The sequence below is a fragment of the Rhinichthys klamathensis genome, unplaced genomic scaffold, assembly GCF_029890125.1.
Source record: "Rhinichthys klamathensis goyatoka isolate OS25496 unplaced genomic scaffold, OSU_Roscu_1.1 h1tg000090l_1, whole genome shotgun sequence".
NCBI classification, from domain to species: Eukaryota; Metazoa; Chordata; class Actinopteri; order Cypriniformes; family Leuciscidae; genus Rhinichthys; species Rhinichthys klamathensis.
Genome location: NW_026606629.1, coordinates 5,416,326 through 5,487,979, shown reverse-complemented (window position 1 = coordinate 5,487,979; position 71,654 = coordinate 5,416,326). Strand labels below are relative to the sequence as shown.

At 42.5% G+C, this 71,654-nt stretch overlaps 4 protein-coding genes across 4 annotated transcripts; all 4 read left to right on the top strand.

The window, feature by feature from the left end:
* The first annotated feature begins 1,798 nt into the window (after window positions 1-1,798).
* On the top strand, window positions 1,799-3,202 carry LOC130085795 (ribosyldihydronicotinamide dehydrogenase [quinone]-like). Its single transcript, XM_056251751.1, has 6 exons — window positions 1,799-1,840; window positions 1,916-2,083; window positions 2,180-2,310; window positions 2,408-2,521; window positions 2,643-2,744; window positions 2,855-3,202. The coding sequence occupies exons 1-6, from the start codon at window positions 1,837-1,839 to the stop codon at window positions 3,152-3,154; spliced, it is 819 nt and encodes a 272-aa protein (XP_056107726.1). The 5' UTR covers window positions 1,799-1,836; the 3' UTR covers window positions 3,155-3,202.
* Window positions 3,203-16,226: 13,024 nt separating this feature from the next.
* Window positions 16,227-17,684, top strand: LOC130085794 (ribosyldihydronicotinamide dehydrogenase [quinone]-like). The gene is made up of 6 exons (XM_056251749.1): window positions 16,227-16,259; window positions 16,350-16,517; window positions 16,616-16,746; window positions 16,857-16,970; window positions 17,073-17,174; window positions 17,290-17,684. The coding sequence occupies exons 1-6, from the start codon at window positions 16,256-16,258 to the stop codon at window positions 17,587-17,589; spliced, it is 819 nt and encodes a 272-aa protein (XP_056107724.1). The 5' UTR covers window positions 16,227-16,255; the 3' UTR covers window positions 17,590-17,684.
* A 13,882-nt stretch (window positions 17,685-31,566) lies between these two features.
* Window positions 31,567-38,111, top strand: LOC130085812 (ribosyldihydronicotinamide dehydrogenase [quinone]-like). The gene is made up of 6 exons (XM_056251767.1): window positions 31,567-31,623; window positions 36,802-36,973; window positions 37,059-37,189; window positions 37,284-37,397; window positions 37,521-37,622; window positions 37,733-38,111. Exons 1-6 carry the CDS (start codon window positions 31,567-31,569, stop codon window positions 38,030-38,032), a joined length of 876 nt encoding a protein of 291 aa, XP_056107742.1. The 3' UTR covers window positions 38,033-38,111.
* Window positions 38,112-47,808: 9,697 nt separating this feature from the next.
* Window positions 47,809-49,206, top strand: LOC130085793 (ribosyldihydronicotinamide dehydrogenase [quinone]-like). The gene is made up of 6 exons (XM_056251748.1): window positions 47,809-47,870; window positions 47,958-48,125; window positions 48,222-48,352; window positions 48,453-48,566; window positions 48,695-48,796; window positions 48,907-49,206. The coding sequence occupies exons 1-6, from the start codon at window positions 47,867-47,869 to the stop codon at window positions 49,204-49,206; spliced, it is 819 nt and encodes a 272-aa protein (XP_056107723.1). The 5' UTR covers window positions 47,809-47,866.
* The last annotated feature ends 22,448 nt before the right edge of the window (window positions 49,207-71,654 follow it).

Genomic DNA, 71,654 nt, shown 5'->3' with positions numbered 1-71,654 from the left:
TTACCTTAACTGAACAGCTTCGGAGTCATTGGAATGGTTATATTACTTTTTTTCTATCACCTGTGAGTGGAAAAACCACACTTGCAACTTTAAGCCGGCGTGCCGCCGGCCGTAGCATCAGGAAGTATCGCGTGATATCAGGTCTCGCGATGTAATGAATTGCTTTACGGCAAAAAAGATCTGCCAAAATTCTGTCATTATTGCGCTCCCTCACGCATCACATACATCAACAATCTATGAAACGGCCTCTATGACAGACACTAGCACGCATTTCAGAAGTGAATCATGGCAGGGTCGACGAAGAAAACGTGGTCTGAAGAGTCAAGGAAAAGAAAACGAGAAACTGACCGCGTGAGGAACCGGACAAGAGTCTCACTCGGTCAGGCTTTCACTTAAAATAGGATAAGAATGAGCATCAAACAGAAATAACCCGGCGCTGCATACGTGGGGACGGGTGTTCGAGGCGCACATACAATACAGACTGCCGACAATTCAACAGGGAGCGCGCAGCTCTTAAAGGGGCCACACCTTATTTCCACTCATTACAGCTTCCACCCTACTGAACAGGTACCGGTATACAGGGGGAGGGGATCAGGCCGTGAGTGCAGAGCTATCTCTGCGTGAGTGCTATTTACGACAGTACAAGTACTCCACAGCGACTCTAGGGGTCGCTGTTTGACAAAAACGGAATTCCTACCAAGGGGGTAATCCATCAGCCGGAAGTTGAAGCCTCGCGGGAGCCGCCATTGTAGCAGAACTTCACCTGCTGTTAGCATTCCATTGACTCCCATTCATTTTGGCGTCACTTTGACAGCGAATAACTTTACATCTGAGGCGTCCAAAGACACCATTTATTCATTATTTATTTCTAAAGAAACACGACAATGTATGAAAGGCTCCATTACCCTGTATCTTACGTTATGGCCCTGTAGAAGCAGTTTTTGTAAAAATAGGCTAACGATTGCGTCATAATGAATCGACTCTCCGTCGCACAGTAGAGAAATTACCATATAGACAGGAGGAGAAGCTCGCAGGCAATCGGGGGGACGTGGAGGTATAAAGTCAGATAAAGTCAAGGGAGAAGCTCATAGAGAGTCATAAAGTTGATCCTGCTGCTAGCTCATGGACAGCTAATACTCACTCTCTCCGTCTCTGTGAGATTCGGAGGGGAATTATTCAGATTTCACTCGGCACAGCGTTTGAGCCTGTGCAGTACGCCTGGCGATCAGCTTTTAACGGGCTTTAATTTTCTCCGTTGAAATCAATGGAGTCGCTGTGTCCATTTATTTTACTGTCTATGATTCCTACATAGTGTACCCTTAAAAGACCACAAACTACACCAAAGACCAGACAAGTTTTTTTTTTCCAGCAGAAAATTGTAGTCATAATTATAACCTGGCCATGATACAAAAGTATCTAAGCAAAACAGTTTGTTTTCTAAACTGAGTCACTAAATTTATAGGGGCTATATATTTTTTATCTTTATCATATTGGTATTTTATTTGTATGGCTCTAATAGACGTCTATAGCTCCAGTGGTGCATGTTGACATCTAGTGGTAAAAAGGTAAACTAACCACCAGGCATAATGCGATTCTTTTTTTTTTTTTTTATGATTCATAGATGCTGCTTTTAAGAAGAAATACATCCAGTTAATAATCACTTTTGTTTAACCTTTTTTTTTGCTGTAGATTTTTGTTTTTGGAAAGCCTCTAGCCTGTCAACACTAATTGATTAGTAAATTACTTTCAGCTGTGCTCAGGTGATTGTGGTTTTAAAAGAAGCTCACAAAGCTGTTGGTTTAGTAGATGCTCTTTTGAGACCTGTGGGTGAGAAACATGGGTAGGTTATTTTGTTGCTGCAGTTAATTTTTGTTTGTTTGATTTTTTTTTATATTTTTTTTTCTTATTTTTTCAGCTGCAAAGACAGTGTTGATCGTGTATGCGCACCAGAGTGCTGGATCTTTCAATGCAGCCATTAAAGATGCTGCTGTAGATGTGCTGAAGAAACAGGGCTGCAATGTTCTTGTGTCTGACCTGTATGAAATGAAATTCAAGGCCACAGCAACCAAGGAGGATATTACTGGTTTGGAGGCAGTGTTATGTTTTAGATAATATTAAACCTAAAAACTTTTGCCCTTATTGGAGTGCAATGGCTATTTTGCACAATTTTCTTTTTCAGAAGCAGTGAAGAACCCAGAACATTTCTGCTATGGAGAGGAGACCATGCTGGCCTGGCAGGAGGGACGACTAGCTTCTGATATTGTAGAGGAGCACAAGAAACTGAAAGAAGCAGATATTGTTATTTTTCAGGTAAGGCTTTTATATATCAGAAATCGGATTTTGTTTATTTTTGTTGCTTTTGGGTACTTGTAGTTCTTTTACTTCCCCTTTTTTTTGTCTTTTGCAGTTTCCCATGTACTGGTTCTCGGTTCCTGCCATCATGAAAGGCTGGATGGATCGGGTTTTTACCCTTGGTTTTGCATACACCTCGGAAAAGCGCTACAGTGCAGGCATCTTCAGGGTAAGACCCACAAATCACAAATAATCTTTCATTACATGCGTTAATCAAAGGTTAAAAGTTGGTTATTTAATGAAAGGTGAGTGGGTTGTTAATGGGTGTTTGGGTTTAAAATTTGTGTCAGGAAAAGAAAGCCATGTTGTCATTCACCACTGGTTCCCATGAGACCATGTTCAGCTCCAATGGGATTAATGGAGATATTAATGTCACTCTGTGGCCAGTTCAGGTAAGAAGCTTCATCCCTTATTTTCCCTCAACCAGGCTTCATTTTGCACTATTTGATTTTGCATGTCATACTAACCTGGGACTGCTGTTCTAATGCTCTCTCTTTTGTAGAATGGTGTCCTCAATTACTGTGGCTTCCAGGTCCTCGCACCACAGGTCTTCTGGGCACCCACACATCTCTCTGCTGAGGCTCGTGACAGCCTGTTGAAAGACTGGCGTACTCGTCTTCAAGGTCTTTTAAGCGAAGTGCCTCTCTCCTTCCCACCCGTAGACAGTTTTGATAAGGTGAAAGGCTTTCAGCTGAAGCCTGAAGTTCATGAAAAGCAGGCTGATTCCCCCTTTGGTCTCACTGTGGGTCACCACCTGGAGAAACCTCTGCCACCGCACAGTCAGATGAAAGCTGGGGTATGAGATATGAGCAACTGTCCCCATGTGGCATGTTCCTGTTTAACTGTCATGAAGGTTAATTTTTTTGATGTGAATAAATTGTTCATGTTTTGAATTTGAGTTTTGTAATTCATTGTAAGCCATGTGGAACCCACAACTCCTTGCCTGTTTCTTAAAGTTCATGTCAGATTGGGACACTTAGAAACCAAAACATAGTTGTTGGTTGATTTGTGCTCCCTAGTCAAGTATTTCCTGACTTTCTCTATTTTGTTGCTGCTTTAGTGGTCTTGTAACTGTTTAACCAGAAAACATGGAATCGGAGAGCTTGACAGCGAAATGTCTGCATTTATTGGCAGTTACAGGCAGGTCAATCCTCTCATACAGGGACTAGCTCTTATGAGCATTACAAAAAAGGTCAAATGTTTAACAGGTAGAGCAGATATGACCACTTTTCCCTGCAGTCTCATAAGTGTAGCTATTGCATACTGTGCATGCAATACCTTGTTTTTGCCATTAATCACCCTTAGCAGGCTCTATCCAAACAATTCTATGGTCCAAATACCAAGTGTGTTTGAATCCGAACAAGCAGCACCTTAATATGGCACTTTTTTTTTTGGTGCACATGAATTGGGTTCATTTACTCTCTAAAAGATTTGTCTTATTTGCACAGCTTCCGTAGCCTGGTTATACCAGACTCTGCTACTTCACTTTGCTTCGTAGACCGAGTCTGGAATAGCATAATAGAGAAGTGTTTTCTCTCGCTAGGGGGCGCTTGTCTGAAGTTTAAAATCATTGGTTACCCGTAAGCCAATCAGATAAGTTTATATATGACGTATGTTATGTGCCAACACAGCCGCATCGAACCACAGACATCATGCATCGAACTCAAATATATGATCGAACTTCCACTGTAAACCTGCTGTAAACAATATTTGTTTGTATACCTCTAAACTGATATTTGACAGTAGAGAGAAACAAAAAAATATTTGCAACCAACTGTCAAAGTTAGGATTAGTTCTGTTAAACACAGCTCTTTGTTCATCTTGAGTCTGTCGGAAATGCTGCAACTTAATTGCAAGATTACAGCATGTCATGGCAATATTTAAGACCTGGAAAAGAAAGGATACACTGACCTGTCAAAAGGCTCCCCAGTTTATCGCTGGCGATCGGTAATCGTCGATAAATTAAACTTTTCCCAAAGGGAGTAGGGCCACATCACCACCTCCATTCAAAATGTTTAAAGTAACACTATGTAGTTTTTCAACCTTCATAATATATTTCCAAGACCCTTGTGATGGTACATCGACTTAAAATAAGTTAAATGACACGTCTGCCATAGCCTGACGTGGTCTGTATCGCTTTTACTGGCACTATGTAACTTTGGGTTTCGGGTAGGAACCCGTGCACAAAAAGAACTACAAAATTCGACTGCTTTACGGCATACGTCACTTCCCCCACCACTTCCTCAAATTGTCTGTGGCCATTGCAGACATCCCAAGTCTCCCGGGAGTCTCCTGCATCTCCCTGATGCCCGCAAATTAGTTCAGATCTGCCGGAATCTAGAGCGCGCATGCGAGACAGAACATACTGCGCGCATAACATACATAGCGCGAGCACGGGAGAGAGAGAGAGAGCGAGACGAGAGACCTTGCGAGTGTGCCTCACGAAAGCTAGTCAACCAGCCACCAGCCCCCCCCCCCCGTCAACAATCCAGTCACCAAGATATACCTCCCTGAAATGACTTCTTGCAGGTTGGGATGTCTGCCATTGTTGATTCCAAAGCCGGTGCTGGATAAACAGCGAGCGTGCGCGTGCGACAGTCGGCTGCGGAAGGCTAAATTATTTACGACAGCAGTAATGGACAATTCTGCTTCCAACCTGTAGGGCGACCGCTGAGGAAAAATCACATGGTGTTGCTTTAATACACGCTCTTCTTGTTCGGGCTTCAGTTTGCTAATGCCGGGAATATTCTCCACAACAGAGCGAATTGCATCCGCGTCTCCATATCCGCGGTCGTTTTCGATTTCCCTGACCTAATCTTAAACTCGGCGCTTAGCGACTACGTCACGGCTTTCAGCTGTCCTCTGTTCGTTGATTGGCCCGGCTGTTTTCAGGCAGGAGGAAAACGGATAGAAAGGCCGCTGTCTCAGACTGAGTACAGAAGCGAAATGATATTGAGCGGAAGTACGAAGTCTGACTTAGTCAGGCTACAGCGTCCCCATTTCCTATGGAAATTTCTTGGAGGCATGTCCTTTTCTGCATCAAAGTGCTTTGCAGATATCTGCCAATAAAGCTTTGAAATGCATTTGGATTCTTATGTAATTTAAAACCAATCCAAAATCTTACTCAAATGTAATCTAGAAACCGGTATAGTCCCGGAAAACTTTGAATATATTACTCTAAGGGTGTGAGCTCCTCTTCTGCTTTCTGTGTGAATGAACCAATAAGTGAAAATTGTAATATTTAAACCAAGTTGGATGTGAAATAAGAGTTTGAGGTAATCAGATCATGTGACACCAATATAGCATTTTGCCATTTTAATTCATTACATTGTGTGCTGTTTCACATATTATTGATGTATACATGCAGCTCATTTCCAAGCGTTCTCTCTAGTAATCACTCAGAGTCAGACCTGCATAGTGATTTGAGTATACTTTCAATGAACAAAGGTCCATGTTTAATAATTTTCGCAAAACTAAATGAAAATGTTTAAGAGATCGTTAATTTAGTTGTATACATGTTCTCATATCCATGTTGTTCTAATGTTAATAATCTCAAGGTTTACTGGGTTTTACACGATTCTTTTGTAGCGTATTGGTGGTCTACTAAAATAATCATTGTCACGTTGTGTACCTTACTTCTCACCGCTGATTCCTGATTGTTTAGAGGACATTTAGTCCAAGTCGCCCCCTTTCGTTTCAAAGAATAGTTCAACGGCGGGCGCGTCAAATGCCTCAGATCCGTCTCTCACTGTTGGTTTCGCTAATTTCAGGTAAGTTTAGTCCCCAAAATTACACAAATAGTACATAAAAATGTTTCTGACATATTCTTTCATGTAAATAACACGCTTCCGTTGAATATTTACTTCATAGAATAATGGTTTAGTGCAGGGTTCTCAAGTCTCACGCATTGGCCGTGAGACACACGCAATTCAACCAGTTCACACGCTCACACGCCACACCGTGTATTCCTCACGCTGAAAAGGCAATGCCAACCAAGTTGTCCTGCAAGCTTTATATATAACGTTGAACTTGTATACGAGGCGCATGCACACAAAGATAAGTTTCCTGCCGCCAGCGCGTCCGCATCTCGGCCAGATTGCGTTCGTTACTAGGCAACTTGGGCCGTTACATAGTCAACGCGAGCAACAGCTTTGGCTCAGTTTGGCTAAGGAAATGTTATTGGGTATGGGAAGGAATGAAGATGTATTTCTTCAGTTTATTTTAAATTCTATATTATACTGTATTAATAGTATTTCTAGTTAGGCTACATTAAGGCTAAAGCAGAGTGCTCTTGGTAATATTGTATATACTGTCAAAACATACATTAGCCTAATCATTGCCATTGCATTTGTATTTTTCAAAGATGTCAGGGAAAAATGCAAAAATATTTGTTTTTCCAAACATTTTGTTATATATTTGTAGCCTAATTTTGAAATATAACATTAAAGAGTAGGCCTATATTTGATGTGATGAATTGCTCTGTCATTTATCAGATTTACTAATTGTTATAATTTCAATTTTTGCTGGTTAATTATGAACAATGGGTAAAATCGGGGGCGGGGCTCCATTTAGGCTCCTCCCCTAACCGCATGTGATCTCACTCCAAGCTTTTGATAAAACTTGAGAACCCTGTTTAGTGTCTTCGGGAACAGTCCGTTAGCATCTGTTAGGCTAACTAACTTAGAGGTAACGTAAAGGCCTGTTCACACCGGGACGAATTTCGCGTGTGATATTCGCCGACGTTTAACGCCTCGTGACTAAACAATGGTCGCCAATGTGAGTGTGCACACCGACGCGTAAAACGCCACGCGTAAAGGCGTCATTTTTTTAAAAACGCCTCGGGTTCGTTTTTTTGGTTTGACGCGCTGCGTCAAAAACTATCCGACCAATGAGATTGGCGCTTTTGCTCACGTGTCTGGAGCTTCTGAAGTTACAGTAAAACACAACTTGGGGGCGCTCAAACACAAAACGGTCTTGCCGAGCACACATACGTAATGGCGAAGAAGATATACAGCGTCTACACTCTGCCGGGAAGAAGTAAGACGAGGAAGATGCAAGGCTAGATGAATGTAGAGCTGCTGGTCTTGTTGATGTCTTTATAAAGAGACACCAACGACAATAAAGAACTATATGACAAACGCGACAAACTTGCTCTCTTCTTCTAAGTGACAAGCGAGTGTCAGAAGCGTAGTTGCGCAGCGCCACTTTGTGGACCGGGGTATTTCTGTTTTACATTAAGCGCCATCTAATGTCAGGGAATGAATTTGCGTGTTCACTCGGCTCATCGTCAGCGAAAATCGCTCGGGTGTGAACACAAAAAACGCGTTGAAAAACGCTGACGAATAACGCGAGCCGATATTCGTCCCGGTGTGTACGGGCCTTAAGGTTGACTAACGTTAGACTTTAGCTGTAAGTTTAGGCTTTAGGCTTTTAATCTTGATTTGAGGTTTTGTAAAGGTTTTGGTGGCACTTTTCAATGTGAATGGAAGTAAACTAAATTATCCTAAAATTAATTAACTTAAACTGGACTAAACTCACTGGACGGTTATTTTATTGTTTTCACGTGACGGAATGCCCACCTGGAGGGAAAATTGGGGTTTTATAATGCCATTTATGCCTAGTATTAACATGAATGTCACGCAACTGCTTAATTCACAGGTAAGTTAAGCTAACTTTAACGTTAGTTTCAAGTCAGTTGAATCAACGTTTGATATGAATGTGCTCTTTTAATTTTGACGTTAAGCATAACACGTACACAGATGAATAACCCTTCTTTAAAAAAAATTATATATTCCTTGACAAGCTACTTTTTTCTTCTTTTTTTTTTACAAGTGAATGAATGATTTATTTGTCCAAACGGACAAGTACAAGACCAGGGTTAATGCCAAGCCCTGGTTTATACATTTGTATAATGTTATTATAATAGCTTCAGAAGACCTTTCTCAATGCTGCTATTGTCATACAATGAAAGTATTATATTCCTACTTCCATAGTATGGCAAATTAGTACAAATAAAAAAGTTATAGAAAAGTTTAGCAGGTACACAGAATTTTGATGCACATTATCTTATTTCCCCTCAATGATAAAAGTTTTCATTTTCAGGTGTAACCTTTACAATATGTTATTGAACCTTTCCATTGTATAACATTTGTAAGCTACATTTTCATCTTGTGTGGTTTAATATTTATAGTACTCAAATCACAGCCTAAATAACTTAAAGGTTAACATTTATGGAGTAGCCACACTTATTATTAAATGTTTATGAAATAATAAATCACCATTAGTAACATCAGTCAATCTGTTTACTTTACAGACGGGGCATGAAGAGACTGGACCACAGACTGGACCACAGTTCTAGTTTGGCACCCCCACACTACTTATATTTAAGGGTTAGTTCACCCAAAAATGAATGTTCTGTCAGTAATTATACACCCTCATTTTGTTCCAACCTCTTAAGACTTCCATTAATCTTCAGAACACAAATTAAGATATTTTTGGATGAAATATGAGAGCTGTCTCACTCCTCCATAGTCTTCTAGGCAATTTCATTCTGCCGGCCCAGAAAGTTAGTAAAGACATTGTTAAAATAGATTAAGGGTGCTTTTCCACTGCATGGTACGGTACGGCTCGGCTCGGTACGGCTCACTTGTGGCGCTTTTCCACTGCATAGTACGGTATGGTATGGCTCGCTTTAAATGATACCACCTCTGTTGAAGTTCCAAGCGTACCGTACCGATACTAAAATGTGACATGAAAACACTGCAGATCACTGATTTGTCAGACAGAATCGTCACTACCAGCGTCATTGTATTTGCTAGACATCAAACCCGCTAGATTTAAATAGCCAGTAACAACTGTAGCACCTGTTTGCTTGATGAAAAAAGAAAGAAAAAACACATCCAAAAAAGAAATGGCTGAATCGTGGTCAGTGGACGAAGTCTAGACGTTCCTCTCGTTGGTTGCCGAGGAGCGGATAAACTGTAACGATCAGACTATAATCCCACCCACTTTGAAGCGGTACTAACTGCAGTGGAAAAGCGAGCCGCGCCGAACCGTACTGAGCTGAGGTCACAAAAGTGCCGCACTACATCGAGAACCATCTGCGTCATCTTCTCAGTTCTCGCTGCTCTCGTGAACTCTAGGGCTGGGACGATACACCTATCTCCCGATTCGATACTATCACGATACTTGGGTGCTGATACTGCTGGTATTACGATTTTTTTTTTAAAGGAACACTTCAACTTTTTGGGACTTTAGCTTATTCACCGTATCCCCCAGAGTTAGATAAGTTCATACATACCTTTTTCATCTCCGTGCGTGCTGTAAGTCTGTTTGACGCACCCACCGCTAGCCTAGCTTAGCACAAAGACTGGATGTAAATGGATACAGCTAGCATACTAATCCCAATAAGTGACAAAATAACACCAACATTTTCCTATTTACATGTTGTGATTTGTATAGTCACAGTGTGTACAAATAACAAGGTAATATGAGAGACAGCCACTTTTTAAACGTTTAAATACTGGGAACTATTTTCTCAGAAGGCGAAGCACTGCTACTTGGGCGGAGTGATAACCGCAGCACCTGAGACGCGCCGTGCTGAGGAGCAGAGAGTTCGCTCAGAGTTGGAGGAGTAATAGAGTCAGCAATTACTAATAAATGCTAAGTTTATAATCATGGGTGTTCGCTGTATTGTGAAGAGCTGCGACAATAAACAGGGGAGACCAGGTAATACCATGATGTGTCATAGAATTCCAACCAAAAACGCATCCTGATAATCAATGAACCCACAGACAGTAGCCTACCCGTACTGGACAAGGTCGCTGTTTCTCAAAAAAAAATAAAACTGCCCCTCCGATTCTAGCAAGGTGAAGGCTACAGTCCTGAGTTTACCTCTAGCACCGCTCATTTGTTACTGGGGCGATAGAGCGCGTTCGTGACAACACAATAGGCTACTAACATTATAGGGGATACATGGAGCCCGGTAATAACTGTAATAGTAGTGACGAGCACACTATTCATGTAATAGTGTCACTAAGGTTACATTACATCTGGCTAATGGCACTGTAACAGTAGGCTGCTCATCTAAAAACATAACGGAACACTTACCGCGGCCGCAGGTGATCGACTTTGTCCTGTCTGTGCTATCGATGGGATGGCCGTATCCTTCAGCACACGTTTCATGGTCCGTGTGGCAAATTGCATTTTTTCAAAATAGTCGTCCTCGGCGAAATGTTCTGAGCAAACGAAATAGTCCTTGATGATGTCTACAGGTGTGTTTGGATCGATATCCAGAGCAAGTAGCCATTGATTCATCAGATCAGCGTTTTTGGTTGGAATTCTATGACACATCATGGTATTACCTGGTCTCCCGTTTATTGTCGCAGCTCTTCACAATACAGCGAACACCCATGATTATAAACTTAGCATTTATTAGCTGACTCTATTACTCCTCCAACTCTGAGCGAACTCTCTGCTCCTCAGCACGGCGCGTCTCAGGTGCTGCGGTTATCACTCCGCTAAAGTAGCAGTGCTTCGCCTTCTGAGAATATAGTTCCCAGTATTTATACGGTTAAAAAGTGTCTGTGTCTCATATTACCTTGTTATTTGTACACACTGTGACTATACAAATCACAACATGTAAATAGGAAAATGTTGGCGTTATTTTGTCACTTATTGGGATTAGTATGCTAGCTGTATCCATTTACATCCAGTCTTTGTGCTAAGCTAGGCTAGCGGTGGGTGCGTCAAACAGACTTACAGCACGCACGGAGATGAAAAAGGTATGTATGGACTTATCTAACTCTGGGGGATACGTTGAATTAGCTAAAGTCCCAAAAAGTCGAAGTGTTCCTTTAAGAATTACGATTCGATATTTTAGTTTTAACACTAGACCATCAGAAAATGTTAAATCATACACTTATACAGACTGTATAGGCTACATGATGTATAAGATGAGTCATATTTACAAAAACAATTCATCACATCTCTCTGACTTATTTCAGAAGCATCATACAGTTAGTACTACATTCTCTTAAATAAATGATTCAATAAATACATTTTGTAACAGTCACTTGTCGCCACCTTGTGGTGAAACAATGTAATCGATAAATGCGTTATTTTAAGCTGATTTAGGGGCCGATCACACCTAACGCTTTTTTGGCAGTCAGAGGCGCCTTTTTTCAATTGATTTCCTATGGCAGTGCGCGTTCTGTAGGCTGTTTATGCGCCCCAGGCGTCTCGGGTTTAACCGCCTGCTGCGCCTCGCGTTTTTGGAGTTTAAAAAAAATCAACTCCGAGCGGTAAAAGCGCCCGACGCCATTGCGTTTTTCCCCACTGTCCAATCGAATGAATGGAGAGGCGGGTCTTCCGTTGTAGTAATGAAAGCTTCAGTTACTTTGAACGCCGGAGAGTGCGATGATGAAGGATAAACTTGTGGTGCTCTCGCGGGTTACCAGGAGCTTAACGACTTCACGAATCGTAACTACCACAATGTTAACAGAAAGTAAACAAAATTAATAAAAGGCTGATTTGACGTTTACTTGACTGACAGGACAGCTGTTTCTGTGTTTGCCTAGCAACAAAAAATGCAGTTCACTGCTCGTTCTGTGTGATTGGGTTTTCGAACCGGAAAAATGCGTTAGGTGTGATTGGGGCTTTACTCTATTTTGATCGCTATCATATATTTTTTAAATTTAAACTTTTATCCTAGTACTTCTATGATAATTTGAACTATTGTATCACATAAATAATGATGCTATGAGGTTGAAAAGACTGTTTGTGAAGCTGTTTCATGACGTCTCTGGGTCAGCACTAGTGTTGCACGATATACCGGTATTAGAAAGGTATCGTGATACCCTGCTAATAATAATGGTACGATATGAAATTTTATTAGTACCGGTACTTGAAGAGTGACAGCACTCTAAATAATAAGAGCAGTGTTTCGTAATTTGCGTTTGTGTGTGACATCAGGAGTCAGGACGTGTGCAGAGCTCTTCTACCACTGTTTCTATTGACTAAACAACGGAAGCAGAACAGCAAAATATATACCCGCAGCACTTGTAATTATTATTATTTTATTTAATAAAGGGGAGGGAATGGTCAAAAAGCAGGGCAGGAACATTCTGGTCAAGTGAGTTTTAAGTATTTTTAAACTAATTTATAAAACAATGAATTGTAAGTTCTGTTATATTTTTCAATTACTTTTACTGTTTTTGTTTTTTTCCCGTAGTATCGATTCAGTATTGGTATCGAGGTATTTTTGTCTGGTATCGTATCGAAGTCATAATTTAGGTATCATGACAACACTAGTTGCAGCACAGCTTTAAAAGTTGCGATATGATTTTGTCAAAGGTTTAATAGACAGATGGAAGTAAATCGCATGGGTGTTTGAATCGAGATCACGTTTTTTTTAAAGGAACACTCCACCGTTTTTTGAAATGGGGCTTATTCACATTCTTTCCTACATTTAGATAGGTGTGCAAATGCATTTTTGTCTCAGTGCATGCATTGTTTTAGTTTGACAGGGTCGGCGCTAGCTTAGCTTAGCACAATGAATGGAATCCTTTGTTGCCAGCTAGCATGTCCTGAGTAAAAGTGATAAAAAAAAAAAAACAACAACACGTAATTACTTCTTGGGGCCTGCGTATTCACAACGATTACAAATAGCGATGCAGATTAACACTAGGCGATTTCCTAGGCAGATATTGACTTGGGACTATATTAGGGGGAAGCACAGGTGAAGCACTGCTGCTTAGGCGAAGCACTGCTACTTGGGCGCAGAGATATCCCACAACACATGAAATCCCACGACTTCAGTAAACATACCGGCGTGAATAGTAGCTGCCTGACTATTTTCCTTACAGTACATGACTGGCGATGAACATGGCTGATTTTGTGAGAGACGAAGAGGGTGACTTCTCAGACAGTCAACAGCCAGAGCCATACCTGTGACACAACTGCGGGCACGCTCATCTTGATCTGACGCGTTGAGCCTGGTTATCGATGGCAGTAACTGGTCCCACTCTCCACAGCACAGACACTCTATTTCAGTCGGCATAGGTTGGCATATTCCCCCACATTCACACCACCAGTTCGTGTTGGCTCTCATCCTCATGTCCTCAGGCTGTTGACTGTCTGAGAAGTCACCCTCTTCGTCTCTCACAAAATCAGCCATGTTCATCGCCAGTCATGTACTGAAAGGAAAATAGTCAGGCAGCTACTATTCACGCCGGTATGTTTACGGAAGTCGTGGGATTTCATGTGTTGTGGGATATCTCTGCGCCCAAGTAGCAGTGCTTCGCCTAAGCAGCAGTGCTTCGTGATTTGTGATTTGTACTGCTTTGGTCAACCTCGTCTATAAGCAAGGACAAAAATAAAGCAATTTAATTTGAATTGTAATAAAAAATATATCAATTTTAAAATATCTTTTTTTTTTTTACGCAATACCTCGGTGAATCGATTTTTTTTCTCCCAGCACTATTGAAGTCACTCAGAGGCCCATACGGAAGAAAAGGAATAGTTGAATAATGTCGTTATTTTGTTTGTTTTTTTGTGCACAAAAATGATTGTCGTCTCTTCATAAACTCGCCAGAATGAAATTGCCAGTGAGCCAGCTCTCAGATTTCATCAAAAATATCTTAATTTGTGTTCTGAAGATGAACGGAAGTCTTACGGGGTTGGAATAACATGAGGGTGAGTAATTACTGACAGCATTTTTTGGTGCATTTTTTTTTAACTAACCCTTAAACACAGTTTTCATTTCATTTAAATGTTTATTTTAAATATTTGTTGTTGTTTTTTAAGCTAGGCTATAATGTAGCGTTTAAAATGTATGATAATCATATGAAATGTTCTACTTTGTGATGTGCTGTAAAAGTGTGCGCTTATAATTCACATGGTTGTGTTAATAAAAAAATAAAGTTGAACGAATGGTGCAGAATTTTTTTTCTAACCTTAAAATATCATTTTAACATGACAGAAAGTTTTATGTCAAAAAAATGTTTAATGTTCTTTGATTTGTTATATTGTTAATAACATTTTGGGGGAAAGAACGTTGCAGGAACGTTATGCTTACCTTAAGATAATGTTCCAGCAACGTTATGCCAATGTTCCATCAATGTTATGCTAACATTCAGGCAACGTTATGCTAACCTTAAGATAACGTTCCAGCAACGTTATGCCAATGTTCCAGCAACATTATGCTAACGTTCCAGCAACGTTAATATGCTAACGTTCCAGCAACGTTAATATGGTAACGTTCCAACAACGTTTTTCTAACGTTCCAGCAACGTTTTGCTAACCTTAAGATAACATTCCAGCAACATTATGCTAACGTTCCAGCAACGTTTTGCTAACCTAAAGATAACGTTCCAGCAACATTATGCTAATGTTCCAGCAACGTTTTACTAACCTTGAGATAACGTTCCAGCAACATTATGCTAACGTTCCAGCAACGTTTTGCTAACCTTGAGATAACGTTCCAGCAACATTATGCTAACGTTCCAGCAATGTTTTGCTAACGTTCCAGCAACGTTTTGCTAACCTTAAGATAACGTTCCAGCAACGTTTTGCTAACATTAAGATACCGTTCCAGCAACGTTATGCAAACTGGACATTTCAACGTTTTTAGAACGTTTCAAATCAACGTTCTAAAAACCAAAATGGAAAACGTTCTCAGAACCTAAATTTGTTAGCTGGGATCCGCTTGGGGAGGTGTGCGCGAAGGCAGCGGAGACTCGCGCTGCAGAGCCAGGCGAAAGTATAAACGGCTTAACACGCCTCTCTGGAACAACGTCACACAAACCCATCATTTCACCATCAAATGGAGGTTTTATCAGAAAACTATAGAAAGAAATCATTGGAAACTAGCGAGATCGCAAAATGAACATGATAAAAGCGACCTTGCTGGCATTTTTGTTGTTTAGCCTACCTAAATATTTAAAACCCAAGCATCGATGTTTTTACCACAGGTTTAATAAAAAGTGATACATTGATCATAATGAATTAACCTGTGTCAAGAGTGCACATTAGTCACACAGAAATAAAGTGGTTTACCGTTATTTCACAAAAGAAAGAAGACACACACCCAGATAGCACACGCACGTTGCGCAGATCTGTGTGACGTCGTCATTTTCATGAGTAGCGCTGTCTCACACACACAAAAATCGAGGGTACTAAATGCGGTCCTGAAATTGCGGCCACCGGGATTGCAGACAGATAATATTAGAATGAACTGCTGGATCTCATTCTGAAGGGGAAAAAAGCACTGCAGTGGGAAAATATATTATAAAGATTGTCTAACTAGTGAGTTAAACTCAGCCTGAGCAAGTCTCCGGTTTAGGTGGTCTCAAGCACATCATCATCCATCCTAAGCAGTTAAAAGACCACAAACTACAAGACCAGACAAGTTTTTTTTTTCAGCAGAAAATTTTAGTCATAATTATAACCTGGCCATGATACAAAAGTATCTAAGCAAAACAGTTCGTTTTCTAAACTGAGTCACTAAATTTATAGGGGGTATATATTTTTTATCTTTATCATATTGGTATTTTATTTGTATGGCTCTAATAGACGTCTATAGCTCCAGTTACTGGTGGATGTTGACATCTAGTGGTAAAAAGGTAAACTAACCACCAGGCATAATGCGATTGTTTTTTTTTTTATTTGTTTTTTTTTTATGATTCATAGATGCTGCTTTTAAGAAGAAATACATCCAGTTAATAATCACTTTTGTTTAACTTTTTTTTTGCTGTAGATTTTTGTTTTTGGATAGCCTCTAGCCTGTCAACACTAATTGATTAGTAAATTACTTTCAGCTGTGCTCAGGTGATTGTGGTTTTAAAAGAAGCTCACAAAGCTGTTGGTTTAGTAGATGCACTTCTGAGATCTGTGGGTGAGAAACATGGGTATGTTCTTTTGTTGCTGCAGTTCATTTTTGTTTGTTTGTTTGTTTGTTTGGTTGTTTGATTTGTTTGATTATTTTTTATGTTTTTCAGCTGCAAAGACAGTGTTGATCGTGTATGCGCACCAGAGTGCTGGATCTTTCAATGCAGCCATTAAAGATGCTGCTGTAGATGTGCTGAAGAAACAGGGCTGCAATGTTCTTGTGTCTGACCTGTATGAAATGAAATTCAAGGCCACAGCAACCAAGGAGGATATTACGGGTTTGGAGGCAGTGTTATGTTTTAGAAAATATTAAACGTAAGCTTTTTTTGGCCCTTATTGGAGTGCAATGGCTATTTTGCACAATTTTCTTTTTCAGAAGCAGTGAAGAACCCAGAACATTTCTGCTATGGAGAGGAGACCATGCTGGCCTGGCAGGAGGGACGACTAGCTTCTGATATTGTAGAGGAGCACAAGAAACTAAAAGAAGCAGATATTGTTATTTTTCAGGTAAGGCTTTTATATATATTAGAAATCGTATTTTGTTTATTTTATTTGTTGTTTTTCGGTACTTGTAGTTCTTTACTTTTTTTTTTTTTTTTTTTTTTTGTCTTTCGCAGTTTCCCATGTACTGGTTCTCGGTTCCTGCCATCATGAAAGGCTGGATGGATCGGGTTTTTACCCTTGGTTTTGCATACACCTCGGAAAAGCGCTACAGTGCAGGCATCTTCAGGGTAAGACCTACAAATCACAAACTAATCTTTCATTACATGCGTTAATCAGAAAAGGTTAAGTTGTTCATTTAATGAAATGTGAGTGGGTTTTTAATTTGTCAGGAAAAGAAAGCCATGTTGTCATTCACCACTGGTTCCCATGAGACCATGTTCAGCTCCAATGGGATCAATGGAGATATGAATGTTACTCTGTGGCCAGTTCAGGTAAGAAGCTTCATCCCTCCTTTTCCCTCAACTACGCTTCATTTTGCACTATTTGATTTTGCATGTTATACTAACCTGGGACTGCTCTGCTGTGCTAATGTTTTCTCTCTTGTAGAATGGTGTCCTCAATTACTGTGGCTTCCAAGTCCTCGCACCACAGGTCTTCTGGGCACCCACACATCTCTCTGCTGAGGCTCGTGACAGCCTGTTGAAAGACTGGCGTACTCGTCTTCAAGGTCTTTTAAGCGAAGTGCCTCTCTCCTTCCCACCCGTAGACAGTTTTGATAAGGTGAAAGGCTTTCAGCTGAAGCCTGAAGTTCATGAAAAGCAGGCTGATTCCCCCTTCGGTCTCACTGTGGGTCACCACCTGGAGAAACCTCTGCCACCGCACAGTCAGATGAAAGCTGGGGTATGAGATATGAGCAACTGTCCCCATGTGGCCATGTTCCTGTTTAACTGTCATGAAGCTTAATTTTTTCAATGTGAATAAATTGTTCATGTTTTGAATTTGAGTATTGTAATTCATTGTAAGCCATGTGGAACCCACAACTCCTAGCCTATTTCCTAAAGTTCAAGTCCGATTGGGACACTTAGAAACAAAAACATAGTGGTTGATTTGTGGAATCGGAGAGTTTGACAATGAAGTCTGCATTAATTGGCAGTTACACAGGCAGGTCAATCCTCTCATACAGGGACTAGCTCTTATGAGCATTACAAAAAAGGTCTAATTAACAGGTAGAGCAGACATGACCACTTTTCCCTACAGTCATGCAGTATCATAAGTGTATTGCATACTATGCATGCAATACCTTGTTTTTGCCATTAGTCACCCTTAGCAGGCTCTATCAAAACAATTATATAGTCCAAATACCAAGTATGTTTGAATCCGAACAAGCAGCACCTTAATATGGCACATTTATTTGGTGCACATGAATTGGATTCATTTACTCTCTGAAAGATTTGTCATGTGCACAGCTTCCCCATTTCCTATGGAAATTTCTTGGCGGCAAGTCCTTTTCTGCATCAAAGTGCTTTGCAGATGTCTGCCGATAAAGCTTTGAAATGCATTTGGATTACGTAATTTAAAACCGATCCAAAATGTTACTCAAATGTAATCTAGAAACCGTTATAGTCCCAGAAAACTTGGAATATATTACTCTAACAGTGTGAGCTCCTCTTCTGCTTTCTGTGTGAATTAACCAATAAGTGAAAATTGTCATCTCTTATTTAAACCAAGTTAAAAGTTGGCTGTGAAATAAGAGTTTGAGGTAATCAGATCATGTGACACCAATGTAGCATTTTGCCATTTTAATTCATTACATTTTGTGCTGTTTCACATTTATACATGCAGCTCATTTCCAAGCGTTCTCTCTAGTAATCACTCAGACCTGCATAGTGATTTGAGTATACTTTCAATGAACATAAAGGTCCATGTTTAATAATTTTCACTCGAGCTAATTATTTCAATAATTAACGAGCTCGTTAATTTAGTTGTGTACGTGTTCTCATATCCATGTTGTTCTAATGTTAATAATCTTATGGTTTACTGGGTTTTACATGATTCTTTTGTAGTGTATTGGTGGTGTACTAAAATAAATATTGTCACGTGTGTACCTTCTCACCGCTGATTCCTTATTGTTTAGAGGACATTTAGTCCGAGTCGCCCCCTTTCGTTTCAAAGAATAGTACAACGTGGGCGCGTCAAATGCCTCATCCGCTTGGGGAGGTGTGTGCGAAGGCAGCGCAGACTCGTGCTGCAGAGCCAGGCGGAAGTATAAACGGCTTAACACGCCTCTCTGGAACAACGTCACACAAACCCATCATTTCACCATCCAATGGAGGTTTTATCAGAAAAGAAAGAAATCATTGGAAATATGCGAAATCGCAAAACGCCTCCGGTTACTATCATGATCTCGTTCCCTGAACGAGACATTACGTCAGCGTGACGTATATGGGAACTCCTCCCTTCTCCACTATTGCTGAAATCTTATAGGCTAACGCCAGCTGGGGACTGCTTGCCAATTGACGAGAAGCATGCAAATACTGACAGGTTCGCGGGCAGTATAAAATGCATGGGCGCTACAATTACGTCAGAATCACGACTGAACGCTAGCACAGCTGACCAAACAGCGAGCACGGCGGCTAACGTAATGTCTCGTTCCCGCCTCTCAGGGAACCGAGGTTACGATAGTAACCGGAGACGTTCCCTTTCGAGGCGGTAACTTCAACATTACGTCAGCGTGACGTATATGGGAACTGTATTAAATCCCGCCATGAGAGCAGTGAAGATAAACCCTGAACGGGGTCAAACCACACCCAACGTAAGCAAGACAGTTCTAGCCAATAGCCGCGTCGATAAGAGCGCTCTCATCTGATAGGAGGAACTAGACCAAAGAGACGCCTGTTCCGACCTTATCAAAATCTGCATATCTCAAAGCAATGGAACTGAAGGCTGCACTGAATAGGGCAGACACAACACAATAAGCACTCAAGCATGAGAGTTCAACGCATTGTCGACGGCGATTGCGGTGACAGCTGCATCAACTTTATTAACCATAACACAGAGTTAGCAGCTAGATAACTACTGCATAGCTGGTTAACAGATAACAAAACATTTCAGTAAAACTCAACTCACCGAAAGTACGTGTGACTCTACAGAGGGTACATCCAGCTTGTAAAACCTGGCGAATGTGTTCTGAGAAACCAGCCAGCTACATCAATCCTGGATAGACATACGTCTAGCCCAGGCCCATGAGGAAGCAATTGCCCTCGTAGAATGAGCTCTGATGTTAAGGGGACAATCTTTCCCCTGGCATTCGTAAGCCAATGCAATCGCATCCACAATCTAGTGAGAGTCTCTGTTTTGAAACGGCACGTCCCTTATTACATCCACCAAAGCACACGAACAGCTGGTCCGACTGACGAAAGGCGGCCGAGCTATCCACGTATGTCCGCAAAGCCCTGTTACCGGGCAAACAACGCTCTTAGCGTCGGCGTCACGCGAGGCTGACGGCTCAGCAGAAAAGGCGGGCAGTGAAACAACCTGTGCTCTAAATGGTGTGTTGAGTGACTTCGGAACATAGCCTGGTCTCGGCCGGAGAGTGACGCTACAGTAGCCAGGTCCGAAACAAATGCAATCGTCGTTCACTGAGAACGCGTGTAAGTCTCCAATGCGATTCGCTGAGGCGAGAGCAAGTAAGGCAGTCTTCAGGGAAAGCTCCTCAACCGCAATCAAAGCTAGGGGCTCAAACGGTGGTAGAGGTAGAGCTCTCAAAAACACAGCTAGATCTCACGGCGGCCCGGAGGGAACGAACAGCAGCAATAGTGGCCACCTACACCTTAGCGTGGATGGCAAAGTCCCGCTCTCCATTCCGAGCTGTAGAAAGCGCGAAACATCCGACACGGAGCGATCCCCGGGTCAAATCGATGTCCTGGCACCATTTTGTAAACAGAAAACTCCCCATCCCTGAGCGCAGAGGAGATCTGGTAGAAGGCGCGTGCGCCTCCTCGACTATGCTCAGCACTCGTGAATGCAGAGTGTCCCGCTCATTCAAGGTCCCCACAGCGGCCACACATGAAGGTTCCACAGCTCGGGGCTGGGGTGCCACGTCGTGCCATCCGCCTGAGACAGCATGGTCCTTCCTGAGGGGGATTTTCCATGGGGGAGCCACCATTAACTCTCTCAGGTCCGCAAACCAGGGCTGATTTGGCCAGATCAGGGCCACGAGGATACTGACACTCTCTTGTAGATCAACAGCCAATAGCGTTGCTCCTCTGGGAGTGCTCACAGCTGAAAGACAGTTCAGCTCAAGTATGCCGGAATTGCATATCATAATCACATATCAGTATACATAACCAAAGCGTCAGTGGTCATAGCGACAACAACTGTGAATATACGCAGTTAGATCAGAATAGCAAGTTGCACCAAGCAATACAGGGCAACATAACTGTATAGACTCATATCAGTATGAAGTTGAACATAAACATAGCGTCAGTGGCCTTAGCGACAACAACTGTGAAAATACGCAGTTAGATCAGAATAGCCAGTTGCACTGAGCAATACAGGGCAACATAACCATATAGACTCATATAAGTATGAACATAAACACAGCGTCAGTGGCCTTAGTGACAACAACTGTGAATATACGCAGTTAGATCAGAATAGCCAGTTGCACTGAGCAATACAGGGCAACATAACAGCATAAACATATATCAGTGTAAAAACACAGCATCAGTGGCAGCAGCGACAACAACTGTGAATATACGCAGTTACTGTAGATCAGAATAGCCAGTTGCACTGAACAATTCAGGGCAACATAACCGTATAGACTCATATCAGTACGAACATAAACACAACGTCAGTGGCCTTAGCGACAACAACTGTGAATATACGCAGTTAGATCAGAATAGCCAGTTGCACTGAGCAATACAGGGCAACATAACCGTATAGACTCATATCAGTATGAACAAACACAGCGTCAGTGGCCGTAGCGACAACAACTGTGAATATATGCAGTTAGATCAGAGTTAGAGCTTAGATTCTCTGCCCGAGCCCGAACTTGACCGGGCCAGGCCGGGTCGGGCCGATATTTCCCGACACTATGCTCGGGCCGGGCCGGGCCCTTGATCTAGAGACGTGCACTCCCAACACAATAGAGTGCGGCGCGGGACTAGATTTGGTGGCCGAGTGCCAGCGCGGGCGCGGGCGGTAATGCACTCACTCTGTCTGTGCGGGTTGCTGGAGAATAAAACGATTCGCGGGACTCCAGCAAACTAGAAATATCTATGAATAAAACATAAAAACGAATAGATTTTTATTAATCTGTGGCAGAAAAGCAACAAGAACAACTAAAACAAAATATAAACGATTTACAGGCCAGAGTTTCTATTCATAACAAGTTTGCAGCATTGAGTGATGTAGCCAATCACAGACATATGTGTTGATTTTTTGAACGCAATGGCCAATCAGAAGCATTTAAGATAGATCCCCTCACCGCTCAAAACTGACTTTTTGTTTAGTACTGAATTCTGTATGCTGGCAAATCCTCTAATTATAACAAACAAAGTGTGGATATTATGAAAGATTCATTGTGCAGTGAGCTTCATTGATAATAACAGAGATGTGTAAGATCGCGATGAACTGTCGGCTTTTTAGGAATTATTAAGGGAGCGCACTTTGCGCGCATTCAGTCATGCCAGACCATGCAGTAGCCTGCTTGCTTTTATGTTAAATTAACAGTGGTTTGTGTGTTAATGCTTTAATAACAAATAATTTATCAGGAGCATTTATGCTGATGTGTATGGTGGCGGCACATAGGCTAACTTAAAAGTATTTGGAGGTACAGCAAAAAGTCTATTTGCGGGCTTTTGCGAGCGGGACAAAACCTAAATGTTGCGGGCTGGACAAAGTAACATAGAAAGTAGTTGAGAACGTCAGTTATAACGACCCACGTATTAAAAAATGGTCGGGTCTGGGCTCATAATTACGGTTAATGTGTCGGGCGGGGCCGGGCCGGGCGGGGCCGGGCCGGGCCGGGCACGGACACAACGTGCACGGGCAGGGTCGGGCTTGATTTTTTGGGCCCGATCTAAGCTCTAATCAGAATAGCCAGTTGCGCTGAACAATACAGGGCAATATAACAGCATAAACGCATATCAGTATGAACATAAACACAGCGTCAGTCGCCGTAGCGACAACAACTGTGAATATATGCAGTTAGATCAGAATAGCCAGTTGCACTGAACAATAAAGGGCAACATAACAGCATAAGCATATATCAGTGTAAATACACAGCGTCAGTGGCAGCAGCGACAACAACTGTGAATAGACGCAGTTAGATCAGAATAGCCAGTTGCACTGAAGGATACAGGGCAACGTAATAGCATAAACACATATCAGTATTAGACGGAGTCTTCCATCCCTCTTGAGCACCACGAAATAGCAACTGTGCACTTCCATTCTGAGAACGGGGCGTTTTGAGGCAAAGTCAGTGACGGACCCACGCCTGTTTTAGCCGTGGCGCTTCCCGTGGTCCGTGTCGCTACATTCCTGGTCCCGCCCACTGCCTACGGCGAAGATCCGGCTCAGTGCGGAGCCGTTTTTGGCGGGCTGCTCAGCTGAACTTAGGCGGGACGAGGTGCTGACGAAGAAAGAGACCTCGACGAGTTCTGTAACGAGCAGCAATATTCGAGCCTCATAGCCTTCGTGCTTCTGCGCCTCAGAACAATGCTCAGTAACTGACTCCATGGTGTCACCAAAGAGGCCGGAGGGAGTGATTGGAGCCTTTCTTTTCTCACAGATATAAAGTGGTTTACCGTTATTTCACAAAAGAAAGAGGACACACACCCAGATAGCACACGCACGTTGCGCAGACATATGAAAATGATATGAAAACGTCACACATGAGTAGCGCTGTCACACACAAAAAACTAGGGTCCTAGAAATGTGGTCCTGAAATTGCGGCCACCAGGATTGCAGACTGATAATATTAGAATGAACTGCTGGATCTCATTCTGAAGGGGAAAAAAGCACTGCAGTGGGAAAATATATTAAGATTGTCTAACTAGTGAGTTAAACTCAGCCTGAGCAAGTCTCCGGTTTAGGTGGTCTCAAGCACATCATCATCCATCCTAAGCAGTTAAAGGTGAACTATGCAGGTTTTTTTTACCTTAACTGAACAGCTTCGGAGTCATTGGAATGGTTATATTACTTTTTACTATCACCTGTGAGTGGAAAAACCACACTTGCAACTTTGAGCCGGCGTGCCGCCGCCGGCCGCAGCATCAGGAAGTATCGCGTGATATCAGGTCTCGCGAAGTAATGAATTGCTTTACGGCAAAAAAGATCTGCCAAAATTCTGTCATTATTGCGCTCCCTCACGCATCACACACATCAACAATCTATGAAACGGCCTCTATGACAGACACTAGCACACATTTCAGAAGTTTCACGAGTTCACACTTACAAATCACTCGGATAGATTAAATTGGTAAACATATTTGGCGTGCTGTCCGGGGAGAGGGCTCTGATCTTGGTAATTGGCCCGAACGCAGAGTATTCCCCCCCAAATGCAAAATTAGTTTATTCGGACAGCAGCCAGGAACTGTATCCCCAAAAATATAAATAATAGGGCTGATGTTTGCGGTGTCCGACGGGAGTTCAATACTCGCTGCAATCGAACGGGTAAGCCTCCGCTGACAATTAAGTGGACGTTTATTTATTATATTGGGAGGGCTTTTTGCGGCATCTGACGGGAGTTCAATACTCACTGCGATCGAATGGGTAAGCCCCGCCGGCAATCGAACGAGTTAGAGTTGGTTTAGGTGATAAGGGTTTGGTGCGCTTTTTTGATGTGGAAGCGGTTAGATCTAATGTAGCTTTTGAAAGCTTCGGATGACCAACGACCAAGAGCTTGAATCGGTTGCTGTGAGGGTCCTTTTTGGGCGGCTGTGGTTGCGGCACCTATGCGAAAAGAGTGGCCTGAAAGGTGTTCGGCTGGGATGCCAGATTGTGTTAGGACTAATTTAAGATGTTTTTGAAACCAAAAGCGCGTGACTGGTTGGTTTGAATCATTTATAAAAAGTGGGTCTGAAGGGTCTTTACTTGTTGAATTTCTGAAATGAAGGTAGGATTGGAGGGTTTGGTAAGGTTGGATGGGTGAATGAAGGTTGAAAATATAAATGAAATGGCCTTTTTTGGACTGGTCTGTCTTGCTCTGTTTGATAAAGTAGGAGATAGTTTCGTCATCTACTAAGGATAAGTCTGAAATGGTGGGATGAATTTTTGGGTTAAAATTAGAGGTAATAGCAAGTTCAGAGCATCTGAGAAACCCGAAAAAAGCCAAAATGAACATTGCGTCCAGTGTGCGAGCTGTGTTAATAGAATGGTAGCCTAAACGGAGGGTACGGATGCATTTGGCGAGTAGGTCCAGCGTTAGGGGTTGTCTGGCGTCTGGGCGGGTAGGATGGGTCTTTTGGATGCCTTTAATAAGCAGTGATGTCTGTGAGTTTGTTAAAGCAGGAGAGGGTGAACCGAAAATTAATTTGTGGAAAAATTGGATTCCACTTAAATAGCCTTAAATGGAACTAACTTGGAGTTTTTTTGCTATGTTGAGGTAGGAGACAAACGATATAATTGTGAGCAGAGAGAAATCCAGGAAGGGTAAGTCAAAAATTAAATGAAAGGTTTTTAAACATCTCCAAGCTGTTAAATATGACTGGAGAGTTCTGGGGGAAAAGGCTTGGAAAATAGAATCAAGAGAGGCGTCGAGCAGTGGTCTCAAGGAGTGGTTTATGGAAAGATCAATTCTGAATAGTGAGGTACTGGCGTTGGGTTGGGGTCTGCTTCTGGAGCCAGCTGTCTGAATTTCTGGAAAGCAAAGCATGAGAGAGAGTCAGCAATTAGATTTTTTGATCCTGGTACATGTTTAGCTGTTATAATAAATTGGTCGCAAGCTGCGATCCAAATGAGGCGTCTTAATAGTGGCATCATAGCTGGTGCGTGAGAGCGGGTTTTATTAATGCAATGCATGGTTGCTTCATTGTCGCAGTAAACAATGATGTTGTTTGTGGACCATACTTTCCCCCATAAAAAAAGCTGCGGCGACGAGAGGATAAAGTTCAAACAACGCTGAAGAGGCTGAGAAATGGGTCATGTCTAGAAGCTGTGGTTGCCAGGTGGATGTGAACCAACGGCCTTGGTAAAAACCCTCGAAGCCAATGGAGGGGGCTGCGTCGGTGTAGAGTTGGATATCGGTTGGTAGGGACACTAAAGTATTGTAAAAGAAAGACAATCCGTTCCACTGTTTAAGGAAAGTTATCCATAAATTTAGCTCCTCAAGGCATGGATTGGTTGGAGATATTTGGTCTCCTAACGCGGCAACGGAGGATGCAAGGGAGAGAAGATGTGAGATAAAAGGGCGGCCTTGCGGGATTATGCGCAATGCGAAATTAAAGTGGCCGAGCAGAGAAAGGAGTTCGAGCTTAGAGCACTTTGGGCTGTCTATTAACGTGGATGAGACCAGAATTATTGTCTATTTTTCTCTTTGGGTAAAGAAGCCTGTAATTTAACAGTGTCCAGGTTGATGCCCAGGAATCCGATGGACGTGTTTGGGCCACTGGTTTTCTCCTGGGCGATCGGGACACCTAGCTCGGAAAAAACTTTCTGAACTGTGGTGAGATGCGCTGCTGGGATGGCATCGGGAGGCGATATGATTAAGAAATCGTCTAGCAGGTGGATGAGGTAGGGAATTGCGTAGTTGTTGGAAAGAATCCAGCAAATTGCTTCCGATTGCATGTCAAAAATCTTGGGGCTGCTTTTGCAGCCGAAAGTTAGGCGGACGGCGAAGTAATATTTTTCGTGCCATCGGACGCCGAATAAATGCCACCAATCTGGGTGGATGGGCATCACTTTGAAAGCCGAAGTAATGTCGACTTTGGCGAGCCAAGCGCCCCGGCCGGCATTTTTTATTAATGAAATTGCTTGGTCAATGTCGTGATAGCGAAGAGAGAATTCATCTAGCGGGATGAGGCTGTTTATGCTTGGGAACGGAGAATTGTGCGGGGCTGAGAGGTCAATTATTAAGCGTTTTTTACCGGAAAATTTCCTTGTCGCCACTCCAATAGGGCTGATGCGAAAGTGTTCGAAAGGGGGGGTATCGAAAAGGTCCGATCATGAAACCTGAAATAACTTCCTTATTGATCAGGTTGTCTACTACTTCGGGTTCTATGAGAGCCGATTGGAGATTATCACAAATCAAATTTTGTGAGGGGATACTTTCGAGACCTGGTTCGAAACCATGCTTGAGGCCAGACAGTAAATATTTGGTAAATTCAGGATCAGGGTGCTGAGACAATTCTGATGACAAACGTAAAATATTCACGGGAGTCGACAAGTAATAAAAAAAAAAAAATTTGGATGTGTTTCTTTACAGGGCATACGGTGCGGGCATGAGCGCCGCCACAATAATTGCAGATGTGCAGAAACCGACAGCGTTGTCTTGAGCAGCCGCCTGCATTGAAATGGTTGCAGACCTGACGGCGGAGGCTCTTCCGGAGGAGTCGAACTTTGTAATAGCTGGCCGTGGAACGTAACTAGTTGATCTTTCTTGGTTAAGAACTGGAATTGGAGGAATTGATGGATTTACTTGAGGACAAGACGTGGTGGAATGGGCGAGTGACCTACAGACTGCGCAGGAAATATTTTTAACGCTCAAGTAGATTTTTTTGTGAAGATCCGTGTCCAGCGCGCCCCAATATGGGCACTGGTTCCATAGGGTGATTCGGACAGCGCATTTAGCTGCGAACAGCTTGTGGTACGTGTAAAAATGTGATCTCCCATAGGATAAAGCGAGCTCTGCCACAATCGCGAGATAGTCATTGAGCTCACGCCTCATATGGGGAAAAACGGCACAGACGACCTCTGTGTATCTGGCGAATGCGATGCAAAATTCAGAAAATGACAAAATTCGGGATGATGAGTTGTTTGTATTTTTTAGGGTGACTGAGAAGTCGCCGCAATCAATCTGGCGATTTGAATCGGATGGGGGAAGCAGAGAAAGGAGAGATGATAGGTCAATATCCGCACCTGATAGAATCTGTGCTCGGATGTTGCTGGCGACAGGGGGCGGTTCCAAAGCGATGGCGTTTGGAGGTATGGCCATCTGAGTTGCTGTAAACAGAAAAAATGGTGATTTTGCCTGAGGAAGCGTGTTTTGGGGGAGACAATCCGGGGCCGACGTGGAAAACAGAGGTGGTCTTGCGTTTGCGACGGCCCCTGGAGCTTGGAAAGCGACCGGGTAGGAAAGAGAAAGCTGAGGTGGAAAATATGGCGACTAGGCGTTCGCCGTTAGCGGAGGCATCCTCACGCTAGGGTCTGCTAAAGGCCACGGCTGGGAAAAAGGGTTAGTGGTAGCCGGAGGACAAGGTAGAGTTGTCCGTGCCCGCGATTCTAGCGGAGGCAACCTCACGTCAGGAGCCGCGGGCCACGAATGGTGGAGAGAATTTGGAATGGTAACGACAGGTTGCGCCTGCCCCGCTAGCGGAGGCAACCTCACGCTAGAGGGAAGACGGTTGCTGTTAGTGACCGGTAATGAGTGATGCTGAGCAGAAGGCGGAGAGGGTAGCGATCTAACGGCGTCTGAATCTTAGACCTAACACCGTCCATTTCCCGATTGCAGGAATGGTTGGCTGGGCCAGTGAGTAGGAGGATGATGAGGATGAGGACGAGAAAGAAGGTGTGTGTCTCGTTGGTGGAGGTGAGCGCTGTCTTTGTCGTTCTGGAGTATGGATAGCAGCACGGATTGGCTGGCGACCACGCACTGAAGCTGGAGACTCGGCGACGGCACCTCGTGGTGAAATGGCGCTCTTTGGAGTGGCTGGAATTGAGGCAGAGTCCTGAGAGAAGAGAGTTTCGTCATCGGACGGAAAGAGTTCAGTCTCCGACATGGCGGCTGTTTAGGCGAACCTGTTCTGAAGACTGTAGAACATCCTTAGGTGAGTTTGCCTGTGCTTATATATGGTTTGCCTTCGTGCTGATTGGGTAAATATGTTGATTACTGATTGTAGACAGCTGATGATACTAGAGTATTTGTTGATTACTGATTGTAGACAGCTGATGATACTAGAGTATTTGTGGTTACTGATTGCAGGTGGCACTAGAGTAGCTCATTTGACGTGTTCCTCCCGAACTACGTTAATAAAACATCATGAATCATGGCAGGGTCGACGAAGAAAACGTGGTCTGAAGAGTCAAGGAAAAGAAAACGAGAAACTGACTGCGTGAGGAACCGGACAAGAGTCTCACTCGGTCAGGCTTTCACTTAAAATAGGATAAGAATGAGCATCAAACAGAAATAACCCGGCGCCACATACATGGGGACGGGTGTTCGAGGCGCGCATAGGGGAGCGCGGGGCACAACCTAACGCGGGGTTAAATGTAACACGGACCTTTTACATAGTTAGTCAGGATCAAGCCGGTTGTGTTTCCGCTCTTTTTCTCTCGCTGCCAGAAGACGGTCTCCCGCGAATTTGTGGAAAGTTTTGATAATATTTCGTGAAGATACTGGACAAAGAGTGTTTTGACACCATGCAAGTAAATTTTTTCATCATAGGTTTTTTTCGGTTTCTGAGTTGGGTGTGTACGTTTTCAAATCTAACTTTATATTGCCTTAATCACTGTCTTGTTTGCTAAAACATAGCACCGTTTTGAAACATGTCAGCAACCCCTAGCAACTGTTAGCTAGGCTTAAAATATGCTTTACACAGCGGGGTTAGTTGTAGCACAGTGTTACAACTAAGCCGCCAAGTGTACAATGATAATCAAATGAAAACAGGGAGCCACACAACTTTTCAGGTTTGAGTATTTATTTATATATTTAACGTTGTTGGACTTTTACAAACAATGTTGGAATTTAAAATGTTTAAAATTTATTTTACCATGCATTGATCACTTGTTTATTTATTAAAAATATGGCCTGTTTTTAATGCAATAAACCCTTTAAATTTTGATTTTAAGCTCATTTGTATTATTATTACTGTTATTATAATCAATAATAATAATTTTACATGCAACTGCCACACACAAATCTAATTCAATTGCAATTACAATTTGATTATTTATTTATTTATTTATTTATTGCAAAACTGTGCTGCCCTTTTCTATGTCTCTATCATAGACTGTAGGGTCTCTATCCATGATATTGATCCATAATAGAAGGATGATTGGATGAGGGATGGATGTATGGATATCTATCTATACAGATGCACAAACAATATCAAACTATACAAATAAAATAGTACTGAATTATGTGTGTTACACACAAGTGTTACAACTAACCCCTCTGTCTGTTACAATTAACCCCGCATATGGGGTAAGTTGTAACATTTGCACTTCTGTCACTTTCAGTGCAACAGTACGAAAATGGTAGGTCCTAGAAAAAAACTTTAAGTGTTCATTTGTAGCAGAGATGTGTATGTTGCTTGTGTAAAAAAAAGTTGAATCTAACTTAATAATTTTTTTAATAATTGAGCCAAAACCAAAATGCGTTAGGTTGTGCCCCGCTCTCCTACAATACAGACTGCCGACAGTTCAACAGGGAGCGCGCAGCTCTTAAAGGGGCCACACCTATTTCCACTCATTACAGCTTCCATCCTACTGAACAGGTACCGGTATACAGGGGATCAGACGTGAGTGCAGAGCTATCTCTGAGTGAGTGCTATTTACGACAGTACTAGTACTCCACAGCGACTCTAGGGGTCGCTGTTTGACAAAAACGGAATTCCTACATAGTGTACCTTTAAAAGACCACAAACTACATCAAAGACCAGCCCGTTCTCATCCTTTGGCGTCATACATGTGACGCTTGTACATTTCGTTGAAATCTTACGCACATGGCATCCTTTAGCATCAATATGAGACGCAGATCCCAAGGCGTCATACAGGTGACGCGCGTGTAAATCCAACGCACATGGCATCGTTTAGCGTGAATATGAGACGCAGATCCCAAGGCGTCATAACCGTAACCCGACCCCAGACCTAAACCTACCCATAACAGTGCGTGTTATATTGACGCTAAAGGATGCCATGTGCGTAAGATTTCGACGAAATGTCATATGGCGTCACCTATATGACGCCAAAGGATGAGAATGCGTTGCAAAGACCAGACAAGTTTTTGTTTTTTTCAGCAGAAAATTTTAGTCATAATTATAACCTGGCCATGATACAAAAGTATCTAAGCAAAACAGCTCGTTTTCTAAACTGAGTCACTAAATTTATAGGGGCTATATATTTTTTATCTTTATCATTTAGGTATTTTATTTGTATGGCTCTAATAGACGTCTATAGCTCCAGTTACTGGTGCATGTTGACATCTAGTGGTAAAAAGGTAAACTAACCACCAGGCATAATGCGATTGTTTTTTATAAAAAAAAAAAAAAAAAAAAATTATGATTCATAGATGCTGCTTTTAAGAAGAAATACATCCAGTTAATAATCACTTTTGTTTAACTTTTTTTTGCTGTAGATTTTTGTTTTTGGAAAGCCTCTAGCCTGTCAACACTAATTGATTAGTAAATTACTTTCAGCTGTGCTCAGGTGATTGTGGTTTTAAAAGAAGCTCACAAAGCTGTTGGTTTAGTAGATGCTCTGAGACCTGTGGGTGAGAAACATGGGTAGAGTCAGCTGACTTAGGTCGTGGCTACCCGGAGGTCAGTTAGTAGCTGCGAGGTTGCTGGAAGATTCTGGAAGTCGAGAACTGACACAAGACAAACAAAAACAGCAACGTAGAGGAAAATAAGACCACCGGTAAAATCAAATAAATTACTCACAGTGAATGTAATTTGGACAATGGCTGAGACATCTGGTGGATCTTTTGTATCGTTAAACCTAGATAACATGCTTGATGAAGGTGAAATGTTTTGGGATGAGGTTGTTAATGGCAACAAGCAGAAGGTACGACAAAGGTCAGAGAGTGAAGCGGATTCCATAGAATCAGTAGTTATGGCGAAAAAGACCAAAACAGATGGTAACAGGTTCTTGAGGCCTCAGGTTGATGTTTGGAAAGTTATTTTGGTATTTGATCAAAAGGGAGGACCAGATTTACATCCAATACATATCACGAAAGCAATAGAGAAGGAAATAGGCAAGATTAATCACGCACGTTTCATGGGTAATGGGAGAATGCTGATCTTTGCAAATTCTAAGGAACAACAAAGTAATATTCTCAAGAAAACCACACTCAACAAACTCAAAGTAACGTCACATATTCCGGGTGCAACATCTAAGGTCAGAGGAGTAATATCTGGAATCCCAACTTCAGTTTCAATAGAGGAGATCATGGAAAGTTGAAAAGATTATGATTTAAGTGAAGCTAAGCGGTTGACAAAAGGTAAAGATAAAATAGAAAGCCTGTCTATTTTATTAGGCTTCAAGAAAGAACTACCTAGCAGGGTTCAAATGGGATACATGTCATACTCAGTGAGAGAATATATCCCGCCGCCGTTAAGATGTTTTAATTGCCAACGGTATGGTCATGCTGCTAGCCAATGTCGAGGAAAAATTAGATGTGCGAAATGTGGAGGAGAACACAAGTATGGTGAATGTGAGCAAGATGCTGTATTAAAATGTTGTAATTGTGGTGGCAATCATAGTGCAGCTTATGGAGGTTGTGAGAAGCACAAAGAGGCAAAAGAAGTCCAGAAATGCAAAATGATTCATAAAGTTTCCTATGCTGAGGCGGTTAAGAAAATTGAAATAGAAAAGAAAGGTGCTAGCTTAATTGTTCCCCAGTATACACCAGAGCAAGCTCGGGAAACAAATGCTAGCAACCCAATAAGCAGAGTAAACCACAGGAGCCATCATAATGAGAGAGTCCAACAGGTCAGTAGGCCTAAATGTAACTCTCAACAGTCAGAATACTGTGAATTCAAAAAGAAAATGTCAGAAGAAATAATGTTGGTCAAGAAAAATGACTTCCTTGCCTTCATTTGCACAGTGATCAGTAAAGCAACTGAACCTCATCAGGGAAGTAATACGGTAAAATCAATTGTGGATATTGCAAATGACTTTTTAGGATTTAGCTCACAAGCTAGTAAAATTCAAGAGATACTGAATTGTAAATATGAGGGTCAAAATAGTGATTAAAAGCCTTATGGTATTTTTCATTCTTCAATGGAATGCCAGAAGTCTAATAACAAATGGTCAAGAATTTAAGAGATATATACACAATTTGAAAGAAAAACCTGAGGTCATATGCATTCAAGAAACATGGTTAAAACCACACCTTGATTTTGTATTGAAAGGATATAATGGTATTAGATGTGATAGAGAAAAAGGCAGAGGAGGAGGGTGTATGACATTTATTAAATTAGGAATACCGTATAGGTCTATTAATTCCAAGGCCCACGAATGTGTGGTAACTGAAATATTTAACAAAGGTAGTGGTAATTTTACTATCATTAACTATTATAATCCATGTAAAGCATTAAATAGTGAGTTATTGAAAAGTATTGTTAAGAGAAGTCACAGAGAGATTTGGTGTGGGGACTTCAATGCTCACAACAGTTTATGGGGCAGTAAACAGACAAATTTGAATGGTGAGGCAGTGGAAGAAATGATGAATGATAGAATGTTAGTGTGTTTAAATAATGGTTATGGTACTAGAATTAATGTTTATAAAAATGAAACTTCTTGTATAGATTTAACTATAGTTGATAGGAAAATTGCCAGTAGATGTGAATGGGAAATAGATCAAAGCACAAGCATGGGTAGTGATCACTTCCCAATTACATGTGCAGTTGATATTGAATTTATGATTGAACAGAGTTATGTGCCCCAAAGATGGAATTTTAAAAAAGCAGATTGGGAGAAATTTGTAGAAAGCTGTGGGAATGGGGAAAGTATATTAATTAATAATGATCAGACAGTTGATGAAATGAATAGTATTGTCAGTTCTTTTATATTGGTTGCTGCCAGCCAAAGCGTTCCTGTTAGTCAAAATCAAAAGAAGCAAATCAATGTTCCATGGTGGAATGATAAGTGTTCAGAGGCTATCAAGGACAGGAATAGAGCGTTTAAGAACTTGCGTAGAACATTAACAATGGACAATCTTATTAACTACCAAAGGAAGAAGGCATTAGCCAGGAAGGTTATTAAAGAGGCTAAGAGAGATTCATGGAGACAGTTTTGCTCAACAATAGGAAGAGAGACCACGTTAAATAAAGTATGGATGATGATTAAGAAGATGATAGGCAAATTTAAGCCTCCTCAGGTTGCTGTTTTAATTAAAGATGGGACCCATGCAATCTCAGATTTGGAAAAAGCCAATATGCTTGCTAGAGCTTTTGCAGACATACACAAGGGTAGCCACCTGGAGGAGCGGTATATGAAAAGGAAAGAAGAGGTATTGGAAACAAATAGGAATATCTTAAATACCAAAGAGTCAAATATGTCTATTATGGATGCTGAAATTAATATGTCAGAACTTAAAAGGGCATTGAGTAATTCTGCATACTCTGCACCAGGGACGGACAACCTGTGTTATGCTATGTTTAGAAAACTACCTGATAATATATTGGAGAAAGTTCTTAAGTTGTTTAACAAAGTATGGAATGAAGGTAAATTACCAAGCATGTGGAAAGTGGCAAGAATTCTTCCATTTCCTAAACCAGGTAAAGATTCAAGTGATCCAGGAAACTATAGGCCTATTGCACTCACTTCACATTTTGGAAAATTAATGGAAAAAATTATAGTTGGACGTTTAAATTATTTTCTAGAATACATAAATCCAATTAAAGGGTATCAAACTGGATTTAGGAGGGGTAAGTCAACAACTGATGCTCTGGTTAAAGTATGCAATGAAATTGAAAAGACTTTAATAATGAAAGAAGTAATGGCGGCAGTTTTTCTGGATATTGAGAAAGCCTATGATACTATGTGGAGAGAAGGTTTGTTGATTAAATTAGGAAAATTGGGAATTAATGGGAAAATGTATAATTATATACTTGATTTTCTTTCTAAACGTTCAATTAGGGTCAAAGTGGGAGATGCAGTGTCTGATGAGTTTATTGTTGAAAATGGAATTCCTCAGGGGAGTGTTATCAGTCCTATATTGTTCAATATAATGATTAATGACATATATGAAAAACTGGGAGATAGTAACGAAGGTCTATTATATGCAGATGATGCTGTCATTTGGAGAAGAGGACGTAACATTTCATACGTTAATGATAAGATTCAAAAGGACATTCATGTACTTGAACAGTGGGGAGTTGATTGGGGTTTTAAATTTTCTATCTCAAAGTCACAGGTTGTTTATTTTACTAGGAAAAAAGTCCCTGAAACTTATAAAATTATGCTTTATAATCAGCAACTTGAAAGAAGTGAAAAATATAAGTACCTAGGAATATGGTTGGATGCCAAACTTACATGGAAATTTCACATAAAATATGTTGAAACAAAGTGTAAAAAGGTAATTAACCTTATGAGAATGGTCACTGGGCATAATTGGGGAGCTGACAGGCTGTCTCTGATGAACATATATAAAGCATTGATAAGATCAAATATTGATTATGGCTGTATAATGTATAGCTCAGCTTGTAAGACATCCCTCAAGAAAATTGAAAGAATGCAATTTAAGGCTTTGAGGATTGCCCTTGGTGCTTTTAAAACAACTCATACAAGTGCTTTGTTAGTTGAATCTAAGGAAACCCCTATTAATTTAAGGTATGAGAAATTATCACTAACTTATTGGGTAAGGTTAAAAGGAAGTTTCAACAACCCAGCTCTGTCAGTACTTAGTGATTGTTGGGAATATTGTAAAAAGTCCAGTGGGTTTGGTTGGAATATTGGCAATTTAGTAAACCATTATGGATTAAAAGAGTTGAAGTATGGCCCAGCATTAGCGTTAAGTTGTGTTCCTACATGGCTGCTTCCTGTACCAGAGGTAAATATTAAGTTATTAGCGGGAAAAGGTGAGCATCACACTAAGCAAAGTTTTACTGAAGCCTGCTTAAGTTATTTAAAAACTTCATATTATGGATATTTGGAAATATTTACAGATGGCTCTAAAGAATCCAAGGGTCATTGTGGTATTGGAATTTACATTCCAGAATTTGGAAAAAGATATGGGTATAGAGTGAGTGACCATTTATCAGTATATTCAATAGAGATGACTGCAATAATTACTGCCCTTAGGTGGGTTGAAGAGACTAAACCTCTGAGATCTGTTATATGTACTGACTCTATGGCAGTATTACAAAGTTTTATAACAGATAATGCAATACGTGAAGATTTAGTATTAGAAGTAAAGCATATTCTTTTAAATATTATAAGCCTTGGGTTAGTGGTACAGTTCTGTTGGATTCCAGGACATTATGGAATTGATGGCAATGAAATTGCTGATAAGTTAGCTAAAAAAGCTCTGGAATTAGACCAAGTACAAATTCACATTCCATTGGGTAAAGGAGATGCTAAAGTTTTAATTAAATCACAGATTACACTAAAGTGGCAAGATGAATGGGAGTTAGAGAAGAATGCCAGGCATTATCATAGGAACCAGAACTGTGTTGGAGGGAAAAGAATCACCTCATTGGGTCTAAATAGGCATGAAGAAGGTATGATAACCAGATTGAGGTTGGGTCACACAGGCCTTAATTCCACTTTATCCTTAATAGGTAAAAGTAATGGCATATGCTCTGAATGTAAAGTATTGGAGGATGTCACCCATGTTTTATTTAAATGTAAGAAATTTGACAAATTCAGACAGAAATGGAAAGACGCTGATGCAGAAAATGATATTCATAATATTTTACAGGAACAAGGAATGCAGGGACAAAGAAGCAAATATTTAATTATATATCTTAATGATACTGGTTTAAGTAGAAGAATTTAGTGGGTTTTTTTTTATTATTTTTTTTTATTTTTTTTTTTTTATTATGATTTGATGTATCATTTGCCAACGTCCTTTTTACACACTCCTGTGTAGTAGTCCAGTAGGTGGCGGTATATATCGTAAAGATATGATCTGCCATTAATCAGAAGAAGAAGAAGAAGAAGAAGAAACATGGGTATGTTCTTTTGTTGCTGCAGTTAATTTTTGTTTGATTTGTTTAATTAATTGTTTTTATTTTTTCAGCTGCAAAGACAGTGTTGATCGTGTATGCGCACCAGAGTGCTGGATCTTTCAATGCAGCCATTAAAGATGCTGCTGTAGATGTGCTGAAGAAACAGGACTGCAATGTTCTTGTGTCTGACCTGTATGAAATGAAATTCAAGGCCACAGCAACCAAGGAGGATATTACTGGTTTGGATGCAGTGTTATGTTTTAGAAAATATTAAACTTAACTTTTGCCCTTGTTGGAGCGCAATGGCTATTTTGCATTTTTCAGAAGCAGTGAAGAACCCAGAACATTTCTGCTATGGAGAGGAGACCATGCTGGCCTGGCAGGAGGGACGACTAGCTTCTGATATTGTAGAGGAGCACAAGAAACTAAAAGAAGCAGATATTGTTATTTTTCAGGTAAGGCTTTTATACATCAGAAATTGGATTTTGTTTATTTTTGTTGCTTTTGGTTATTTGTAGTTCTTTACTTCCCTTTTTTTGTCTTTCGCAGTTTCCCATGTACTGGTTCTCGGTTCCTGCCATCATGAAAGGCTGGATGGATCGGGTTTTTACCCTTGGTTTTGCATACACCTCGGAAAAGCGCTACAGTGCAGGCATCTTCAGGGTAAGACCAACAAATCACAAACTAATCTTTCATTACATGCGTTAATCAAAAAAGGTTAAAAGTTGGTCATTTAATGAAATGTGAGTGGGTTGTTAATGGGTGAGTGGGTTTTTAATTTGTCAGGAAAAGAAAGCCATGTTGTCATTCACCACTGGTTCCCATGAGACCATGTTCAGCTCCAATGGGATCAATGGAGATATTAATGTCACTCTGTGGCCAGTTCAGGTAAGAAGCTTCATCCCTTATTTTCCCTCAACCAGGCTTCATTTTGCACTATTTGATTTTGCATGTTATACTAACCTGGGACTGCTGTGCTAATGTTTTCTCTCTTGTAGAATGGTGTCCTCAATTACTGTGGCTTCCAGGTCCTCGCACCACAGGTCTTCTGGGCACCCACACATCTCTCTGCTGAGGATCGTGACAGCCTGTTGAAAGACTGGCGTACTCGTCTTCAAGGTCTTTTAAGCGAAGTGCCTCTCTCCTTCCCACCCGTAGACAGTTTTGATGAGGTGGAAGGCTTTCAGCTGAAGCCTGAAGTTCATGAAAAGCAGGCTGATTCCCCCTTCGGTCTCACTGTGGGTCACCACCTGGAGAAACCTCTGCCACCGCACAGTCAGATGAAAGCTGGGGTATGAGATATGAGCAACTGTCCCCATGTGGCCATGTTCCTGTTTAACTGTCATGAAGCTTAATTTTTTTTTTAATGTGAATAAATTGTTCATGGGGAATTTGAGTATTGTAATTCATTGTAAGCCATGTGGAACCCACAACTCCTTGCCTGTTTCTTAAAAGTTCATGTCAGTTTGGGACACTTAGAAACCAAAACATAGTGGTTGATTTGGGCTCCCTAGTCAATTTGTGCTCCCTAGTCAAGTATTTCCTGACTTTCTCTATTGTGTTGCTGCTTTAGTGGTCTTGTAACCGTTTAACCAGAAAATGGGATAAACTCTCCATGGAATCGGAGAGTTTGACAGTGAAGTCTGCATTTATTGGCAGTTACACAGGCAGGTCAATCCTCTCATACAGGGACTAGCTCTTATGAGCATTACAAAAAAGGTCGAATGTTTAACAGGTAGAGCAGACATGACCACTTTTCCCTACAGTCATGCAGTATCATAAGTGTATTGCATACTATGCATGCAATACCTTGTTTTTGCCATTAGTCACCCTTAGCAGGCTCTATCAAAACAATTCTATGGTCCAAATACCAAGTGTGTTTGAATCCGAACAAGCAGCACCTTAATATGGCACATTTATTTGGTGCACATGAATTGGATTCATTTACTCTCTAAAAGATTTGTCTTATGTGCACAGCTTCCCCATTTCCTATGGAAATTTCTTGGAGGCATGTCCTTTTCTGCATCATAGTGCTTTTCAGATGTCTGCCGATAAAGCTTTGACATGCATTTGGATTTTAATGTAATTTAAAACCGATCCAAAATGGTACTCAAAATGTAATCTAGAAAGCGGTAGTCCTGGAAAACTTGGAATGTATTACTCTAAGGGTGTGAGCTCCTCTTCTGGTGTGAATGAACCAATAAGTGAAAATTGTTATCTCTTATTTAAATCAAGTTGGATGTGAAAGAGTTAGAGGTAATCAGATCATGTGACATCAATGTAGCATTTTGCCATTTTAGTTCATTTCATTGTGTGCTGTTTCACATATTGATGTATGCAACTCATTTCAAAGCGTTCTCTCCAGTAATCACTCAGACCTGCATAGTGATTTGAGTATACTTTCAATGAACAAAGGTCCATGTTTAATAATTTTCGCAAAACTAAATGAAAATGTTTAAGAGCTCGTTAATTTAGTTGTATACATGTTCTCATATCCATGTTCTAATGTTAATAATTAAGGTTTACTGGGTTCTTTTACGAGAGGTTCTCTCGTATTGCATAAGCTAGCTTACGCTACGGGAAAGATTCATCTTTTCTGAGATATTGAAGCCAAAAATTATCCTTAATTATCCTTAATCCATTGTCAACGCAGTGCAGCAGCTGCCAGACCTAGAGCGGGCTATCTAGCGAGCTCATTGTCTGCTCTGCAGCAACTGCAGCAGCCTATCGGTGAACCTGCGTGATGTCACGGCCAATGAGAGGCGCTTGCGCCTTCATGGCATCATAGCCCGCCAGAATGGGCGTGGCTTATGTGTATAAAAGCGAGGTTCGGAGGCTGCTTCCCTGATTTTCATCTCTTCATTGAAGATCTTCGCATCGCTGGATTACAGAAGCCGCGTCGCCCTCAAGAGGGGCTAGCAAGCTCAGGACAGCGCTTGAAGAAGCCGGCCGCCTTCGCCACCTTCAGCCATCCGTGCGAGCTACGCCACCCGGCGACGTATCCTTTTGCAAAAAGCTAAAGAGCACGTTCGCACCGTGAACATCACAAAAGAGCAGGGAGTGTCTTTTTAAAGATGCCTCGCACATCCTGCGGCTCGTGCCGAGCCCCCCTCAGCGCCGGAGACCGCCACTTGATCTGCGCTCTCTGCCTGGGACAGGAACACGCAGCGCTCGCTCTCGTCAACGGCGGATGCGACCTCTGCGAGGAACTTCCTATGTCGACCCTGCGGGCTCGACTGGAAGTTTTCAACACCAAAGCCGCCGCCCCGCCTTTCGTCGCACCGCGCAAGAAGAAGCGCCGTTCGCAAAGGCCGCTGGAACCCATGATGGACGCGACTGTCTCGCCGGAGCCTCTCCCTCGAGCCTCGCCTTCACCTTCCCCGCCCCCCCCCCAGACGCGCAGTTGCCGCCGAGTGGCCGCATTGACGCTCTATCCGAAAATGAAGAGGATAATGCCTGCTGTTCCCTTCTGGCTTCGGACAGCGAGGAGTGGTCAGGCTCCCATGCCTCCTCCTCGGTTCAGGAATCCGGCAGGATCCGCGCTGGAGTCGAGGATGAGCTCATGCGCCTCCTCACACAGGCCGTCGACCGCCTCAGGCTCGAGTGGTCACCGCCTTCTGAGTCAGCGCCTAACAGGCAGGAAACCAGAGGCTGTGACGGATTTAAGGAGCACGACGGACCTGTCCCTTCGCGCCACAAAGTCTGCTCTAGCCCTGGGAAAGTGCATGGCCGCGCTGACTGTAACCGAGAGGCACCTCTGGCTGACGCTCGCGGACATGGGAGAATCTGAACACACCACGTTTCTCAGCGCGCCGCTCTCTCCTTCCGGTCTCTTCGGCTCCGCGGTGAGTGGTATCGTCGAGCGTTTCTCCGAAGTTCAAAAGGCCACTCAAGCCATGAGTTTATTCCTGCCTCGACGAGTTAGCTCCTCTGCAGGCCGCTCATGTGACCAGCCTCCTGCACGAGCCACCTCACAGCGCCCAGCTCAGCACAGTCAGACTTCACAGCGACGCCAGGGCGGCCGCCCTAGATCGCGCTCGGACAGCCGCCGCAGACCGCCGCACGGCCCCCCCCCCCCCCCCCCCCCCCCCCCCCCCTCCCTCGGCCTAAGATTGCGCTGAAACCTGAGCACCTGAAGTCCTCCTAGCCACGCTGAGAAAGAGACGGTTCAGTCCCGCCGAGGTCGGACCACCGTCAAAACTTCGCCCCCTGTCAGTCCCCTTCATTCAGGCTATTACAGTAGTGAATTCAGCAGCCAACGAGCCGGTAACGCTACCCGCTCGCCTGCACACAAACGCCGTTTTCACGGCGACCCAGAGAAATCTCTTAAAGAGCACAATATCTGGTCTTCCGGCTCACGCCGAACATGCCATAAGTGTAGTAATCGTGCCCACAACCCAGTGTTCACCCCTACACACAAGCATTACACTCCCCGTGTCTCTAGCAGAGCCCACTCTCATAAAGCGGACACTGTCCGCTCGAGTGCTCAAATTAGGAGTCGCCCCCACGAGTCCGTGCGCGCGCCCTCTCTCTGCCCGCTCTGTTACACGGCCAGTAAACACCTCTATGAATGTAAGTCCCGTGCCCCCCTCCGAGTGCGCACGCTTACTAATAAACGCTTCTCACAAAGCGTCGCCTGCCCTTCACAGGGCTATCACTGCACGCTCCCCATCTGTGAAGATCGGGTCGTCACACACACACATAAACTATGTGCCCGCTCTCAAGCGCTCAGGTTTACAGAAAAGCACCCCGCCAGTGGCGATGCTAGCGCACTACAAAACAGCCATGAACCGTCACCCATTCACCGCAATCGGGCCGTCACTCACAAAGCAGCCTGTCGCTGCTGTCTGCGAGCCGCCGTGCACGAACACCATGAGCGCGCACACTGCGCACACACCTCCACAGCTTGTAAAGCCCACTGTATGCGGCAATCAGAGCGAGGTGACCATTCATCCCCTAGCTTCACGTATAGAAGAATGGGAAGCTATCCCAGGGATATCGAAATGGGTGTTAAGCACAATAAAACAGGGCTATTTGCTACAGTTCGACCGCCGCCCTCCACGCTTCCGAGCGCGGCTCGAAACTACTGTGAACACGGAAGCAGCTCTCATGCTTCGTTCAGAAATAGCGAACCTTCTGTGCAAAAGGGCCATAGAGAAAGTGCCGCCTTCTCTGAGCGAGTCGGGGTTTTACAGTCGTTATTTTCTTGTTCCCAAGAAAGACGGTGGCCTCAGACCCATTCTACATCTCAGATTTTTGAACAAAGTGCTTGCAAAAAGACCGTTCAAAATGTTAACAATCAGGAAACTCCTCACGCAAGTGCGCCAGGGGGACTGGTTTATATCTCTCGATCTGAAAGATGCCTATTTTCAAATTCAGATAATTCCCCGTCACAGGCCATTCTTGAGATTCGCCTTCGACAGTCAGGTTTATCAATACACCGTCCTTCCGTTTGGCCTGTCCTTAGCACCCCGCACATTTACAAAGTGCATGGACGCGGCGCTTGCCCCCCTGAGGAATCAGGGCCTGCGAATCTTGAACTATCTGGACGATTGGCTGATTTTGGCACAATCACACACAGAGCTTCTGTCTCACAGGACAGTACTCCTCAATCATCTGAACAACTTGGGTCTCTCGGTCAACTGGACCAAGAGCTCATTACAGCCCAGTCAGGCGATTTCCTTTCTAGGAATAGAACTAGACTCAGTGGCTATGACGGCTCGCTTGTCAACACAGCACGCGCGCCGTGTTCAGTGCTTAGCCGCATCATTTCAGATGAACAGCCTCACTCTGTTGAAAACATTTCAGAGAATGTTAGGTTGTATGGCCTCAGCCGCAGCAGTACTCCAGCTGGGTTTACTGCGCATGCGCCCGCTACAACACTGGCTAAACACCCGTGCGTCTTGCTGGGCTTGGGCCACAGGCCGCCAGCCGATCAGAGTGACTCAGACCTGTATCTCAGCTCTGCAGCCCTGGAAAGTGGCCAAGTGGTATCAGCGGGGAGTGATGATGGGAGCTATCTCACGCCGAAAAGTAATCTCGACAGACGCATCCAACACGGGTTGGGGCGCGATCTGCCAGGGCTCACCGGCTTTTGGCCTATGGTCAGATCAGGAAAAGCTCCTTCACATAAATTGTCTGGAAATGATAGCGGTCGAAAACTCATGCGTTTTCTCCCGGTCATTCAGGGTCACCACGTCCTAGTCCGTTCGGACAACAGGTCTGTGGTGTCCTACCTGAACCGTCAGGGCGGAGTCAGATCCAGGAACCTCTGCAATCTGACAGAACGCATATTAGTTTGGTCTCAGCGCCACCTGCGCTTGCTGAGAGCGACGCACGTACCAGGCCACTTGAACGACGGCCCAGACAGACTGTCCAGAGACAACGTTCCCCCAGGGGAATGGTCCCTCACCCTCAAACAGTCCAGAAGTTATGGCGCCTATTCGGCAGAGCAGAAGTCGATCTCTTTGCATCAGAGGAAAACGCTCACTACCCAGTATTCTTCTCGAAGAGCGAGGACGCGCTGGCCCAGGACTGGCCCAGCCGCCCGCTTTAAGCCTTCCCACCTGTCTCGCTGTTACCACAGGTAATACAGAGAATCAGGGAAACGCGCCACTCGGTGCTCCTCGTAGCCCCGCGTTGGGAGAATCAGACTTGGTTCCCGGAGCTTACGCAGCTGTCACAGACAGCCCCGTGGCCCATTCCAGTGAGAACAGATCTCCTCTCTCAGGCTCGTGGCTCGATCTGGCATCCCCACCCAGAGCACTGATCGCTGCATGCGTGGGTGATCAACGACTACCTGTTGCTCTGCCAGAGGCAGTTATAAACACGATCGTGGATGCTAGAGCTCCTTCCACTAGAAAGCTCTATGCGTCCAAATGGTCTGTGTTTTCTAAATGGTGCACCGACAAAGATCTGGACGCACGGAGATGTGGGGTATCGTCGCTGCTCGTGTTTCTACAAGAGCTATTGGATAAGGGCAGGTCCCCATCCACGCTCAAAGTATATGTGGCGGCCGTCGCGGCGTTCGCGGAACCCCTGCACGGCCAGTCACTAGGAAAAAACGAGCTGGTCATCCGCTTCTTAAGAGGAGCTAGAAGGATGAACCCTCCGCGCCCCCCGTCGGTTCCTATATGGGATCTTTCTATAGTCCTCGAGGCCCTGAAAGCTTTCCCTTTTGAACCACTTCAATCCGTGGATCTGAAGTATCTTTCACTCAAAACCGTTTTTCTGACAGCCTTGTCATCAGATAAATGTGTGGGAGACCTCCACGCGCTGTCTGTCAGCGCCGCGTGTCTTGAGTTCGGACCAAATGACTCCAAGGTCATTCTCAAACCTAGACACAGTTATGTTCCGAAAGTGATTGGTACTCCCTTCAGGGCGCAGGTCATCTCCCTATCGGCTCTGCCAGCATCCGATAGCGAATGTGATGCCAATCTCCTCTGCCCAGTTAGAGCATTGAGATTCTACACTGCGCGCTCCGCCTCTTTCAGACGCACGGAGCAGCTATTTGTTTCGTTTGGAGGGTGCACTAAAGGTCTCGCCGCCTCGAAACAGACACTGTCCAGATGGATAGTAGACGCTATTGCGGCTGCGTACGCATCTAAAGACCTGCAATGCCCGTTGGGCGTCAGGGCTCACTCCACTAGAGACATGGCCTCATCTTGGGCGTGGTCCAGTGGGATTTCCATTCATGACATATGTGTGGCGGCGGGCTGGGCTTCCCCGTCCACCTTTGTCAGATTTTACAATCTGGAAGTTCCCGCTCTGCAGGCAAAACTTCTAGTGGTATAGTGTGAAACGCTTACAGCTCTCCTGGTTGAGCACTACCGGGTTGTATTCCTTACACAGACCGGCACCGCCGCTCTGTCATTCCCTTAAGTGCTTATGTACATGTACTGGCCTGCACTTCTGCCGACCACATATTATCCCCACTTTTAAGGACTCCCCGGGTCCCCCCGGGGCTCATGTAGTGAATGCTTGGCGCGCACGGCGTTGACAAAGGGTTCCCGTTGCGTAAGCTATCCGCAATACGAGAAAACCTCTCGTAAGAGAACGTATCGGTTACCTAACATAACCTCGGTTCTCTCTAGAAGAGGGAAGGAGTATTGCGTAACCGGCCGTGCTCGCGCCACGAGCGACTTTCGCTTCAGTCGATGAAAACCAGGGAAGCAGCCTCCGAACCTCGCTTATATACACATAAGCCACGCCCATTCTGGCGGGCTATGATACCATGAAGGCACGCGCGCCTCTCATTGGCCGTGACATCACGCAGGTTCACCGATAGGCTGCTGCAGTTGCCGCAGAGCAGCCAATGAGCTCGCTAGATAGCCCGCTCTAGGTCTGGCAGCTGCTGCACTGCGTTGACAATGGATGCAAAATTAAGGATAATTTTTGGCTTCAATATCTCAGAAAAGATGAATCTTTCCCGTAGCGTAAGCTAGCTTACGCAATACTCGTTCCCTCTTCTAGAGAGAACCAAGGTTACGTTAGGTAACCGATATGTTTTATCTTTTTTTTATTCTTTTGTAGCGTATTGGTGGTGTACTAAAATAAACATTGTCACGTGTGTACCTTACTACTTCTCACCGCTGATTCCCAGTGATGGGAATAACGGCGTTATAAATAACGCCGTTACTAACGGCATTACTTTTTCCAGTAACGTGTAATCTAATTGATTACTCTTCTCATCTTAATAACGCCGTTACCGTTACTGCCAAAAAATGCGGCGCGTTACTATAACTGATGAAGCTGTTTTTTGTTTTTTTCATCAGACCAACTAGATCTCTGCGCGAGAGGCAAATACTTTTTTTACTGTTCTTCCTTGGTTAGTGGGCAGAGCACGAGACAAGCGCATAAATGCTGACGATTGGCTGAGGTAGAGTAAAATGTCATTGTAAGCCAATCAGAGGTAGAGTTGGGCGGGTGTTCGAAAGCACGCATAGTAGTGATGGGCATTCGGCTCTTTTGACTCAGCTCACTGAAAAGAGCAGGCTCTTTTGGCTCACAAATGGCTCTTTAAATGACTTTGACTATAATATTTCAATTTTTATTACATAATTATTTAATTTCTATAGGCTAAATTTGTAAAAAATAGAGTCGGCTCTTCAGATATGCGAGCCAGCTCCCGACGTTCACCTAAAAGAGCCGGCTCTTAGAGTCGGCTCATTCGCGAATCGCGAACGACCCATCAAAAGCTCATTCGCGAACGAGTCGATCCATCATCACTAACGCTCATTCGCGAACGACCCATCATCACTAACAGCTAACGCTCATGAATTGCGAACGACCCATCATAACGCATAGTCGGACAGGACAGGACACACAAGGAACAACACAAGCCAGTCAGTCAACGAGAGACAGGTATGGCGACGAGCTTAACAAGCTTAATTTAATTTTGCCCAGTTGTGGCCTGTTGAGGGGCAATAAATATCAAAAGTTCCAAAACATCTATTGTGTTATTTGCATTGATCCACTATATAAACATAATATCTACATACATGGCATTTGATTGGAGGCTAGTCTCACTTTGTCCCACAGCAACATTTTTTTTTTTAGATGTGTGTACAATGTTTCATGTTTCTGTTAATAATGTATTGTATTAAGTGTCCATTTTATTATAATATTCAGATTTATCATAAATAATTGAACATGCACATGTATTTAAAGTTCCGTTAAAGAGGGGTAGAGGTCGGGTCACATTTGAGCATTTAAAATGTAATTTTACTTGAAAGTAACGCAATAGTTACTTTTTTAAGTAACTAGTTACTTTTAAAATTTGTAACTGAGTATCTAATTTAGTTACTTTTTGGCAGAAGTAACTAGTAACTGTAACTAATTACTTTTTAAAAGTAACTTGCCCAACACTGCTGATTCCTGATTGTTTAGAGGACATTTAGTCCGAGTCGCCCCCTTTCATTTCAAAGAATAGTTCAACGGCGGGCGCGTCAAATGCCTCATCCGCTTGGGGAGGTGTGCGCGAAGGCAGCGGAGACTCGTGAGTATAAACGGCTTAACACGCCTCTCTAGAACAACGTCACAAACCCATCGTTTCACCATCAAATGGAGGTTTTATCAGAAAACTATAGAAAGAAATCATTGGAAACTAGCGAGATCGCAAAACGAACATGATAAAAGCGACCTTGCTGGCATTTTTGTTGTTTACTTAAAGATTTAAAATCCAAGCATCGATGTTTTACCACAGGTTTACAATAAAAAGTGATACATTGATCATAATGAATTAACCTGTGTCAAGATTGCACATTAGTCACACAGAAATAAAGTGGTTTACCGTTATTTCACAAAAGAAAGAGGACACACACCCAGATAGTACATGCACGTTGCGCAGACATATGTGTGACGTCATCATTTTCATGAGTAGCGCTGTCACACACGCACAAAAAACTAGGGTCCTAGAAATGAGGTCCTGAAATTGCGGCCACCGGGATTGCAGACAGATAATATTAGAATGAACTGCTGGATCTCATTCTGAAGGGGAAAAAAGCACTGCTGTGGGAAAATATATTAAGATTGTCTAACTAATGAGTTAAACTCAGCCTGAGCAAGTCTCCGGTTTAGGTGGTCTCAAGCACATCATCATCCATCCTAAGCAGTTAAAAGACCACAAACTACACCAAAGACCAGACAAGTTTTTTTTTCAGCAGAAAATTTTAGACATAATTATAACCTGACCATGATACAAAAGTATCTAAGCAAAACAGCTCGTTTTCTAAACTGAGTCACTAAATTTATAGGGGCTATATATTTTTGCATCTTCTTTATCATATATAGGTATTTTATTTGTATGGCTCTAATAGATGTCTATAGCTCCAGTTACTGGTGCATCTTGACATCTAGTGGTAAAAAGGTAAACTAACCACCAGGGATAATAAGTTTCTTTTCTTCTTTTACGATTCATAGATGCTGCTTTTAAGAAGAAATACATCCAGTAAATAATCACTTTTGTTTAACTTTTTTTTGCTGTAGTTTTTTTTTTTTTGGAAAGCCTCTAGCCTGTCAACACTAATTGATTAGTAAATTACTTTCAGCTGTGCTCAGGTGATTGTGGTTTTAAAAAGAAGCTCACAAAACTGTTGGTTTAGTAGATGCTCTGAGACCTGTGGGTGAGAAACATGGGTATTATCTTTTGATGCTGCAGTTCATTTTTGTTTGTTTGTTTGTTTGTTTGTTTGTTTGTTTGATTAATTGTTTTTATTTTTTCAGCTGCAAAGACAGTGTTGATCGTGTATGCGCACCAGAGTGCTGGATCTTTCAATGCAGCCATTAAAGATGCTGCTGTAGATGTGCTGAAGAAACAGGGCTGCAATGTTCTTGTGTCTGACCTGTATGAAATGAAATTCAAGGCCACAGCAACCAAGGAGGATATTACTGGTTTGGAGGCAGTTTTATGTTTTAGAAAATATTAAACTTAAAACCTTTTGCCCTTATTGGAGCGCAATGGCTATTTTGCACAATTTTCTTTTTCAGAAGCAGTGAAGAACCCAGAACATTTCTGCTATGGAGAGGAGACCATGCTGGCCTGGCAGGAGGGACGACTAGCTTCTGATATTGTAGAGGAGCACAAGAAACTAAAAGAAGCAGATATTGTTATTTTTCAGGTAAGGCTTTTATATATTAGAAATCGGATTTTGTTTTATTTTTGTTGCTTTTGGGTACTTGTAGTTCTTTACTTTTTTTTTATTTGTCTTTCTTTTGCAGTTTCCCATGTACTGGTTCTCGGTTCCTGCCATCATGAAAGGCTGGATGGATCGGGTTTTTACCCTTGGTTTTGCATACACCTCGGAAAAGCGCTACAGTGCAGGCATCTTCAGGGTAAGACCCACAAATCACAAACTAATCTTTCATTACATGTGTTAATCAGAAAAGGTTAAAAGTTGGTTATTTAATGAAATGTGAGTGGGTTGTTAATAATGGGTGAGTGGGTTTTTAATTTGTGTCAGGAAAAGAAAGCCATGTTGTCATTCACCACTGGTTCCCATGAGACCATGTTCAGCTCCAATGGGATCAATGGAGATATGAATGTTACTCTGTGGCCAGTTCAGGTAAGAAGCTTCATCCCTCCTTTTCCCTCAATTAGGCTTCATTTTGCACTATTTGATTTTGCATGTTATACTAACCTGGGACTGCTGTGCTAATGTTTTCTCTTTTGTAGAATGGTGTCCTCAATTACTGTGGCTTCCAGGTCCTCGCACCACAGGTCTTCTGGGCACCCACACATCTCTCTGCTGAGGCTCGTGACAGCCTGTTGAAAGACTGGCGTACTCGTCTTCAAGGTCTTTTAAGCGAAGTGCCTCTCTCCTTCCCTACCGTAGACAGTTTTGATAAGGTGAAAGGCTTTCAGCTGAAGCCTGAAGTTCATGAAAAGCAGGCTGATTCCCCCTTCGGTCTCACTGTGGGTCACCACCTGGAGAAACCTCTGCCACCGCACAGTCAGATGAAAGCTGGGGTATGAGATATGACTAACTGTCCCCATGTGGCCATGTTCCGGTTTAACTGTCATGAAGCTTAATTTTTTCCAATGTGAATAAAATGTTCATGTTTTAAATTTGAGTATTGTAATTCATTGTAGCCATGTGGAACCCACAACTCCTAGCTTATTTCCTAAAGTTAATATCAGATTGGGAAATTTAGAAACCAAAACAGTGGTTGATTTGTGTTCCCTAGGTAAGTATTTCCTGACTTTTTTTTTTTTTTTTTTTGCTGTTTTAGTGGTCTTGTAATTTTTTTTTTTTTTACCCAAATAATCGGTGAGCTTGACCGCAAAGCTTGTTTTTATTGGCAGTTACACAGGCTGCTCAATCCTCATACATGGAGTGACTATTATGAGCATTACAAAAAATGGCACCCGTTTAACAAACGGACATGACCACCTTTCTTTGCAGTGTCATGCAGTCTCTTATGTATTGCATACTAATGCGATGCATGTAAATACCTTGTTTTTGCCATTAGTCACCCCTAGCAGGTTTTATCCAAACAGGGACCCTGTTGTAACATCCTACAAAAAAGTTTGATCCAGTTGAGGACTAGTAATATTCATGCTAATCAGATATTGGTTGTCTGAAATCGCCCCTATAACCTCCTATATATAAAATGTAGTTCCAGTATTGGGATTGAGTGCCCTCAATAACGTCCACAATGGTTTTGACACCCAAATTACTTTTCCCTCAAATAGTGCCCTATTTAAAGTCTATGAAATGTTTTGGCTTTTAGTATGAATGTTAGCCCTTTATTTATAAGCTAGTGTGCTCCAAAACGATGACAAAATTTGCATTTAGAAGACCAAACCCAACGTTGAAAATGAAATTGGGTTGACGTCAGAAACCAACATCAGTAGGGTTCTGACATCAACCTGACTTTCATTTCCAACCCAAATGCAACCAAAATCATCCCCTGACTAACGTTACTACTTTCTGCAAGTACCTTGACAGAAATGTAGTGGAGTAAAAAGTATGATTTGTCTTTCAAATGTAGTTAAAGTAAAGGGTTTCCAGAAAAAAATACTAAAGTAAAGCCCAAGTCTTGGAGGGATGTACTTTTCTGCATCAAAGTGCTTCACAGATGTCTGCAGATAAAGCTTTGAAATGCATTTGGATTCTTATACTAATCTAAATCCGATTCTAAATGGTAATCAAATATAATGTAGAAACGTGTACCCTTGCAGTCTCAAAAACTTGGAATATATTACTCTTTATATAGTAAGGGTATGAGCCCCTCTTCTGCTTCCTGCGTGAATGAACCGAGTGAAAAAATTGTCATTTTTAAATGAAGTTAAAATTTGGATGTAAAATAGTTTGAGGTAATGAGATCAAGTGACAATGTAGCATTTTGCTATTTTAATTCATTACATTGTGTGCCGTTTCACATATTATTGATGCTGTCAGCAGATAATTTCCAAACGTTCTCTAGTAATCACTCAGACCTGCATAATGATTCAGTATATGTTCAAACATCTAAGGGTGCCAGGTTTGACTATTAGCATGTGCTGCGTTCCAGTCCAAAATGGTCATGCCCTTCACACGCTAACTTCCCTCCGTCTCGTTCACTCGGATGTACGTCATTGCTTGCATTGCATGAGTGCCCTACTGGCGGAAACTGCAATGGGCTGAATTGGAATGTCCTAGGCCCTTGATCACTTGGAATCAGCTATGGAGTTGATTTATTATTTAAAAAAATGTTTCCCTTTAAGAATTTGTTTAATGCAGCATTCAAATGTATATAGATGTGTTTGGGTTGTTTTAAATTAAAAAAATCATAATAAATCATAGAGTTGGTGGTTGTGATTAGACGAGATCTGCGGTGACGTCACAATCGTGTTGCATTGTGGTATATGGAGCTGCCTGAAGTGTACATATGAAGTAGACTCGCTCCCTCTGTCAAAATCGAGGGAGCGAGGGTCTGTCCATATAAACTTCCCTTGTCCACTTCACGAAGTGGAACGCACTTCAAAATGGCGGCAGGGATTCCGGCAGGGGAAGTGCTTAGGGAAGTTCACAGCGCGTGTCTAAAAGTGGACTGGAACGCAGCAATGGTCTTTAACCCTTGGTGGTGCAGAAAGGAAGCATGCTGCGTCCCAATTCGCATACTATCCGTCCAAAATGGTATTCCAAATTAGAATTTGTGTCCCAAATCGTAGTATATTGAAATGTATTGAGTTATTCCAAAGAGACCTGGATGGTCTACTTTTTCCCACTTAGAATCCGAAGTTCAAATCTGTGCACACTTAAACAGCGATTTTTCACAAATATCTACGAGGTAACACTTTACAATAACAGGGCATAAATAATCATGTACTAATACCCGTGATTTCCATTACACGAGAGTAGATGTTAAAACTTCATGCTGATTTGTACTTGGTTTTCGCCAAGGTAAGCACAAACTAAGACGTAGCTTTACAGTAACCTATGCTTCTCCATCCATTTACGCTTCTTTCCATATGGTGATGTGAATCTCCTTCTGTCCGGCGTTAACGGCTGCAGTGTACTTGGCGCGTCAGCACACACAACGGCTGCAACTACAGTGTGGTCTCCCCAGTGGACCAGCACGACAACCGTCTGGATTGAGCCGAGTAGGGGACATCTCTAGGGTCTTCAAGTGGGCACCTTCCGTCCTCAGTGTTTCGTCGACTAGCCCACGACACCTCAAGAGGGCTTGACAGTGACTCTGGCGTCCCAGAGTCACCCCCCTCCGTCCCCCACTCAACTCAGCCCAGCTTACTGACCTTTATATCCCTCCTGCTGCTGAGGTTGCTCCTTCCTCGTAGTTCACATGTGACCTAACCACAATCTCACAATCTCTCCGCAACCCAACCATACGCGCCAACCCGTCTGACTAAGGCTGTCGAGCCCCACTGTCTTCGTTAAAGTAGGTTCAGTGGCAACGGTTCCGTATGGCATACTACCTACCGCAAAACACAATATCTGCCCAAACACCAATCCTCATTCACGCAATATACACAGGAACGTAATAACTGTAATTACTATGCAAACTATACAAATAAACCAACAGACTCTTCGAGTTTTCTACGAAACCGTAGCGTGGCGGCCTGTACACAGCCAGCCAGAATATTTCCGTCTCAACCACAGCCAGTTGCTGCTCCTCTCTGCTGCTTCAGATAAGTTTCTTTACTGTGCGACGCAACTCCTGGCCACTGAATCCGACATCTCTGAGGAACCGGGTTGTAGAGTGTGCCACAAATCCTCGACAACCCACTTCCACTGGATAAACCTGGACTCTCCATCCTCGCTGTTCTGCTTCAGTGGCCAGATGAGCATACCGCAGTTTCTTCCTCTCATATGCCTCATCTACAGCATCCTCCCATGGCACTGTTAACTCTATCAGTTGAACAATGCGTGCTGATCCAGACCACAAAACAATATCTGGTCGGAGGTTAGTGGTGGCAATCTCAGGTGGAAAAATAAGCCGTTGATCAATATCAGCCAGCATTTTCCAGTCCCTCGCAGCTTCCAGTTTTCCCGGGCGAGAATTGGTTTTAACACCTTTTCTTGGTGGTTGCTCGCCTGGGCGGAGGAATCTTGTCTTCTGTGTGTAATGTTTTGCTAGAACAGGTGGCAACTTATTGGTCATGTTACGCTTGCCTTCTAATGCTAAAGCCAAACATCGCAGTACTTGGTCATGGCGCCAAGTAAACCGACCTTGGCTAAGAGCCACCTTACATCCTGTCAAAATGTGCCTTAATGTGGCAGGTGATGAACACAAAGGACAAGAGGGATCCTCTCCTACCCAGAGGTTTAGGTTCTGTGGTGATGGGAGAACATCATATGTTGACCTGATCGGAAACTGATCCTACTCTCTTCCATTGACCAAAGGTCTTGCCAGCCCATCTTGCGTTGTTCCACACTCTCCCATTTCATCCACTCTCCCTGCTTGGCCTGGGAAATGGCCTTTATACACCTCATCCTCTCCTACTGCTATCGCACCTCGTTGACTACCAGCTTCCTCCTTTGAGCTGGGCCTGCCTTGTGCCATTTAGGAGGAGCTAAACTGAGCCCAAAACCCCCTCTTCCATGCTGTACCTGTCCCACGATATCACCAATTTGAAGGGCAGCCTTTGCCTCTACCACAGATTTCTTTGCTGACACTTTTTTACCAGTTTTTAACACAGGTGCTGCCTCCCTTACACATTTGTCACGTGACTCTACTAAGGTCATTTCCAGTCTGACCTTGGCGCACTTAAACTCCTCGGTTAAAGCAGAGACTGGCAGCTGCAATATTTCTTTACTATAAAGTCCCACTCTGCTGAGGCAGCGTGGAACTCCCAACCATTTCCTGATGTATGAACTTATTAACGCTTCCAGCTTATCCACTGTTGTCAAAGAAACCTTGTACACAGTCAGTGGCCACAGCAACCTCGGCAGTAGACCAAACTGAAAGCACCAGAGTTTTAGTTTGCCTGGTAGAGCACAGCTGTTTATGCTCTTCAACCCTTCCACTGCTTGTCGTCTAACTTCTCCCACTCGAACTGTGTCCTTTAGATCCCCATCGTACCATCTCCCAAGACTCTTCACTGGCTTCTCAGAAACTGTTGGTATTGCCTCACCATTAATGAAGAATGTTTTATCTACTACCTTTCCTTTAACTATCGAGATGCTCCTTGATTTAGAGGGCTTAAATTGCATTCGTGCCCATTCAATATTATCGGTTAACTTACCCAATAACCGATTAGTGCAGGCTACTGTTGTAGTCATGGTTGTCATGTCATCCATGAATGCTCTGATTGGTGGTAGTCGCATCCCAGAAGACAAGTGGTCTCCTCCTACTACCCATCTTGATGCCCTAATGATTACTTCCATTGTCATTGTAAAAGCCAGTGGAGAAATGGTGCATCCTGCCATTATTCCAACCTCTAAGCATTGCCAAGTAGTGCTGAATTCTGGAGTTGAGAAACTAAATTGTAAATCTCCAAAATAGGCTTTCACTAAATTAGTTATTGACATTGGTACTCTGAAAAAATCAAATGCTGCCCAAAGAAGCTCATGTGGCACTGAACCATGTGCATTAGCCAAATCCAGGAATGTCACATGGAGCTCCTTCCTTTCCTTTTTAGCTGATTGAATTCGTTGCCAGATAACATTGATGTGTTGTGTTCTAAGCATCCTGAGAACCCTGGAATGCCTGCTTTTTGAACTGAAGTGTCAATGATGCCATTCTTTAATAGGTAGGTGGACAATCTCTGAGCAATAATGCTGAAGAAAATCTTACCTTCAACGTTTAATAGTGAAATAGGACGAAACTGACTGATGCTTGTAGCATCTTTTTCTTTAGGTATAAAGACTCCACCTGCTCTGCGCCATGCTCTAGGTACAACCTGTTTTTCCCATGCCACTTTTATCAATTTCCACAGAATTCGTAGAACTCCTGAAGCACTCTTGTACACTTTGTATGGAACTCCATTAGGCCCTGGAGATGATGAAGCCCTTGCCTTTCTCACAGCCTGCTCTACCTCTTTCCACTTAGGTGCACAGACTTCCATTTGGTATTCTGGTGGATTGATAGGTGGGATGTCTGATGGAATTGACATAGGCTCATGCCTTTTTGCATCTGTATGCGTTTCCTCCAAATATCTCTCTAGCTCAACCCTAGATGCTTTTAAAATGCCATTCTTCTCACTGGTGAATTACTTCTTTACGAATTTGAATGGGTCTTTAAAGAAATTAGCACTCGCACGTTCCTTCTTTTTGTAGCGTTTCCGTAGGCGCTCAGCTCTGCGTAATGTTGCCAGCTTATCTTTTATGGCCCTTTGTAAGAGATTGAGTCCCTCCTTTTGACTTTGTTCTGCTCTTTTCCATTGCTTCTTCAGCTGTCTCCTTTCTCTAACTAACCCTTCAATTTTCTGCTGCCATCTAGACATTCCAGGAGTAGTTTGTACTTTTTCCTTCCTTTTTTCCACACCAAACCTCTCACTTCCATATGCGTAAATGATGTCCCCAAATGTATCCAGCTTCTTTTCAACTGTACCAGTTAAAGGCAGGGTTGGCAGAAATCCCCAAAAATACTTTTTTCCAAATTTGTTTAAACTGTCTTTATATATCAATGCATAATTAAAATGTAAGTAATCTGGAAAAGAAATTATACAAATCGAGTGTCTGTAGTCCTCTCAGGACTGCAATAAACACAGCTCATTATTCCACTCGGGGCGAAAGAAAATATTGGCTGGGGCGACTGTCACTCTCCCTCGCTACCATGGATACCACCTCTGCTGATACAGGAGCAGCCCAAATGCGTGCACCCGTTTGAAGAGGCACGGAAGCTTGTAATAACAATTATGGCAGAGAAAGAACAGTCAAAATTCTCAGTACCTGCATTTACAGGCAGTGAAGTCAACAAGTTAAAAAAAGGAAGACAGTATTTGAAAAGACTATGACCAAAAAGTATTTGGATAAATCAAGAAATCATACGAGAGTCAATATCGGCGTGGCTTTCCAGCGGTGGCGACAACTGAGAGATCTCAAGGGGCTGAAAAGTGACTCCATGATGGCATTATTTCTGCTGGACAGGTAATCTCGCTGTTTTCATTTTGATGGCATTTATTTTTTCATGAAGCATCTATCACTAGCCCACGTAGCTACCTAATATAGCTACCTAACGTTACGTAGCATAACTAACGTTACACTGGCTTAGCTATGACAGTGTAACTTTGGTGTCGACTGTTATAACTTTTTTTTTTTTATTACTGTTAGTGAGCCAGGGTTGAGACGATAAATAATCAATAGGCCAATCTGCAGTTAAAAGCTGTTTTGTTTAATTTCGCCAAATCTAACTTTAGGTTAAAAAGTTTAGGGGATCTATTTTTATACCTAGCTTTACCCTCTGCCAAAACTTTGTTCCTATGTTCACCGTGAACTCTACCTGCTCCGTTTTTTCACGTTTGGTTTGTTGTTATATGCTCTACATATGTTTACCTATGTCTTTATGTTGTATCTGTATGTGTTATACAATATATGTTGTGTGTGTGTGTTATATTATCTGGTGTCTGCAATGCAGTTGTGAGAAGGTGTTTGAGTGTATGTTACTCAGTTTATCTGTAAACAATACATCAGAGCCAACAGTGCTTTCATCGTGGAAGCTCTTACATGCAAAACACCTGTATATGTTATGAATCTTACCAGGGGCGGAGTGGGACCAAAAAATCTACCGGGAAATTTCGTAGACCACCGGCCCTCGTCGCCGGCAGGGCCGGATTAAGAGCCCCCTGGGCACAATGTCTTGTAGGTCCCCTCTTAGGCAGGCCAAATGTAGGCTATATTTTGTCCAGGGACATTTTAATACGGCATTTACAGTTTTACTGATTTAAAAGTAACTTTGTTGTACTATGCTGGAGTAAAGTTCATAAATGGTCGTTCTTTCCCATAGGAATTTTTAAAACTATGTTGGGTGGACCTCTGTGCCTCTAGGGGGGTTCGGGGGCATGCTCCCCCGCAAGAATTTTTTTTACATTTTAAGGTTAAATGCATCAATCTCGTGCTCTTTGAGAGATCAAAATTAAGAGCTTCAACCCATGAACTGCTCGTTGAACAAAGAAAAAGCATTGATTTGTACCAGGACAATAAAGAGGGCATCTTTTTAGTTATGAGAGTCTCAGTCTGCATTACATTATCAATGATGTTTTAGGATGCCAAACAATTATTATTATAATGTAATAATGATTTATATAATTATTCCTATGACGTAAAATCCATTTAGCCTATAAATGTACTATATAAATGAAAATGAATATTTCAAAAGTATATTTTAGCCTACATTACACTATAATATAGGACAATTACAATATTTTTGTCCTAATTTCTTCATTTGCAAGAAATAAACCCTTGAGCTTTTATTTAGGAGAAACCACCAGATAACCATGCTGATCGCGTGAGCAAAGTAATCACGCAGCACAGACAGGATGCCTATTCTTAAAGTCTTGTGCTGTTTTATAAAGACACAAAGCCATATCATGGTTTCAATTTTAGTTCGTTGGCAAAATATAACGCTAGAGACCTTAATGTTAGGTTATACATTTTACATCTTTACATATGTGTTGGGAAAAGGGAGAAGAGAGAGTTCGGCAAAAGGCGGATTCGAACTCGGGTCGAGCGCATCAAAAGCTGCTTTCAAGCACTTAACGCCCAACGACCTACGCCACTGTAGCTGTTTCGTCACGAGTGTCTTTTTGCTTTAAAGACAGGCACTTAGTGCAAATATACGCTCTGTTATAGAAAATGTAAAAAAAAAATGTTTTCTTCCCCTCGCTTGGGCCCCAAGTGCGCATGGCGAATTTGCAATGAATATATTTTATCAGACCGGCCCGCGGCCTCGAAACAATACCGGCCCACCGGGAAAACTCCCGACTCTCCCGATTGCCACTCCGCTACTGAATCTTACAAATTCACCTTCATCACAGTGTAACTGATAGTAACGGCAAATGTGTATCAATGAAGCCATTTATAGCTTTGCCTTATATTGAGTATGATTCGGTTACGAGCTAGTAAAATATTTTAAACTTTACCAGTATCGATATGCGAGCTTGATAGTGTGTACTAACAGCCATGTTAATTGTTTATATTCATACTGATAAAGTTAGTTATTTTATTACTTGTGATTCTGACATGATGTCACTACATGCACTGCGCTCTTCTCTGCTCGGCGCTGGTAAACGCGTCCGACTCTTCCAGCTGAGCGAACGGCCGGTGTTGTGCCGAATTTCGACTCCCTGCCAAATTATTACCCCCCTCATTGAAGTCAGTATCTGATTGCCTAATCCTAACCCCTCCCCCACAACTAATCCTAAACCTACCAATACTAGGGGGTAATAATTTGGCGGGGGGGTCGAAAATAGGCACAACACCTGGATTGGGCGTTCATGTGTTTTGGGAAGGGAGGGGGTGAGAGTTAATGGAATAATGAGCTGTGTTTATTGCAGTCCTGAGAGAACTACAGACACTCGATTTTTATAATTTCTTTTCCAGATTACTTACATTTTAATTATGCATTGATATAAAGACAGTTTAAACAAATTTGGAAAAAAGTATTTTGGGGGATTTCTGCCTACCTGCCTTTAATCTTTCCAATGCAAAGCATAGATCTGTGTTTACCGTGTCCCATGCAGTTTTCTCACAAGCTCTTGGCCATCTAACTCCAGGCTTATGCCCGTTGAGGTTATTTTCTCTCTTATGTTGGTTAGTCTGACCGGGTTCACAAGTATCAGTATGTTCATCACCAACTGTGCAAACCCTCCTCTCCTCTATGACAGGGGTGCTGATATCCTGCGAGCTGTGGTTTGCTTCCTGTCACTGGATTTCATTCGACTGACTTGACTGACTTCGTAAGAAGTACTGATCAATGCGAGGCCCTTGTCCCTTCTCCCTCAAGCATTTCATTTTCCCGAGTTTATAGTGACTCCAACATGATCTCATGATTAGTGAAGATATGAACTAATCATGAACCAATGAAGAGCGATCCTTAACTATGACAGGAGTCATAATGATTCATGCATTAATACTACTATGGCCGTTCATGTCGAGTACGACAAACTGCTTCCCGTTTTGAGCGTCTCTCTTCCAGAAATGACTTGTAGGCCTCCTGAGAGTCCCTGCAGGCGTTGTTAATTGCTGTGCGCCATTTGGTTCTGTCATTTGCAAGTGCCTCCCAGTTGTCCAGGTTGATGGAGAAAGCCTGAAGATCCCTCTTAAGGCGAGACACTACAGGTGAATAGGGTAAAAATTTTAACTTAGAGATATCACCATAAAACTTTACCAGTTGATTACTCACATGAAGAGGAGAAAAAAATGTATTGCAAGTTCACTGTAATTTTATGTTTAAATATGCTAATCAGGCTATATCTCATTAAATATGCGCTAATTTGCATATATTTTGAAGTGACGAATCTGACCATTGAAAAAAACAAGGTTCAAAATTATTTTTGCATTTTGTTGATATATTCAATGAAAATACATTTTCAGAGGGGATTATGAATATCTCCTTTTGTTACCCTGTAAATCAGAAAATACTGCCAATAGCCTTAAAAAATTGATTTCTGCCCTATTTTTAGGCATAAAATGTCATATAAATCAGGCCAAGAATGATATATCAACAAATCCCTCTGAACAAACATTCACAATATAGTTAGGAATACGACTGTAAAGTTTGGTGTATGTAGGTGCTACAGAAGTGAAAAATCGTCACGAGGAGTGCAAGAAAAAACTCGTTTTGAGAAAACGGCCTTTAAAGATTTTTATGGTAAAATTTTACTAATTTCTATTGAAAGCCATGAATTACAGACAAAATATGCTTTAGGTCCAAGTAAAATCCATGCATCACACTTTATAACATCCAAAACTCATTATTGCTTCATCCATCACTGATCATAACATCCAAAACAACACATCAACAGTCCATCACACAGGTGTGACAAAAAACGAAATATATAACACCCACAGCAACATCACGTGACGCTTCTGAAGATGACTGCATCAGCATTCGAAACTGTCAAGGTATGACAACAAACTTTAAACCTGTCGTATAAGAAAGAATTTGTATTATAAATACAAATAGTAAGCTAAATTAACTTGTTTGGATTAACACATCAACATGAACTTCAACTGAAGACCATTACATCACAAACTTCAAACTGACAGAACACAACCTTTACACCTAGTTAATTTACAGTCTACATATCCATGCCAGCACCATATGTAGGGCCCTCCTCCATCTCCTGCTGGTGTCTTTTCACTTTTTTGGCTGTGCTTACACTTTTACGGCTCCGTTTTACACTAGCGGAATGGACACTATTGGCTTTTGAAATCCTAACCATGTCGTCATCCTTCATTGCATTGACAGTTACGACTGTGCTCTGAAGCCACAGTTTCTCCATCACAGCCAGCATGGCAGAGGCACCCTCATTAAATATAGAAATAGCCATACTGGCTGCAGCCTCAACTCTGCTTTTCCCCACAAAGACTGTTTTTGGACATCGGGCCCATATGACCGAGTTGAGGCATTCGTTGGCATTCTGAGTGCCTCCATGCTGCATGCGCTTGAGCAGGCTGTCACTGGACATCCGGTGATAGACAGGGATGAGCTTCTGACCCACCTCCCGTGATAAAAAGTTTCCTGTGTGAAGACTATGGCTCTCTGGCTTTTTTCCATTCTCCTCTGCTCTCCTGTACCAACACCAGGATGGATTACACCTAGTGTGTGTAGGACTTTTATCACTAGACATGGAGTGGAGGAGACCTGCCCATATTTCTGCCTTCATTTGATCCAGTGACCCTTGATTATTTAGAATAGCCCCCCTGTAATAATTCTGCAAGGCTTTACATTTCTTGGCAGTGAGCTTACCCTGACCTTTGCCCCCTAACTTACGCTCAGCACTCAGTTTCCTAAGTGCTGTGCCCATACGCTTGTGAGCATGATTTATGCACTCAAGCTTTACAATTTCATGTCCAGGGTATGGGTTGAGCGCAACCACCTCCCTGAATGCTGCACTGTCCCCATCTGACAGCATCTCTGTGTAGCGCAGCTGATGCTGAGACACAGACCTGGCCCACATCCTCTTGGCTGCCTCCTGCTCCATGGCCTTACTTGACCCTGAGAAATTTTTTGCACAGTCTACATGACTCTCCTTCCAGCTTTCAAATTCCTCCCGCGTAATCTTACCACCTCGCCTAGCACACTCTCTCAGGGTACAAGCATGGCAGTAGGAGGATAGGACCTCAAAGTCCACTACCAGCCCAGTGAGGATGTCGATGCACACACCAATGCCGTAGTGGGACGTGAAGCCTCTCTTCTGCCAGGTGCCATCAAAAGACACACTGATGTTTATCATGGCATCCTCATCCTCCCTTACTATCTCAGCCACATCAGGGTCAATATCTGCGTATGCCTGCCTGATCTGATCCCTGGTTCTCTGCAGTGACTCCAAGCCTCTCTCAATTTCAGCGACTGAAATTAAATTTATAGCTTATTACTAACTGTTCATCCATATTATAAAACACAAATAGATGGATGCCATAATCTTTAATGCCGAGAGAGAGAGAGAGAGAGAGAGAGAGAGAGAGAGAGAGAGAGAGAGAGAGAGAGAGAGAGAGAGAGGGAGGAAGAGAGATAAAGAGAAAGAGAAAGAGAAAGAGAAAGAGAGAAAAATATCTTCACTAAGATATTTACACCTTGGAAAAATAGCCAAAAGAATAAAACTTCCCGAAGTTAACTGGAAGCTCTCCTAGGAGAGAGGACAGCAGCTCCAGAGCTAAATATGTCTGCCTGAGGGACTCACAACCACTTTAGGATTCCAGAAAATTTACATATTTGTACAGATAGTAATTATATTTTACAAAACCTGAAACGTGTTGTCTAATGTAATTGTTTTGTATAGTATGTATGTGACACCTATATATTTAATATATGACGTGTAGCTATAAATTTCTGTAAACTGCTTTGAGAGAGAGAGAGAGAAAGAAAGAGAGAAAGAGAGAAAGAAAGAAAGAAAGAAATAAAGAAAAAAAAAGAGAGAGAGAGAGAGAGAGAGAGAGAGAGAGAGAGAGAGAGAGATTTTTCTATACCTGTTACTGTCTTTTGGTGTGTCTGATACGCTGATTTTTTTTAGAGCTGCATATCCCAAGCCTAACTCATGAGCTAAAAGCACCATTCGCACATTCACATCAAACGCCACATCGTTCCTGGATGCGTCTTGTAGACGCGTAGATGTATAGACACTTTGCCTGTACCTATCCTCTTTGCAGAGACAGCACTCTAGTACTAAACTACTACAGAACCCATGATTCTTTGGGTCGATGTTAACTTTCAGCCCTGTCCCTGTGCAATTAGGACAAATTAAACCACCGATCAGTTCATTCAAACGCGCTACATGAACTATCAGCCACTGCTGAGTGGCGCTTTGATTACCTCCGCTGCTGTCTGAACACTCCTGTTTTCCAAACGACAGTTTACGCATCGACGCACTATGTGATGGCATTTCAACATCTTCTGTCTTCATTGGTGATCCCTTGTGTCTTCTTGCTAATGACAACTGTTTTCGTTTTTTCTGAGAGACTTTTACACGCGTATCTTTCGACATTTTGAATACCGGCGCGGAAATGTCAGAGCGCGTCATGTTACGATTCTGAACGAATCACGTTGTCAGAAATTGGCTTCAGCCAATGAGATTGCGCATTTCGAGTTAAATCACCCATTTTACTTTCATGATTGGTTGCTGATCGACAGGAAATGACCAAATTTGGATCCGACAGCATTGCAAAGGAAAGAGAGAGCTTTACAGCGGTGTTAGGGAGAAGAGCGATCGCGGAGCAGTGGGATGATTTAGAACGCCAACTTTTGACGAATTTAGACGAAATCTACAGGCGCAAACAGACAAAGTGTAGTAAAATAAAGACCTTAATGTGTATTTCGGACTTTTTTTCACCACAAGTCTGAAAGAAGACATGTTATTGAAGACATATAGCCCAAAATCTCAAAATTGACCAGTGAAAAAAAAAACGATGTTTTTGCCTGCCGTGTCTCGCCTTAATGACGTATTTAAAACGTAGATGGGGGCGACCATGTTTGCGGGGGGCATTTGCCAGCTCGCCATAAAGGAAGATTTTTGGAAGGCGAATGTCATTCATTCGATATATATGCCCAGTCCAACGGAGGTGGCGTTCACGAAGGATGGTGTACAGGTCACTGGAACCAGTTCTCTCAAGTATGACAGAGTTTGGCACATGATCCTTCCAGCATACACCCAGTATGGAACGAGGGCAGCGACAATGGAAGGCGTTGAGGCGATGTTCGTGCCTCCTGTATGTTGTCCATGTCTCACTTGCATATAGTAAGGTGCTCAATACACATGCATGGTACACACGGACTTTGAGGAGCAATGAGAGGTTCTTGTTGTGCCAGACACGCTTGCTCAATTTTCCAAACATTGATGATGCCTTCCCAATGCGCATGTCAAGCTCTGCGTCAAGGTTATTGCTGTTTGATACGGTGGAACCCAGTTAGGTGACGTTGGCTACCACAGATAGACATGTGTTGTTAATGTATACTGTAGGGTTTAGGGTTGCAGGTTGGGCAAGAATAACTGTCTTTTTAAGACTAATCTGCAAACCAAACTCTAGACATGCAGCAGCAAAATATGAGCAGAGTAGTTGTAGATCTGCCTCTGAGTGGGCAACAAAGGCAGCATCATCAGCATAAAGCAGCTCACGTACCAGAACATGGCGCACTTTAGTCTTCGCCCGCAGTCTGGCCAGATTGAACAGTTTTCCTGAGCTGCGGGTATGTAGAAGGATACCCGAGTAGTAGAGTAGTAGAGCAGAGGAGAAGATTCCGAAGAGGGTAGGAGCAAGGACACATCCCTGCTTTACCCCACACCTTATCTGGAACTCGTCAGAGCGAGTGCCTTCAGACTGTACAGTTGCCTTCATGCCCTCATGAAACTCAGTGATCACCTTCAGTAACTTTCGAGGGCAGCCAAGTCTTTGTAAAATGAGGAAAAGTCCAGATCGACTAACGTAGTCAAAGGCCTTGGTCAAGTCTACAAACACCAAGAACAAGGGTGTATGCTGTTCTATGCACTTTTCCTGTAGTTGACGGACACAGAAAACCATGTCTGCTATGGAGCGGCCAGCACAAAACCCACACTGGCTTTCAGGGAAGATACGGTCAGCAAGGATTTGTAAACGTGGTAGAATAGTGCGAGCAAATATCTTGCCAGCAAGACTGAGCAGAGATATTCCTCTGAAGTTGTTACAGTCTGCACGGCCCCCCTTGTTTTTATAGATGGTGATGATGTTGGCATCTCTAAGGACATCTGGGAGATATCCACTGTTCCAGCACATCACAACCAGATGATGTAGGACAGAGGCAAGAACATCACCGCCTGCCTTATAAGCCTCAGGGGGAGGCCGTCAGCTCCAGGAGACTTGTTATTTTTCAGTGCCTTAACCCTCTGGGGTCGGCGGTCTCGCCGGCGATACCAGCTCACTTTTGTCCTTATCAGTGCAAAAGAGACTCAAATTACTCTGTTGATTTTGATCTTACATATAAGTGTTGTACATCATTCGATCTTGTTAAGTTTGTATTTTTTTTTGTGGAACCTCATAATAAAAACAAAGTGTTGTGTTTTTCGCCTAATAAAGAAAAATAAACATGATGCGCGTTCTGCGTTCTCTCTGTCAGTGAAGTCCATTCTGAAACGCGTCCGAAAAATGAACTGTAACTCTGCAAATACTCAGTCAAACAGGTATACAGGCACACAGGCATTAAGCCTGAATTATCTTCTTTTAAATGAAGTAATTTATATAAAAAACAAATTTTCTCATTTTATGTAATCTGTACGAAAAGAGAGAGATGATAGTCGTTCTCGTCTCAGCTCATTAAAGTTAATTTGACCACGCCCACGGAGCGCTCGCTCTATTCAAACACAAATGCTCTCAGGCGATCCACGCCCACATCAGCTGGATAACCCACCGAAAGAGACTCAGATTTACGACGCTGTGAGGAATAATAGTACTATCTTAATAATAATAAAAATTATCTCAGAAGTACAGGTAGTTTCATTTGGAGGAGCAACGGATCCAGCCGAGGAATAGGTACATTCTTTATTTTCAAGTGCTTTGTTCTAATCGCGATATGGAATAGTGTCTGTAAACAAAAAGACTGTTTGAATCGCGTTTTTGTGTGTGAATGAATGAACAGCTTTTACCTAACTATATTCCAATACTGAGATGAGTAAAAATCGACTGAAATATGTTGAAATAAAATATTTTTGTATAAGCAACGTATTAAACTGCAAATTAACATTTATATGTCCTAATCATAAAACCGATGTTACATATGAAAGACAAGATGTCGTTTTTACTGTAAAATACTGCCACATCAAATGAGCTTGTTTGCTAAGATGTTATTATAGTGTTTGTTCGATTGTAGGCTATATTCAAACTAATTAATCCGCAACTGTGAAATATGTAGCCTATGATAAAATGTATACTTTAGTATATACAAAGAAAGATTACATTTGAAATATAGTTAAAATTTTAATTGTTGTTGTAATTGTAACCTTTTTATTAAAATAGCAAAAATATATGTAGGCTACATATAAATAAATCTTAGGTTAATCTTAAAAGCTCAATATAAGCCTCCTCTTTAAATTATTTGTATTGTGTTTTATTAGTGACACATTTGGGATATATTCCCAAACTTTCTGTAAAAACAGTATGATAATTAACTGCACAATTACTAGAATTTTTTACATTTGATATTATACAATTTGCAAGCACAATTTGAAAAATAAATAAATAATTTGAACTGTGAACCAATTTTGTATTATATAGGCTAATATATATATATATATATAGTCATTCTTGTGGCTCAGTGACACACCTGAATGAAAGGGTCATTAGTATGCAGCCCCATTGTCTTCTCAGGTGTGAATCACAGCAGGTCACACCCCTGCGCCTATTGCCTTTCCAAACAAAAAGTGTCATTTTTAAATTTAAACCAATCTATTGTTTTATGTGAATGATAAGGCAGGATGATTTTCAGATCATTTTGAAGAAAAAACTCTAGGCGACAACATCCATTAGTCAAAAGTCTTGTGGACACATATTTAGTATGTGTTTTGTGGCCTTATTTCAGAAACTTTAAGTTTTAGTTTTTTCAATAACCTCGCATAAACAATATTCTCTCAAAAATACAAAAATGTACATACATGTTGATAACACATTATGGTAGCCCTGTTTGTGCTACATAGAGTGTAATTACACCTTTGCCAGTAATATGTTTATAAGCAACTGAAAAAAGCACAAATGTCAGAGTATGTCAAAACATCTCAAGGACCCCAAAAACACCTTGGACCCCAGAGGGTTAATTGACTTATTTGACTTCCTCGATGGTAATGTCTGCATCCAGATCAGACATAGGGGGGAGCTCAGGAACAGCAGCAATTATTGCCAGTGTGTTGGCTGTGACAGGCTGAGCATAGAGAAGGCTGTAGTGCTCTACCCATCTCGCCAATTGAGATTCCATATCGGTCAGAAGTTCGCCTGATAGGGAACGGAGTTGTAAGGACTCATGGGCGGATCTAATCCATGGAGAATTTGCATATCATAATTAACAATTGGTAATTAATAATTATTCATGCATGTTTGGATTAGATCAGTCTTACATGTTAATAAATCTCCCGATAAGGGAGGATCTGTCATTTTACCTGCATGCATGCATGTGAATCCCTGAAATTAACCACAAGTTGATTGCAATTAATTACACGGACCACGTTTCACAAACAGGTAAAATGAATTAGCTCAATTGTCAGGATAATATTTGTGGGGATCCACAATATCATCTTACTTTGTAGGATTTCAGGAAACGCAATTCTCTGGCCAGAAGAATTGGGTTTCCCGCCCTATAAACACATACTCTTTAAGGTATATTTAATTTTAGCAAGCTTGTAGCATAAGATCTTTGGCACTTAAGGGACTTGAAGCTGAGCAAAGAGACAGTACATCAATCAAATGAATATATAATTAATTTAATAGAGGCATGACTACTTATGTATTTACTACGGTTACACGGGATATATATGTATTTACAAACACATAGACATCAATGAACAATACAATAAGACATCAACGAACAATACAATAAGACATTAATGAACGGGAAATGCGTAAAGTTTGGACAATGGATAACTTACAGGTGTGAGCAAGTAAGAGGGAGAGAGAGAGGGAGAGAGAGAGGGAGAGAACATTAGCAGAATTCCTCCTAAGACATTCACCTCTCTGATTACAACACGAAACATCATCTTAAAGCTTCTTAGAAGCTCTATAAAGAGATTATACTTGCACAAGTTATGTTATGGTCTCTCTGTGTCGAGGCATTCCTGTACGGCCCTGTCTGGCTGCGTGAGCTGAGTCCTTTGTGTGTGAGGAAGTGTCACGTGGGCTGCTTGGGGCGTGTGTTGAACGGAGGTTCAAAGTCTTTGGGGTAACATTACCAAAGGGAAATAGTTCGGCTAAGTTCGTTTCACTTCGTGGAAGTGAACTGAGTCAACTACGGAAAACAAAACTTTGACTAACAAAAAAGAAATAAAGATCTCTACGGGGAAATCACGCGGAGTTAACGTTACATCTTTGCATGGCTGGTGAAGAAGCGCGTGCGTCGCTCGGTCCGGCGCGTCACGCGGTCACGTGCGCGTGTTTCTCCTTCAAAGCGAGCGCTCGTCGTTTAAAGGTCCCTTGTAGATGGATTTGCTGAAGAGATATGTCACGCGGTTTTCTTTTCACTCGTCGATTGGAATTAAACACGGAGACTTATCTAAAACTGAAAAACACAAACGAAACTAGAAACAAATAAAAAAAAAAGGCGAAGAGCTCGCCCGGAGGCGAGACGTTACATTATAACACGAGGACAAGGGAGGAAGAGAGCGAGCGGAGGGGGGAAGCGTCATTTATCACTTTTGGAGAAATCCAGCCTCTTCCTGTCGGCTTGGCCAATTAGAGGGTTGGAATTCACAGGCGGGACTTTGGGTTTTTATTGCTCTTTGTCTCAGAGAGAGACATTTGAAACCCTAATTTCGTCAGGTGTTTAAGAGCAGAATCTTCACAATTATTATAGTCCTATGTGTCACAAAGTTTTAGCAAGATGTGATATACATGGCTAAATGGGAAACGAAGATTGGAGCTCAGAGAATCCAAACTTGCCTCACATGGAGTTGGTTACTCACAGTTTGCAAAGTTTGAAACCTTATCCCATTAGAGTTTCCCAACAATATAGATCAAACACATAAGACAAATCGTAAGATGAGATTGGATACATTGTTCGTACAATTCTCAAGGGGATATATAATAGAATATATCCATGAATGCAGAATTCATTTCTCCTTCTTAGTTAAATCCAGAGAGAGAGTGAGACACAACAATTCTGGGGATCGACAGTTATATGTAAAATGCATAATGATAAAGTCACAGTTATTCCAATGTAACCTGGACAAATAAACACACATAAAACACATTGAATATATCTGGTTAAATGTCTTTTAAGGAAAAGGAGTTTCTTTTCGCTTTAGAATCCACTTCCTTTGGGAAATTCCAATCAGTCATAAAAATGTCTTGTAAGCGGACACCACGCTCTGTTCTGAGTGTGGTCTTCACTGGTGGGGGATGTGTGTGTGTGTGTGTTTGGGTTAATTTACATTCAGAGATTTTGGGTCTTTAACAGGATGTATTTAGTTATTCAGATTCACCCTCGCCCAGTCCTTACAGAGTGGAGAGGATTTTTTAGGGACTGGGCCCAAGGATTCTTTCAGACCTTCAAAGACACCTCGGATGTTTCCAGTGGACGCACTTAACTCAATACGGTCACACAGTGTGCTCCAGTAAGCCTGCATGGCTGTGCGAGTGACCCGTTGGACATTGCGGCATGCCTGCTTCAATGCTACCCTATTTGAGCGAGTGTTATGCTGCAGATAGGACAGTCTGGCTGAACGCTTAGAGTCAATTGCAGGTAGGAGCAGGCTGGCATGAGTTTTGAACCAGTCAGGCTGTGATCTGGATCGCTTTCCAAAGATGGAAAATGCAGCCTTTGTGGTAACAGAGTGGAAGTGCTGCCAGGCAGCCGTGATATCCGCATGAGGAGGTGAAGAGTCAAAGCTGGAAGCAAGTAGTTCCTGGAACGCATGCTGCGACGCAGGAGCATAGGTTGCAGAAATATCCAGACGAGGAGTAGGCTTGGGCCTTGCGTAATGAAACTTGCTTGGGACCATCCTTAATTTACAACGTAGAAGGGCATGATCAGTGTCACAATCTGCTGAGTGCAGTGATCGGTAGTGTGTTACTTCCTTCAAATGCTCACGCTTCACCAGTACATGGTCAAGTTGGTGCCAGCGCTTAGAACATGGATGACGCCAGGTGACTTTAGAGGAACTTGAGCCTTGAAAGAATGAAGAGGGGACACAGAGTTTGTGGGTGCTGCAAAGTTCCAGTAAGCGCTGACCGTTGTCATTCATGTTGCCATATCCATGGCTTCCCAGAATATCAGGCCATGCACTAGAGTTAGCACCCACTCTGGCATTAAAGTCACCAAGGATAATCAAACGTTCGGTTGAGGAGGTCTTCTGAATAATGGAGCTCAGTTGACTGTAGAATGATTCCTTTACATCTAGTTCGGAAGTCAGCGTAGGGGTGTAAGTGGCTATGATTGTAACTGGGCCACAGTTTGTGTGCAGGCGCAGTGGGGAGAGATGTGAGGAGATGGGCACAGGTTTTTCCACTGAGGACAGTAGCTTGTTTTGAATTGCAAAGCCAACCCCGTGCATTGGTCTGTCACCATCTGGGTATCCGTTCCAGAATAAAGTGTAGTTTTTTTCCTGGACAGAGCCAACACCGGTCAGCCAAGTTTCACTCAGGGCAGCGATGGAGATGTTAAGTCGGAGTAGTTCTGCATCAATCAGGGCTGATTTATGAGGTGAGACGCAGTCCATGTCAGAACTAACGCCAAGAGATCGCACATTCCAGCTTGCGATGGATGTATATGCGACAGTTGCAGGATGACGACCAGGTCGCGCCTGCCGAGCAACGACAGCACTCTTAAGGACAGAGTGCTCCCGAGTTGCCAGTCGTGGAGGCTGAATATTAGACGTCATAATGGAGAGATGAGATGCTCATAGTAGAGAGCGCCCGGGCAAAATTTTAAGTGAAAGGATGCTCGCCCAGGTCAACCTTCCACCTCTGGACTCAATGCTACAAATTCCAACGGAACACAGATGTGTGACAGTTGGTGTAGTTATGAGTTGCCCCGCAGTGACCAGCTAACTAGGTCTATTGCCCCGTGACCATTGGCGAGGTGCTCTTCTGCTCACCGGGTGGCTGAGACAGACCGACTCAGGTGCTGTGACAGCAGGCACGATCTGATACTCAGCAAACCAGCCCCTGCTACCGGGCTAGCAGGGTGGACTGGATTTCGTCTGGTCTCTCGCCTTTGACCTGTCTGGCTTGCTTGAAGCTACCAGGGGTACAAGGCCCCCGCCAGCATAGCTCTCAGGGTCATAGAGACTCACAAGCTGTTCCGCCACGGCAAGGCACCAGTGCATAGAACAGTGCATTAATAACAGCAGCGTTAAAGCAACAACTTTTCCTCTGTGGTCACCCTACAGGTTGGAAGCGGAATTGTTAATTCCCGCTGTCGTAAATAATTTAGCCTACCGCAGCCTACTGTCGCACGCATGCTCGTTGTTTATCCAGCACCGGATTTGGAATGAACGATGTCCACAGACAAGGTAGAGTATGTTGCATGATTTCATGAAAGTGTGATGTATTGCGACATCAGAAACGAAGAAAAACAAAATAATGACTATTGTAACACTTGGCGTAAAGCAAGTCAAATTTGTAGTTTTCTTATATCTCATTAGAACTACAGAAACGTGACCCAATCTGGCAATCTTACACAGCGTGGTTATAGCAGATATAGGACCGCAAAGCGAATCCAGAAGTGCCTTTCACCCTGTTACGACTTCATGAACCACTGAAACGATTTTGGAAACATTATTTTAAGGTAAAAAATCTTACTTAGTGTTGCTTTAAACATGTTAGTACATGTTTGATAGTTAATGCATTAATTAAAGTTTAGGGGTAAACTAAATCAATCAGGCTCCATAAGAATAAATAAGAAGTAATCTAAATGTGAATTAAATATATGATTTAATACTGCCATAATTTAAACTGTAATATCATAATCTGCCCTCTGCAGCTTTGTGACAAATAATTGGAATGGCACATGATTATTTAGCCATTAATGACACAGATCCGTCTAACCAAACGTGGAAAATAGACTAATAACTACCACTAATACATTTAATTTGATCTAAACCGTTTTCTGATTGTTATAGTACATTTAGGCCTATGTTTAGTAATAGCTACTATTCTTCCTGGAACTACTGTATGTAGGGTTTGTTTCTGGTGGTACACTCATTAGTGGTGCACTCAGTGCTCGCTCGGCACCATAGACAGTAAAAGAAATGGACACAGCGACCCCATAGACTTCGACGGAGAAAAGTGAAGTTAATTAGAAGCACTCACTTCCTGATTGCCAAGCGCACTACGCAGGCTCAAACTGAGCTTGACAACGTAGATGTGACGTGAGCAACCTGTCTGACAGTTGTACGTCTTCTAGTAGCTGTGCCAAGAGGAATCTGAATCATACCCTTCCGAATCTTGCAGAGACGAAGAGCGTTAGTAGGAGCTGTCCATGAGCTAGCAGCAGGATCAACTTTATGACTCTCTATGGGCTTCTCCCTTGACTTTATGCCTCCACGTCCCACCGATTGCGCGCAAGCTTCTCCTGTCTATACGGTCATTTCTTTACTGTGCGACAGAGAGTCGCGTGTTATGACGCAATCGTTAGCCTATTTTT

Coding starts and splice junctions, on each gene's coding strand:
- LOC130085795 (XM_056251751.1), top strand. Junction 2,084..2,179: donor AACCAAGGAGGATATTACTG/GTTTGGAGGCAG, acceptor TTTCTTTTTCAG/AAGCAGTGAAGAACCCAGAA. Junction 2,745..2,854: donor TCACTCTGTGGCCAGTTCAG/GTAAGAAGCTTC, acceptor TCTCTTTTGTAG/AATGGTGTCCTCAATTACTG.
- LOC130085794 (XM_056251749.1), top strand. Junction 16,518..16,615: donor AACCAAGGAGGATATTACGG/GTTTGGAGGCAG, acceptor TTTCTTTTTCAG/AAGCAGTGAAGAACCCAGAA. Junction 17,175..17,289: donor TTACTCTGTGGCCAGTTCAG/GTAAGAAGCTTC, acceptor TCTCTCTTGTAG/AATGGTGTCCTCAATTACTG.
- LOC130085812 (XM_056251767.1), top strand. CDS start 31,567: ATGCTTGATGAAGGTGAAATGTTTTGGGATGAGGTTGTTAATGGCAAC. Junction 36,974..37,058: donor AACCAAGGAGGATATTACTG/GTTTGGATGCAG, acceptor TGCATTTTTCAG/AAGCAGTGAAGAACCCAGAA. Junction 37,398..37,520: donor ACAGTGCAGGCATCTTCAGG/GTAAGACCAACA, acceptor TTAATTTGTCAG/GAAAAGAAAGCCATGTTGTC.
- LOC130085793 (XM_056251748.1), top strand. Junction 48,126..48,221: donor AACCAAGGAGGATATTACTG/GTTTGGAGGCAG, acceptor TTTCTTTTTCAG/AAGCAGTGAAGAACCCAGAA. Junction 48,567..48,694: donor ACAGTGCAGGCATCTTCAGG/GTAAGACCCACA, acceptor AATTTGTGTCAG/GAAAAGAAAGCCATGTTGTC.